Consider the following 72,089-nt stretch of genomic DNA (forward strand, 5'->3'; position numbering starts at 1 on the left):
TTTTGAGAACATAGCAAATAAAACATTATGCATCGTGTCCCATACGCTTCGAGTATAGGATCGATTGCAAATGCTTTAATGTTTGACCATTCTAAAATTTTCCAAATGTCTAGCGCATTTAGAGGGAAAAAGGGACTAGAATTGGTTTTGACTAAAATAATTAAACAACTATCAAAGGACAATCCAAAGTTCGACGAGGATTGGTCGCTTGTGAGTAGTTGGAAGTATAGTATTGGAAAATATGGAAATGTTTCCATATTGGATGGACCATATCGACATCATTACAAATAGAAAAGATTCTATTAAGAATGAGTTGTCATGAGGAAAATATGGAAGTGTGTTCATATTAGGAACTAAATATTGAAAATCTATGTCTAGATTAGAAACTTTTATGCAAAAGGATGTTCAAAGAAATGTACTTTGAGTGAGAGACATCATATCTAAGGAATTGTCTTGTAACGATCTCCGTTAGAGAACTATGTAATATCATTGGCAATAGTCTTTGTGACTTTGATGCAGTGACATTACGAAAGGATCGTTGCATAAAGTGTTAGAATCTGACATATTCTATAAGTAGTGAGAATTTGATATTCTTACACTTATGAAAAAGGATTTGGAGTTGTGAAATGAGAATGATTGGAAATGCATTCAATTTGGTCTATTTCACAAAGTAAGAACCATAGGTAAACATTGTGTGCATGCTAGGAGCATGGGACAAGTGTAATAATTCAAGTAAGAAGTTGATTACCCGAAACGACAAATAATGAGTAATCGATATGGTGATAAATAAAACGTGTTTTATTTATACTCAAAGGTTTGAGGCCATATGGGATTAGTAGTATTCTTGTGTTTCACCTTGCATGTTTTGACTTCCAGAATAATTGAGTTTATTAAGAATAATCGAATTATTCAAATGGACCATAGTCATTCATATGTTGGAAGTGGATATGAATGAAGACTGTCGTGAATTGGTGTGTTTATTGTCTAAAAGAGTATTAGACATAAGCAAATGTTTGCTGCAACGTTCATGAGTGCTTATGGATATGAATTTGAGCATTGGATTAAACTCACGCTCACTTGGATCACTATCTCGAGTGATTGGTAAGACGATAACATCTTATATTCTTGAAACCGAGATGTGTGAGTTGTATCTTGCTAATCGGTTGCACATTGATAATATGAAAACACACTAATAACTTGGTGTTATAAAACATATTGTTGTGTGTGATTTGGTTAGCAAGTGCAAGCAAGCATTGTATCATAGTTTATCCGTTCCTTTTATCAAAAGAAGGATAAAAGCGATATCTTTTGGGCCCCTCGATGGTTTGGTGATGACAAACGTAAATGCTCGGCCGGGCTAGGGCTAGTTTGATTTGTTCAATTAGTCTGTCGTCATAAATCGAAAATTGAGAAGTAGTACAAAGAGAATGATTTGAAATCATATCTCATACGATATCTAGAATGGAGGAATATATGATCCCTTATCTAAGGACATGCGTATCTGATAGGATCAGAGTTGACAGCGGCTTTGGAAAGCTACGATTGCAGATCAGGATCTGAAGTCATACGCAGAATAGTTATTAGACTTTTCCAAGGCGGAAACTGTTGGATTAGTGTCTAAGTCCATAACTATTTTGGTATGTACTTGACCCGATGGTGCATGGTCCTTTTGGGTTGCCTTCACCAAAGCAACTTGATTGGAGAAATAAATAAAGAGAGAGAGGTTATTATGATTTATTAATATGTTATAAGAATAATATATTAAAGGAGAAATCATATTTGCTTAATTAATATTGGTCAATAATTAATTAGGAATTAATTTTGTGATCAAGTGTAATTAATTAAACTAGAGGGGCTGAATTGTAATTATGTGATAGTTACAAAATATGGTAATGGTTATCCTAAATATGGCTTGAACGAATTCAAGGAGATAAGGATCCTTGAAATCGTCCAAAGGATAAAGGATAAGGGTTTTCAAGGCTTATCTTATGGTTGCTTTGTAGATAAGCAACTAGATAAGGATAATGACTGAAACCCTATCTCTACACCTATATAAAGACCCTAAGGCCTTAGAATTCGTGTACTTGTTCCCAAGAAGTCCTAAGGACGAATTCTAATCTCTCTCCTCTCTCTTTATACCTTCTCCATTTGCTCTTGGTGTTTGTAAGCCATTAGAGGAGTGACACTTGTGACTCTAAGCATTCCAAAGTCGAATCAAGGAGATTTGGGATTGTTATTGCTACATAACAATCAAGGTAAAATTATAAACTTATTCTTATGTTAATATGATTACTTGAATGCTAGAATTAGGGTTTATAGTCTTGGATTCAAAGCATGTACAATAGAGAAACCTAGATCCAAGCATTTGGGTTTGTATGAGCACATAGGATGTCTTATGACCAAAACCCATCATAAGTTTAATGACCCCCTCTTGGCTAGATTTGAGTATATGCCTAAGATCATTATTAATGGCAATCATCATTAATCACTAGACAACAATCACATCCTTTATTTTTTAGCTCCACAAATTATTCCATTATTGGGTGTAATGCCCGTGTTTCTAGGCTAAGCATTAGTATGATAATGTAATACCTAGGATCAACAATTGTAACCTACTTTGAAGTAATAAAGAGGAATTATTTGAATATTATGTAAATTATGTGTTTTTATGTGCATTATACTTATTTATAAGATATAATAAGTTAAGAATAAAAATAACCATAAAAAATAAAATAACAGATAGACCTAATATCTATGAAGAAAGTTGTAGTGATCGTGACAAGGATTATGGAGATATAAAGAACATCGAAATCCGAGTTATAACGAAGAAGTTATGACTTGTCAAAGTTTCGCGACAAAACCGGAACGACGCTATGTGACGTGAAAAATGATTTTAAAATAAATAATTTTAGACTTAGCGATCTAAACGAAAGTCGTAGTATACGTTAAACCGATAGCGTGCATAAAAAGAACGTCCAAGTCTGACTTCGTATAAGAATGTTATGATTTTTGTAAGATCTAGTCTAGCAGCGCACAACGTGCAAATCGAATTTTAGATGGATCGATTTTTAGCCGGCACAACCTAAATGAGAATTAAATATCTCATTAATGAGCTCAACGATAAAAAGACAATAGAATACGGAGTCCATATGTAGAAGTTACGAATTTTACACTATCATTAACAGTGTAAAGAACATCAAAAATGGAGCTCATATGCAAAAGTTTCGGTTGTTAGAAGATAATTTGTTTTAGGAATAATGAGGATGCGACATGTGGAATGATCTGAGCCACTACTTCGTCACTACAAATTTCCACCAGATAGTGACACCTATCCATGAATGCCCATCATTCAGCTAGGGTACGCCCAGAGTTCACAAACGCCCTGCGTTCGGCTCTTGAATGCCCCACGTTCACACCAAACTTAGCCTATAAATAGAGGTGCAAATCTCTTATTTTCTTCACACCTCTCCACTTCTCTTCTTCCAATTACTCCCAAACCTTCTAAGCTTTTCTCTAACACCTCCTAGGTGTTAGAAGCGAGTCCCGAAGCGCCATGAGGCTCCGAGAAGAAGAGCTTTCATCTCGAAAGCTCTGCCCCCGCAGAGCCCGGTTCTTAGCCAAACCTCCCGGTAAGTGAGTTATGCTTACCTAACTCTAAGTATAGATTATGTTTAAGTTTATTATTGTTATTATGAACTTATAAATAATATATATTATAAAATATAATATACAAAGTGTTGTTATAATATCTTGTAACTACTCGCGGTACGGAGAATCTGTTTTAAAGGGCCGCATAGGGTTGTTGGATTTCAAAAGTCTTATAATGCCAAAATGGTCATGCCCTCCATTGTTTAATGTTTTGGCCCCTATCTGTACATAATGTTTGAAAAGTATTTTTTTACCACTTATAAAACAATATCACTCGTAAATAGTTGCAATATATATTAGACTAAAAAATGTAGTGGTAATAATACCAGGTTTCATCGAAGGAAAATAGAATTGTTAGAAGCGAAGTGCTATCTGAGTTGGGAATCATCACTTTAACAAGTGAGTGCAAAGTTACTTTCAACTTATACATATATATGAAGTGTTTAATATAAATTACTTGCTATGTGTGCATATTATATTTGTTCTTGATATCTATGCTGGATGAATAAAATATACATGTTTTATCTGATTTAAACTCTATATGTATTTTATAGCTATAATTATGATGAGTAAAGAAGGGTAGATGAAATAGATGATGAGCGATGAATTAAAATGATGAGAGTTCTCGATGTTTAAGATGACTTAGTCATCTAGCGGAGTATAGATGACGACCACAGACTATTGTAGACAGTCTAGTAGACGCTGGTAGGGTCGTAACTTGTAGGTGTTTGTGAATCATGTGTTCACTAGTGTATTCCACCCCCTCGTGGTTGTGTTATTGACATATATTGCTGAGGAATCCCCTAAGCAGTATCGTCATCCCGATGATGATCCTTAGGCTAGGTCCCTTAATTTAAATGCTTTAGGGACAGAAAGTGAGGATAACGGGAATCGGTAATCAAGTTGATTGATATGATGAAATTAATAAAATTAATTATTATCAGTTGAAAACCCTATGTGCTCACCAGGCTCCTAAGCCTGACCCACTCACTTTATTGTATACAGGTAGTGGCACAAGAGCAAAGATGTGATGATCTAATGAGGGATTATGGATTATAGGCCAATAGAAATAAATAGATGTTATAAGGCCTATGTTGTTTCTGTTTATGCTTTTGATCTGTATTGAAAATGACATCTCGAGTTTTTTTAATATAATGAGAATTCATTTCTTCGGAAATGCTTTGATAAATTCATTAACATATTTTTGGGAACAAATTCTGCAAAAAAATTTCTTTAAAAGGATATTCTGATTTTCAAATAAAGCATAAACAAATCGGTCTTTTCTGGCCATGAAATTGGGAGTGTCACAGTTGGTATCAGAGCATTAGTTTAAATGAACTAGGAATTTGTCGGATTTCTATAATTAAACTTTGAATTCTAAGTGATGATTGTAAGATGAGTGTCTGCTATATTTTAGACACTAGCACTAGCTTATTTTAGGAAAGATGCCTATATTGCTCTTATGTGCTAAATGATTTATGTTATAGCTATAAAGATGCCTTATATGCTATTAATTGATCGGATCTATGGTCAAGTGTCAACCAGATATGGAAACTTTATGTGTTCAGAATTCTAAACGTATAATTATGGTATTAGAACTAGCATGTAACGTTTCGGAGTGACAAGGAGGATTAAATGTCAATCGCTAGAAAAGATCTAAATTCGCCTATTTTGGTGTATAGATCGACATGGTGAGAACTCGAAGTGGAAACGCTAATGGAAATGCTAATCAACGTCCAGTGATTGAGCGTGCACCGGACGTAGCAGCTGCACCCCAGCCAATCACTATGGCTAGACTACAAGCAATGATTCAAATGATGTTGGATCTCCAGATGGAAGACATAAGACATCTACTTCAATAGAATAGGGATGAACCTACTGTGCCTGATGAACAGCCTGAACTGAATGAGGGTTAGTCGGAAGAAAGAAACTACAACAGAACTGTTGGCCAAGCTGAACCGCCAGTGGTTGGAAGGAATAAACAAGATGGAGGGATTGAAAGGGATAGGTGTATGTATAAGAACTTCTTGGGCTCCAAATCACCGAGTGTTTCTGGAATCCTAAAACCAGTAGATATTATAGACTAGATCTCCGAAATGAAGATGGTATTTGAAAGCTGCAACTTGTCACACCCCAAAACCGAGAACGGCGGAAACGTTTTGGGGTGGAGGACGTCATGTAAAGTATCACAACACAGAATAACAGTAAATAAGCAAACAACATCATTCATTGCATTAAATATATAATTTTAATATAAGTGCGTTCTGTACAGTTATAGACACCAAAAATAATGTAAATCAAAATAATAAGATGAGTCTTGGATGCGCTCCATCTTCTCAAAAGTTGGCCTCGGTACCTGTCTACTGATGACCTGAGAATGCAAGTTATTTTGAAAGAGTTTATCAGCATAAAGCTGGTGAGTTCATAAGTATTTTAGTGTCGGTGGTTGTATCAAAATGTTTGAACGTAGTTATAAATATGAATTTGTAAACATTTGTTAGTGTTTGTAATTGTTTGAATCTCTTAGAAAAACCTATATTTTCTATTTAAAAGTAGACTTCTACCAAGGCTTAACTGTTTTGTATGTTCGTTTACTGTAAAAGTGTGTAATTTACTCAAGTTTAACTATCATTCTCAAAATATAGTTTGTACATTAATGTTTAAGTGAAAAGATCACTAAATGTGTAAAGAGTAAATTAATGTAGTACTGTAGTGTTGTATTATAGGAACTACTGCTGTACTAACTACCTTAAACCAGATTTATATTAAGGCATCAGGTGATTAATTGCACCATACTATTGACTGGCAACAACGACATATGAATGGTCGTAAAACGGAATGACGTTTGGCACCCGCAGACCTGCAGGTCCGGCTGTAGCTAGCAGCAAGGTGTACGATAGTCAATCCAGTATAGATCTATACGCAAACTCACGCTCTCCCTCCAAGAGAATTTTGGCTACAACTCGGGCCATGACATTTAAGGCATGCTCCGATACAGTGGATCACAATTGTTAACGTATTCATGTATATGTAATGTAATGTTAGTTGTTCTAGTATCGTTGTATGTGTTCTTCTCTAGTATAGTTGTATATGTTCTTCTCTAGTATTGTTGTATATGTTCTTCTCTAGTATAGTTGTATATGTTCTTCTCTAGTATAGTTGTATATGTTCTCTTTCTATTATAGTTGTATATGTTCTTCTCTAGTATAGTTGTATATGTTCTCTTTATAGTATACTTGTATATGTACTCATAGTAATGTAATGTATATGTTCTCATAGTAATAAGTATTGACTCATAAATGAACTGACTCATTGATCTAGAAATTGTAGTAGTATGATACTGTGTTACCCCGATGGTAACTTACTAATGATGTAACTAATACGCATGAATATGGAAGTACTTTTTATGTCTATATATGTACAACTGATATATAATTAATATTGAAACGACTTTCGGACGACTACCCGAAATCCCACCAGACCACATCTCAAACGTGAAAAGGAAATAGGGTGGATGGCCTTCCCAAGCCCTTTAAACATTTCTTATATATTTATACATATATGGACATGTAATTTATAAGAAGTATAACAAAGTTTAAATAAAAGTATTTGGTAAGAAAAGAGTTTGTAAAACATTTTGAAGTAAAGCAGTTTGATAAACAGTTTGAACAATGATAAAACCATTGATTCTATAGTTATTAATCACATGTGATTGATGTAATAACTATAAGTATTTAACTTGTATTCCCCCCCCCCCATAAAAGTATTTAAAACATTTAAAAGTATTTCAAAGGTTAATTAACAGGGGTATGAACTCACTTGTGGTGAGTGGATTCGATTGAAGTGTCGGGTTCGGTGCTAGGTGACAATTGGAGACTTGTACACACGCATGAGCCTAGTTATCATATAATGAACATATGTATAACTAATTAGCCTTATGATAACTAATAATATGAGTTGGGACACTCTAGAACCTGAAAACACTTTGTTTCAAGTGTTAAAGTTCACAAGGTTTGCATCCGAGTGCTAGAAGGGCATAACTAGGGTGTTTGGGGTCCAAGGGTAAACTCCTTGGGAGTTTACGGTCTAAATGACCTTTACCGTTGGAGTTTATGGTAGTAAACTCTAGGGTTTACGGTCTAAACTCCAAATATTGCAACCATGAGTTGTTTTGGAGTTTAACAAGTCCCTAGAAGCAACCTTGCTAAGTGGTTTAGCTCTTGGAATGGATTAAGGCTACAAAACACCCACCTTGAGGTGTTTACGGCCTAAGGGTAATTTCCCTTGGGTTTACCACCATAAACCCCTATGGGAAGTGTTATTTCCATTTTTTTAAGTCCTTAACACCACTAGGTAAAAGTCTAGGTTAGTTTTTAGGGCTAAGTAAGGAATATGACCCATTTAAACAACCTTTTGGGTGTTTACGGCCTTGAGATATCCTTAGGTCGTAAACACCTATATTTTGTGGTGTTTGATGTTTTAAAATGCTTAAACATATCAATGGAAGGTGTAGATATGTTAAGGTAAGTCTAGGGCTTCAAACTAGGGCTTAAAATGGGACTTAAGCCAAATTTGAGGGACTTTATGGTGTTTACGGTCCAAGCATCTTCTTGGACCATGAACACCTCAAACCTGGTGTTCTTGGCTGATTTCCTTGGTGTTTGTTTGATATACTAGCTTACAAGCACTAAAGGATGAGAGTACTTACTATAATGGTGCTTGATTCGAGCTAAAAGTGCCAAGAACATTTAGTGTGTGTTCTTGGTGTTTTGGAAATCTAATCAAAATACACAAATAAACGGATGAATAGGTGTACAAACACTAGATTAAGTGTTTTACTAACTTGAAATGGTTAGAACACTTACAAGATCGGAGTTTTGGAATTAAAGATTGGATGATAGTTGAGAGGGTTTTTGGGAGTTTACTCTTTTCACTTTTTGGGGAGTAAACACAAATGGCTAGTTCTTGGGGAGTAAACTCATACATAGATATGAGTTTACGGTTTTTGGTTGATTTTCAAACCCAAAACATAAAAGTTTAGCTGGGTGATCCTAATACGGGAAGTGTTTGTGGTTTTCAAAATAAAAACCCGAGACGACACTTTCTTTTACCCGTTCATTTAAAAATAATAAAATAATTAAACGAAGTTTATATTTCTTAAAAATAACAAATAATGATATTAAATGACGATACGAAGGGGTTGACTTTTAAGGTTTGACCAAAAGGAAATTTCGGGTTGTCACATCATCCCCCTGTTAAGGGAATTTCGTCCCGAAATTAAAGTCTAAACAAATAAGATAGTTACACATAACTAAGCAAAAAGATGAGGATATTTCAGTTTCATCTGATCCTCACGCTCCCACGTGTATTCCGGTCCTCGCTTTGCATTCCAGCGGACCTTCACAATCAGGATGCAGCTTTGCTTCGTCTGCTTGACTTCTCGGTCCATGACCTCTACCGATTCTTCCACGAAGTTGAGGCTCTCGTAGATCTCGATCTCATCGAGTGGGATTACAAGAGTCTCATCGGACAGAAACTTTTTCAAGTTAGATACGTGGAATGTAGAATGTACGTTACGAAGTTCGTCGGGTAGGTTGAGTTTGTAAGCCACGGGGCCGATCCTTGTGAGGATCTCGAAGGGTCCTATATATCTCGGATTAAGCTTCCCACGCTTACCGAAGCATATCTATCCCTTCCAAGGTGAGACTTTGAGAAGGACTCGGTCTCCCACTTGGAGTTCCAAAGGTTTCCTTCTCTTATCTGCGTAGCTCTTCTGTCGGTCCCTAGAGGCTTTCAATCGTTCACGAATTTGAACGATCTTCTCTGTCGTTTCCCGAATGATCTCCGGACCTGTGAGGGTGCTTTCGGGAACTCGTCCCTTAGCTAAGTGGGTATCACCCACCTCAGCCCAGCACATAGGGGATCTGCACTTTCGGCCATAGAGGGCCTCGAATGGTGCTTCCTTTATGCTCGTGTGATAACTGTTGTTGTAGGAAAATTTGACGAGGGGTAAATGGGTATCTCACGATTTTCCAAAGTCAATTACACAAGCACGCAACATATCTTCTAAGGTCTGGATTGTTCTCTCACATTGTCCGTCGGTCTGTGGATGGTAGGCTGTGCTCATGTCTAGCCTTGTTCCCAAGGAGTTTTGTAGCGATTTCCAGAATCTGGAGGTGAACCTACCATCTCTGTCGGAGATAATGGATATAGGTACACCATGTAATCGTACGATCTCCCTAATGTATGTTCTCGTAAGCTTCTCCATCTTGTCAGTCTCTTTGATAGGCAAGAAGTGTGCAGATTTGGTCAATCTATCGACTATGGCCCATATGGTGTCAAGTCCACCCGTTGTCTTGGGCAACTTGGTTATAAAATCCATAGTGATCCGCTCCCACTTCCATTCTAGAATCTCTAGTTGTTGCAGTAGACCGGAGGGCTTCTGGTATTCGACCTTGACCTTTGCGCAAGTAAGGCATTTACTTACAAAGGTAGCAATTTCTGCTTTCATATTTGGCCACCAGTATAGCTTTTTAAGATCTAGATACATCTTATCTGAACCTGGGTGGACGGAATACCGAGTGTTGTGCGCTCGGTCATGACTAAATCTCGGAAACCACCATGTTTCGGGGTCCAGATTCGGTCCATGAAATATAAAGCTCCGCCACCCTTGGCCTCTAAATTTTTATCCATTCCTCTGAGGGATTCACTCGTCACGTTTTCAGGTTTCATAGCTTCAAGCTGGGCCACCTGAATTTGCGTAGACAAATGTGAATGGATAGTCATTGTTAACGACTTGACTCTTCGACCAGAATATTCCTTCCGACTTAGGGCGTCTGCTACTACGTTGGCTTTACCTAGATGATAACGAATATCGCATTCGTAGTCACTGAGTAGCTCGACCCACCGCCGTTGTCTCATGTTGAGCTCTTTCTGGTCGAATATGTGTTGTAAACTTTTGTGGTCGGTAAAGATAGTGCTTTTCGTCCCGTACAAGTAATGTCTCCAGATCTTCAGAGCAAACACCACTGCTCCTAATTCAAGATCGTGGGTCGTGTAGTTAACTTCGTGTGTCTTCAACTATCTGGAGGCGTAGGCGATGACCTTACCTCGCAGCATCAGAACACACCCGAGCCCTTGGTTCGATGCATCGCAATAGACTATGAAGTCTTATATCCCTTTTGGGAGAGATAGTATTGGTGCGATGCACAAGGCTTGCTTGAGCGTTTGGAACGCTCTTTCTTGTTTCTCCTCCCAGTCAAAGGCCACGCCTTTCTGGGTTAGGGTTGTAAGAGGTTTCGCTATTCGGGAGAAGTTCTGTATGAATCTGCGGTAGTAGCTAGCGAGGCCTAGAAATTGACAAATTTCAGTAGGCATCTTCGGTGCTGACCCGTTCTCAGTGGCTTTAATTTTGGATGGGTCCACGTGGATTCCCTCTTCGTTTACCACGTGTCCTAAGAATTCGACTCTTCGGATCCAAAATTCACATTTCGAGAGCTTTGCATAGAGTTTCTTCGTTCATAAAGTTCCTAAAACTTGTCGCAGGTGATCGCCATGCTCTTCCTTACTTCGGGAGTAGATCAGGATGTCGTCAATGAAAATGATGAAGAACTGATCCAAGTAAGGTCGGCATACTCTGTTCATCAGGTCCATGAAAACTATGGGCGCATTTGGTTAAATAGATCGTCTATGCGCGGCATACTCGTAGTGTCCTTAACAAGTTCGGAAGGCTGTCTTTGGAACATCCTCCTCTAGTACTCGTAACTGGTGATATCCGGATCTCAGATCAATTTTGGAGAAGTAGCTCGCCCCTTGCAGTTGGTCAAATAGATCGTCTATGCGCGGCAGAGGGTATCAATTCTTGACCGTCAGTTTGTTGAGTTCCCTGTAGTCAATACACATACGGAATGATCTGTCTTTCTTCTTAACAAACAAAACTGGTGCTCCCCAAGGTGAGAAGCTTGGTCTTATGAAGCTCTTGCTGAACAGTTCGTTAAGTTGACCAGATAGTTACTGCATCTCTGCTGGTGCTAATCGGTAGGGCGACTTGGCTATTGGGACAGCTCCTGGGACTAAGTCGATTCTGAACTCGACCTGTCGTTGCGGAGGTAATCCTGGTAGCTCTTCTGGGAAAAGGTCGGGGAAGTCGCTCACTACTGGAATGTTCTTTAGTTCTTTTGTTTCGAGGTTCGTGTCGACAATGTGAGCAAGGAATGCATGGTATTCTTTACGCAGATATTTATGTTCTTGAATACTTGATATAATACGGAGACTCGCACCGGGTTTGTCGCCGTAGACGATAATAGTTTCATTAGACGGGAGGTTTAGACGGACTGCGTTCTCGAAGCACATGATGTCGGCGCGATGAAGGCTCAACCAATCCATGCCGATGATAACGTCGAAGCTTTTAATCGAGACCGGCATAAGGTCGATTGGGAATGAATGGTTATATAGAGTTAGGGTACATCCTAAGTATATGCTATTGGTGTTTTCTGTTTTTCCATTAGCCATTTTTACTGTGAATCGTTCTTTAAGTGCGTGTGGTCGTTGTTGAAGCATAGGGGAAAATTTATGGTTCACGAAGCTTCGCTCCGCTCCACTATCGAACATAATGCATGCATTAGAGTTATCGAGGAGGAACGTACCAGTTACCACTATTGGGTCAGCAACTGCTTCCCCATGGCCTATTGCCAGTACCCTCCCTGCTCCGCCAGCATTCTTCGCTTTGGGGCAGTCCCTCTTATAGTGGCCTGCTTCACCACATCCATAGCAGGTCGGGCTCGTGCCAGAGCCGGGGACTTGGGTGATCGGCCTCGCAAGGGATTTACAGAAACGGACGGTGTGTCCTTTTCTGTTGTAGTTAGAGCACTGCATTTCATGGAAGGGGTCGTTGTGGTGAAAGTTGCATTGGTTGCACTTGGGCAAACTTCCAGCATACCACCTCACCGGAGCAGTATCAGTAGCAGGGGTTATCGTGGCATGAACAACCAAAACTTGTTGCTTTTTAGCAGCTCACTTTTTCTTCTTGTCTTCCCAAAACTTCCACTTAGTGTCAGCGGGTTTGGAGGGTTCCAGGATAGCTAGGGTTGTTGTTGTTGCAGGGGTTTTGACTCCATGGTCAATGAGTCGTTGTGCCAGTCGCTTGGAACAGTCGAAGGTAGCGGGGTTTGATGATAGGACATTCCCCTGATACGGAGGCACTAGCCCCCATATGTACCTTTCGATCTTTTTCCCTTCAGTGGGAACCATATTGGGGCAGAGGGCCACCAGTTCGTTGAATCTGGCGGTATAAGCGACAATCTTGGTGTCCTTCATGGTCAGGCTCCAAAGCTCCTGCTCTAATTTCTGGATTTCGCCCCTTGGGCAGTATTCCTCAATCATGAGGTCTTTCATCGTTTCCCAGCCTATGTCATTGGCTACGACGAGGGTTAGAGCTTTAACGTGGCCGTTCCACCACGTCAGGGCCTTTCCTTCAAAGGTGCATGCGGCATATTTGACTTTGCTCGCAGCAGGGCATGAACAATTTTCGAAGACTGATTCAGTCTTCTCGAACCATTGCGAGAGGGCAATGACTCCGTCGGTGCCATGGAAGGACTTCGGCTTACAGTTGGTGAAATCCTTGTAAGAGCACTCTCTCGAGCGCACAGGAGTTTCCACCGGAATAGAGTTAACAGGGGTTCCAGCTCTGCTGGCATCAGTAGAGTGATACTGTGCCATGGCAGTTGCCATTGCTGTAGCTACGGCAACATTTAGGGCTGTTGTATCGATGACCGAAGGTGGAGGAGGCGGTGGAGGTGCAGGGTTATTCCGGGGAGATTTGCGAGGAGGCATCTTTCAGCATAGCCCAACAGTTGAATCAGTGTTTGAGATCATAACAAGGAAGATTAGTAGTAAAACACAAGTGTAAAGATTTTTCCCACAGATTAGATAGACGTCAATAGTACTGGTATTACCGATGTAATAAGTTAAGGGAAAATCAACTTAACAGTAGGTCTTACATCATACCAGATGGAAAAGTTTGACAGTTCTTAGATCCCTAATTAGAGTACTGAAAGTTAGGAATATTTTATAGACATGCGCTAGTTAGAGAACATATGTTAAAGGATAATCCTTAACCCAAAAGATAAAGATGTACTAGACATCTTCTAATGGCGATGAGCATTCCTCGGGAGAACCCTGAGGTCTCTCATTTGACGGATCACCTCTTGAAGGTGTCGTTCATGAGCCTTTTGACGAGCTCGAAGTTCCATGACTTCTGCTTGAGAGGCAACCAGATGTTGCTGCAGGGTTCCATTTGTTCTCCGGGTCCGTTCCATGTCTTCTTTGAGACGGCGGATGCGGACTGTATCAGATCGTGACGTTCGTTTCACATCAAGATTTTGGAGGAGTCTACAAGAGGAAATGGGTAAGAAGTTGTCTTTAAGTACAACCTACCATCCGTAGACTGATGGTCAGATAGAAAGAACGATTTAAATGTTGGAAGATATGCTAAGAGCCTATACCCTAGAATTTCAAGGTAATTAGGATGACCACTTACCTCGTTGAAAGTGATTAGAGAAAGAATGTTAACAGCTCAAGATCGTCAAAAGAGCTATGTTGACAAAAAGCGACGACCGATGACATTCAAAGTTATAGATTTGGTTTTGGTCAATGTCTCACCATGGAAGGGACCTATAAGATTCGGAAAGAGAGGAAAGTTGAGTCCAAATTTTATTCGACCATTCAAAGTTCTTCAGATGATTGGGAACCAAGCATACAAGCTTGAATTGCCGGAAGAATTAGATGGTATTCATAACACTTTACATGTGTGTTATTTAAGGAAGTTCACGGGAGAAGTTCCCAATATAATTCCACATACGGAGTTAAGGATAGATGAATATAAGAGGTTAATTGAAGATCCTGAGGCAATTGTTGATCCTAAGACAAAGAAGTTGTGATGCAAGATGGTAGACTTAGTGCTTATGTGATGGAAACATACGAATGGGCCAAACCTCACCTGGGAAACAAAGAGTGACATGATGAGTCACCCGTGAATCTAGTAAAATCATTAGTATGATGATGTAATAGTTAGGGTGAAAATTTGTAACCTACTTCCTTGGGTTGATGATCTGTTTGACCAGCTTCCGGGAGCTAAATAAGCTAATGGTGAAGAACTGTTATCCACTTCCAAGGATTGATGATCTGTTTGACCAACTTCAGTATGTATCTTCGTTTTCCCAAATTGATATTCATTTGGGTTATCATTAGATTAGGGTCAGAGAGGAGGATGTGTAGAAGACGACCTTCCACACTCGTTATGGTCCTTACAAGTTCGTGGTGATGCCCTTCGGGCTCACTAATGCGCCATCCATGTTCCTGGACCTCGTGAACCGCATATGCAAGCCGATGTCGGATCGGCATGTGATTCTATTCATTGAAGATATTCTTGTATATTCTAAAACCCTAGAATTTCCTGAGGATCACTTGAGGGAGGTATTGGAGACTCTAAGAAGGGATAGTTTGTTTGCTAATTTCTCTAAGTGTGAGTTTTAGTTGTGTGATGTGCAGTTTCTGGGGCACCTTCTTAACCTGAATGATATTCTTGTCGATCCATCTAAGGTTGAGGCGATGATGGGATGGGAGGTTTCGAAGTGTACATTTGAGATTTGGAGTTTTCTTGGCCTAACAAATTACTGTTGGAGGTTTATTCATGATTTCTCCAATATAGAAGTTCCTCTAACTTAGTTGGTGAAGAAGGCTATCATTTTTTTCTAGGTGCTGAGTAGCAGGCAACTTTTAAGACCATGAGACAGAGACTGTTTGAGGCGCTAATTTTGACCCTGCCAGAGGGTGTTGAGTATTTCGTGGTTTATATTGATGTGTCGATTACGGGTTTGGGTGCAGTACTGATGTAGAGGGGTTGCATGATTGCGTACGCTTTGAGGCAACTGAAGCCTCATGAGGCGAATTACCCGAAATATGATTTGGAGTCGGGGGCTGTGGTTTTCACCATCAAGATTTGGAGAAATTCCCTCTATCGATTTGTTATACTATTTACATGGATCAAAAGAGTCTGAGGTATTAGATGGATCTATTAAATCTAAACATGAGGCAACACCGGTGGTTGGATGTGGTCAAGGGTTATGATTGTGAGATCCTTTACCATCCGGGGAAGGCCAATATGGTGGCCGATGCTCTCAGCCGCAAGGCGGTTGCAGATCCGATAAAGGATATTTGTATGAGGATGACTATGATTACTCTACTATTGGAGCAGATTTGAGAGGCTCAGATTGCAGCTATGAAGGAAGAGCACCGGAAGAGTGAGTGCATACAAGGTCAGGTGGCTTGCTTCGATTATGATAGTGGGGGGTTATTGACTCTCCATCGGAGGGTGTGGGTTCCTTATTAGGGTGGTGCGCATCATGTTCTGATGGAGGAGGCACAGAAATCAAGATTTTCCATTCCTCCTAGGGCGACGAAGATGTAGATGTTGAGTTTTGAGCACTATAACACTAATATAGTGCACATACAACCTTAGATGCTTTGGATCTATGTTTTCTGTAAATTTTACATGCATTTTTAATTTTCCAAAGTATACACCCTAACAAGCATACAATTGGATCTATATAACATAAAAAATAGTTTAAATGATTACCTCTTATATGTAGGATGTAGTTCTTGACCTTTGAAAGGTTGAACACCTCAAGTGTGATGCCTCTAATGTGGTTACAAGCACCAAATACAAGAGGAGGCTTGAGAGAATAAGTTACTTAGAAAAAAATCAATATCAAACTCTTAGAATGATGGTGCAACCGATTTTGGTCATGAGAGGTTCCATTTATAGTGCTAGGGTTACATCTTTGCAAACCCTAATGACCTTTCATATTACTTAGGCTCCATGGGTTAAACCTCCACGAACTATCCATAGACTATCACATTGGTTTAGCACATCCTAAATAACTATGGATCCTTGGCCCACACTATAAGAATCATTAATTTACATAATCAATCCCCCATATATTTAATTAGTCTCTTTTGATCACAAAATTAATTCCAAATTAATTCTTGATCAATACTAATTAAATAATATGATCTCTCAATCAATATATTACACTTATAATATATTAATGAATCACAAATAACCTTATTCTCAAAAGTCCATCCTATCAAATTGCACCGATGAACGCAACGCAAAAGGACCATGCTAAAATTGGGTCAAGTACATCCCTGTTATAGTTATGGGCTTAGACACCAAATCCAACAGACTCCCACTTGAATAAGTCTAATAACTATAACTCCCAATGCAATTTTAGGATCCAACTTAGCAATCGTAGCTTTCAAAAGCCACTGTTTATAGTGACCCAGTCAATGACGCATCCTTTAGATAAAGGATCATATATTCATCTATTCTCAAGATATGTATGGGGACAAATACATGGAACATAGTTATAATTATTGTCCTACAATTTTATTTCCGGATTTACAATTCGTCTGACATAGAACATAACTGAACATATCAATTTAGTTCTGACCAGGCACAGCACATAGTCAAAATTGAATCATAAAGGGGCCCAAGATATCGCTTTAATCCTCTTAGGATAAAAGGAACAAATTAGCTTCGATATTATATACTTGTACTAACTACTCATCAAATCATGCATAACGACACGTTTTATAACAACAAGTTACTGATGCGTTTTCATGGCATCAATGCACAACCAACTCATAGTCAACAACTCATATATCTTGGTTTGAAGATTATATGATATTATCGTCTCACAATTACTCTTGATAAATTCCATGAAGTAATTCAGGTGAGTGTGCGTTGAATGCAATACTCAAATCTTATTTCAGGAGCACTCATGAATGGTGTAGCAAACTTTTGCTATGTCTAACGCCTTAGACAATCTACAAGCCAACTCATGACAGTCTAGCCTCATACCTACTTCCAAAGTATGATCGACTGCGGATAGTTTGAATAATTTTATTATTCTGGAAGTCAAAACATGCAAAGTGAAACAATAGTAAATAATTTACACAACATAGTAACTTTACTTATAAATAAAACTCCTTTTATTTAATCATCAAATGTCAATTAGAATTTAGCTATTACAAGTTTCTATTTATCTAAACACTAAAACTAATATCGTCCGTGAGGCTAATGCCACTTGCATGTTGAAAGTGCTTAACCCTACTTAGTCCCTTTGTTAGGGGATCTGATTGGTTGTCCTCTTATGATATCCTGTTCACCACGAGGTATCCTTCTTCTACTTGATGTCTTATGAAGTGTTACTTCCTATCGGTATGCCTGGATCTACCATGATCTCTCGGTTCGTTGTTCTAGGCAACCGCCCATTCATTATCGCAGAAGACCTCTATAGGCTCCGTTATGGATGGTATAAGTCCAAGGTCTCTGATGAAGTTTTTCAACCATATCACCTCCTTTGATGCTTCACTTGATAGTATGTACTCTAATTCGTACGTTGAATCAGCTACAGTCTCCTACTTGGAATTTTCCATGTTATTACCCCTCCTTTAATGGGTAAACACCTAGCCCGAATGAGAGTAAAAGTTATCTCTGTCGGTCTGAAAACTGGCGTCACTATCCCCTATCACTCTTAAGTCATCACTCCTACCGAGGGTAAGGACCCAGTCCTTAGTCCTCTGCAGGTACTTAATAATGTTCTTAGCTGCAGTCCAATGAGCTTTACCCGGATTCATATCATACTCGACTCAACTGATCGACCCAACTGTGGAAGCATATCATACTCGACTCATCTCTACTATCTCAGTGTCTGTAGTCTTACTCAGTTTGGTATTTCTTTGGATAGGTAAATCACCTTTCTTGGAGTTCTCGATGCTGAAACGCTTCAACACCTTGTCCAAGTAGGTACTCTAACTAAGTCCTATTAGTCTTTTACTTCTGTTTCTCAATATCCTTATCCCTAGAATGTAAGCAGGTTTTTCGAGGTCCTTCAAAGCGAAACACTTTCCAAGCCAGGACTTAACCTTCTGCAAGGTTGGGACGTCATTTCCTATGAGTAGTATATAATCTACATACAATATCAGATAGCTAACTATACTCCTAGTAGCTTTAACATATACAAGGACTCATCCTCACTTCTCGAAAATCCAAACTCTTTGACTTTCTCATTAAAACAAAGATTTCCTCTGCGAGATGCTTGTTTTAATCCATATATGGATTTTCAAGCTTACATACTGTATTAGGGTACTTTGCATTGACAAAACCCTTTGTGTGACTCATGTAAACATCTTTAGCCAACTTTCCATCAAGGAACGTGGTTTTGACATCCATTCGCCATATTTCGTAGTCATGAAATGCAGCTATGGCTAGCATAACCCTTATATATATATATATATATATATATATATATATATATATATATAGTCTTCGCTACTGGTGAGAACGTCTCATCATAGTCAACTCCATGAGTTTGAGTAAAGCCATTCGCAACTAGTCAAGCGTTATATGTGTGTACTTTCCCTTCCATGTCATTCTTCTTCTGGAAGATCCATTTGCACCCAACTGTCTTACGGCTTTGTACATTTTCAATCAAGTTATAAACTTGACTGCCATACATGGACTGAATCTCACTGTCCGTAGCCTCTTTCCATTTTGCAGACTTAGGGCCTGCCATGACTTCCTTGTAGTTGTTAGGTTCATCTGGAGTTATCAGTGTGCTATCACTGGTAAATGTATCTCCTTCAGCTGTTATATGAAAACCATATAACACAGGTGGAACACTAACTCTACTATAATTAGGTTGGTTTTGAGGAGGGGCTTGATTCCAAGGTGGCACATCAATGAGTGGTTATTGTGGTTGTTGTCTTGGTTGATGGGGTGGGGTATTGGCATCTTGATTGATTGGGTTTGTGTTGTGATTGTGAGGTGGAGTGTGATTCATGGCTATGTGTTTTCAAACGGAATGTCTTCAAAGGAATGACCAAATATTTAAGAACTTGGATCGGTGTCGGTATCACTTGAAGTATGAAATTGATCTTCTATGTTGATTAGTGGAGAAGAGGAAGAAGCTTGAACTAGTTGTTGTAGCTTTGCTTGTTTGGCTAATTTTTTCAATATCTTTGCTTCACTTTCAATATCCGGATTGTAGAGTAGTTCACTGGTTCTTGTAGACCTAGGCATAAACAATCAAATAACAATAACCAATTTCCCCGGAAACAGTGCCAAAACATGATGGGATTTCAAACCCACCAAGCAAATTACACCCTTTGATTGCTAAATAAACCTAATATAATGGTAAAAAGGGGTATCGATCCTTGGGGAAATGGTTGTATTCAATCACCAATGCAATTCAATAGAACTAGTGAAATTAAACTAACTAACTACAATTAAACTAAAAGGGGGTTGTTTAATTACTTGAGAATTAAAATACTTGACTAACTAAAAACCTTGCAATTAAGCAAGTTGATGAGATGCTCAAAGGTTGGGAATAATTGGTTAACTAAGGCAATTCAACACAATGAACATTTGTGTGTTTATTATTAGGATCTAATACAAAGCTTATTCTTTATCCCAAATTGGTTATAGCAATCATGAAGCATGATATGCCAAGATTCCTCATAGGTAGTATGGAGGTTGGCGAAGCCCACAACACACCTTCTTAATTAAGATCAAGGGTCAATTGAAGCAATTAATCCCAAGAAATCAATTAGCCTTAAGAATGAAGGAATCCCAAATTCCTAGAGGATGTCAAATGCTTACACATCCATAAAGGAGCTATGATTCATAAGCTAGAGATTATTTCTAACATCATAAAGCCATTGTTCTAGATAAATTCAATGATCCAATGAAAAATCAATGAAACAAATCAACCATTGCTCAATCAAATACTAAGCTCATGATCAAAGCATCAAATAAGCATAAGAGTTGTAAACTAGAATCATAAACATGGAATAAATTGATAATCAACATAAATCCTTCAAAACCCACAAACATTCATTGGTTTTCAGCCAAAGTCAACCAAATAAGAGTATTAGCCACTCATGACAACAAAGTAACAAGAACAATAATCTAATTGCATAATGAAACTACCAAAGATTTGGAAAGATGAAAGGAAATGGTATATAACTCCCAAAATTGCCTCTTGCAGGTTTCCAATGGTGGAAATTCGTCAATGAGCCTCTAGATCTGATCCCCCTAGGTTATGGCAAGCCAGATTACCAAAATGCCCAAACTGGGCAATTACGCGGGTACCCGCGCGACGAAAATTCCACCCGCGCAAATGTTGTTGTAATGCTATTGGTCCTTCATTCCACCACTCCACCCTTCCACTACCAAAGATTCCTTTGGTCCCCCCCCCCCCCTTGTCCATCTAATTTGAATCCACCAATCATCATTTAGCTACCAAATGGATGCTCCAAATCCAAAATTAGAGATTTATGATCCATCTTCATAAGCCCAAATAATCCAAACCATCAACTTTAAAAGCCCAATTCTTCTTCTTTTATTTCACCAAGCCCAATAAAGCCTCGGGAGCCCACTAAGCCCGTCTCCAATCAATCCGCAACCGCAACAAGCTCAAAAACCCTGCAAAATTCCTCATGCAACATAAAAAGCACCCGGTATGATCCATACTAAAGAAAAATAAATAAAATACAATGCATTAATGATAAAAAGATCTAAAAATCTAAAATAAACTAATAAAAATAAGGAAATAAAATAAGCTCTCAATAATGTCACACCCCCAAACCAGAACGGCGGAAACATTTGGGGGGCGGAGGACGTCATATTCAATATCATAACAGTTCATAGAAAGGAAAGTACACACCACCATACATATATAAAGGTTTTAAAAATGTTTACATAATTGTATTCATTACATGTTCAAAAGATAAATTCATAAACATATTTCAAAAGAAGTAATTAACGCCAGCACGTCAATCCCAAAAGTTGATTTCCAAACCTGCTTAGCGGTTCCCTGAGAATACATGTTATTTCAAAGAGAAAGTGTCAACAATTAAGTTGGTGAGTTCGTAAGTGGTTTAGAAAAATTGAATGCCATTCCAAAATGGGTGTATGTTTTCCAAGAAAATCCCTTATTTTCTTATAAAAGTATGAAATGCATGAGAGTATTTGTGTTTGAAAAATGTAGATAGTTGAACCAAGAAAATCCCTTATTTTCCTAATAGTTGTTTAATGTTCAAGAATAAAGATTGGAAGCAAGTCACATGCTTTTAAACATAGATCTATATAATAAATTTATCAGAGGATTTCCGTTTGTTAGATAAAGAATAGTTTTAATAACTACTCGTTCATCAATTAGAAGTACTATAATAATTATGTATCCGATGAGTTTTATAACCATACTAAACATAATATGCCTGTAGCGACGTTCTTCAGGCGTCGCAGTGTTATGACAACTGTCACCCCAAAGGACGGACTGTAGCTAACAGTCAGGGTGCGGGATCACGACTTCCCGTATAGATCTATACACATTTGACACGTTCTCCTAACGGGAGACTCTGGTTATAGACAGGACTTGCAGCATTACTTTCTAATAAGAAAGTAGTATTTGAAGATATACACGTCTCATGGATTCTCAACTAAGTCTGTATTAAAGTGATAGTTTTGTATGCAAAGTTTATCCTTTTTCACAATGTTTGACAAAGCATAAATCATAAGTTTTTAGAATGTATAAAAATGACTTAGCGAAAAAAAGGTACTTTGAAATCACTATATACTTTGTATAAGTCTAATGCACGCAAAGTATGACAAGAGTTTTCCATAGTAGTAATGAATTTCAAGTGATTTATTCGATAAAACAAGTGAAGTGAAACTTTATAAAATACATGATAATAACTGTATGTTTACTTGTATTCCCCCCTAAAAGAGTATAAAAGCATTTAAAATGTATTTAAAGTGTGTTTGAAAGGGGTATGAACTCACCTGATAGTTTGAAGAAGGTGTTACGAAAATCGAGCGGAACTTTGGCTTGAAAAAGCGGATTTTCTCGGGATTTCTCGGGAGTAAAATCGACCTTCGGGACTTGCACAAAATGATCAGGGCTTCGGGGTAGTGCGAGCACAGAAAACGAGGCAAAATTCAAGAAAAGTGAGAGAGAATGAGCAATTTTTCCGGGAATCCTCGCATCCCTTTTATAGGAGGCTGGAACCGCCTCGGTACGCGGGGCGTACGCGTACGTCACGCATGACCGAGTCCTCGACTGCCTCGGACTTCGGATGGGACGGCGGGGTAGGCTCGCATAGGGGCGACATGGACGATCCGAGGCCAAGGCCTTGAGTACGCTGGGCGTACTCGTGTACGCAGGGCGTACTTCCGTGACTCAGATTTCGGATAATACCAAAGTTTTCAATAAAAATATACATTAATTATTTATCAAACTTCAAAAATTCATATCTCCTTCATACGAACTCCGTTTTCGATGTTCTTTATATCCACGCGTAGGTGAGACTAAGATCTACATTTTTCGTTTAGATTCCGTTGGCAAATTCCGAAATTATTTTTATTATTTATTTATTAAAATGACGTGATTAAGGAGTTTCTTTAAAAAAAATTCATAACTTTTTCATACGATGTCCGATTTGAGCGTTGTTTTTATGCACGTTTGTATTTTAACGATATCTATGACTTTCATTTAGACACCTAAGGTAAAAAAGTGTTTTATTGAAACTTTGCGTTTTTACGTAACTTCGTATCGCTGGTTTTTGTCGGAAAACTTAGAATGGTCATAACTTCTTCGTTATAACTCGGATTTTTGTGTTATTTATATGTTTGGAAACCTTAAGACGATATTTACTACATAGCGTACTCCAAACAGATCTTTTGAATACTTCATTTTTCGATGATATTCTAATCCATTTTTCAAAGAGATCACAAGACTCGATCTTTGATGACCTGAAATGACGGGTTGTTACATCATCCCCCCGTTAGAGGGAATTTCGTCCCGAAATTTTAATACAATAGAAAAGTTTTAGGGGCTGAGGAAGAGGTGTGGATACTTCTGTTGCATTTGATCTTCTCGTTCCCACGTGAACTCAGGTCCCCTCTTAGCATTCCATCGGACCTTTACTATTGGAATGCGGCTCTGTTTAGTTCGTTTAACTTCCCTATCCATGATCTCGACGGGTTCTTCCACAAAGTTAAGATTTTCATTTAGTTCGATTTCATCAAGTGGAATTACAAGTGTTTCGTCGGACAAACACTTCTTCAGGTTCGATACGTGGAATAATGGATGTACTTTGTTAAGCTCGATTGGAAGTCGGAGTTTGTAGGCCATCGGACCAACTCTTGAAATAGTTTCAAAGGGTCCAATGTACCTAGGATTTAGCTTCCCACGTTTTCCAAAGCTTATCATGCCCTTCCAGGGTGAGACCTTCAGTAGTACACGATCGCCAATCTGAAATTCCAAGGGTTTACGTCTTTTGTCGGCATAGCTCTTTTGCCTATCCCTTGAGGATTTTAGTCGTTCTCGTATTTGCACGATCTTTTCAGTAGTTTCTCTGATGATCTCCGGACTAGTGAGGGTGCTATCAGGGACTAGACCTTTTGCTAATTATGTGTCGCCCACTTCCATCCAGCACAGAGGTGATCTGCACTTACGTCCGTAAAGGGCTTCAAATGGAGCAGTCTTGATACTAGTATGATAACTATTTGTGACAACCCAAAATTTCCATTTGTACGAACATTAACTATTCAATAGAAGGTAGTCCAGTTTTGGTGATTTTCAGACTTGTCCGAACAAGTTTGTGTACATTACGGTTTACGTTTCTGGACATATCAGGAGAGTGGATGCTCCTGTAATTGTGAAACTTGAACATTGTAAGTTTCATAATGTCATAGTCCGAATTTCGGAATAAAAATATTTTCTGTCAAAATATTCCAGGACTATAAAAAGATTTATGAATTTAATTAATTCATTATTCACAATTCCAACTAGAGAAAATCCAATTCTCTCTGACGGATCTTCGGGTTTTCATCCCGGATTGTGAGTCTACTTTCCTAAATGTGTTTTAATACTTGTTATATGCTTTATAACATCAATTACATGTCTAAACTGCAAGATCCAAGAGTTTACCGCCCAAGAACGTTCTTGGGGAGTAAACTCCAAAACGGAGCCTAAAGGCTTCCTAGTCCCGATTCCTTGTTAGACAACTTGTTTAGGGTTAGTGTATAAACATTTGGGACTAAAAATCAATCAAGAAACAAAAGTTATAGGAGTTTACGGCCAAGGAACTTTCTTGGGCCGTAAACCCCTTTTTAAGGGTCTTAAATGCCCTAAATCATCCCCTAAAGCTTAAGGACTTTACCCTCTAATACTTGTGCTTATTTTGGACACCAAAACACTTCAAAATCATAGGGTTTTAGGAGTTTACGGCCAAGGAACTCTCTTGGGCCGTAAACCCCTTTTTTTAGGGCAAAGTATGCCTTAAACACCCTAAAAGCCCTAAGACAATTTACCTTGAACACATGGGAATTGAATGGAGAACAAAAGACATCAAAATCACTCCTTAAAGGGAGTTTACGGCCAAGGAACATATCTTGGGCCGTAAACTCCAAGTGATGACATAAAAGTGTGCCTCTTGTCCCCTTTAGCCTTAGATAAAAGTATGGAAGCTATCCTACACATGCAAGGGCCTCAAAAGAATTAAAACCAACACCCCATAGGAGTTTACGGCCGTAAACTCTAGGGGATATGGTCCTTTGGCCGTAAACTCCCCAAAGGAGCATTCCAAGGCCTTAAACTACTTCAAAGATTATTCCAATAAGGCTAGGCTTATTCTAGGATCAAGATAACACCTCAAAACACCCAAAACCACCATGTGAGGAGTTCACGGCCGTAAACCCATGGGTTCATGGCCGTAAACTCCAAAGGGTGGGGTTTGTTGGGTGGTGAACTCTTAATACAAGGTCATTTGTGCTTTAAACCCCCTTTGCCTTGTCCCGTATCAACTTAGATGCAACCATTAGGACCTATAACACTTATATAAAGTGTATACATGTTCCTAAGTGTCTTAACTTACTTTGTTAAGTTATTATTTGGCTAATTAGTTATATATATGCTCATTCTTTGATAACTAGGCTCGAACGTGTGAACAAGTCTCCGTTTGCCACATAGCATGGTACCCGATACATCAATTCAATCTACTCACCACAAGTGAGTTTATACCCCTTTAATCAACCTTTGAAATGTTTTAAATGTTTTAAATACTTTATGGGGGGGATACAAGTCAAATACTTATAGTTATTACATCAATCACATGTGATTGCATTAATCACATGTGATTAATAACTAGAAAACCAATGATATTATCACTGTTCAACTGTTTATCAAACTGTTTCACTTCAAATGTTTTACAAACTCTTCTTACTTATCAAATGCTTTTATTAAATTTTGTTTTAATTCTTATAAATTGCATGCCCATATATATATATATATATATATATATATATATATATATATATATATATATATATATATATAAGTAATGTTTAAAGGGCTTAGGAAGGCCATCCGCCCTATTTCCTTTTCGCGCACTGAGATGTGGTCTGGTGGGATTTCGGGTGACCATCCGAAGGTCGTTTCAATATTAGTTATATATCATATATACATGTATAGACATAAAAAGTACTTCCATATTCATATTTACCAGTACATCGATAGCTAGTTACCATTGGGGTAATACAATACATATACAACTATACTAGAAACAATACATATACAATGATGCTAGAAACAATACATATACAATGATGCTAGAAACAATACATATACAATGATGCTAGAAACAATACATATACAACTATACTAGAAACAATACATATACAATGATGCTAGAAACAATACATATACAATGATGCTAGAAACAATACATATATAACTATACTAGAAACAATACATATACAATGATGCTAGAAACAATACATATACAGCTATACTAGAAATAATACATATACAAATATACTAGAACGAGAAACATTACATATACATGAATGCTTTATTTATTGTGATTTAAATCGGAGCATGACTTAACTGTCATGGCTCGAGTTGTAGCCAGAATTCTCTTGAAGGGAGAGCGTGAGTTTGCGTATAGATCTATACTGGATTGACAATCCTACACCTTGCTGCTAGCTACAGCCAGACCTACAGGTCTGCGGGTGCCAAACGTCATTCCGTTATTACGACCATTCATTATGTCGTTGTTACTAGTCGATAGTATGGTGCAATTTATCACATAATGCCTTAATATAAATCCGGTTTAAGGTAGTTACTACAGCAGTAGTTCTTATAATACAAGGTTACAGTACTACAATGATTTACCCATTACATATTTTAGTGATAACCTCACTTAAACGTTTATGTACAAACTATATTTTGTTAAATGATAGTTACACTTGGGAAATTACACACTTTTACATCAAACGAGCATACAAAACAGTTAAGCCTTGGTAGAAGGCTATGTTAATAGAAAATATAGGTTTTTCTGAGAGATTCAAACTTTTACAAACAATTGAAAACCTTTACATACATTTTACAAACTTATACTAGTTACATGTTCAAACATTTTTGGACAACAAATACCGACACTAAAATACTTATGAACTCACCAGCTTAATGCAGATAAACTCTTTCAAAATAACTTGTATTCTCAGGTCTTCAGTAACCGAGGCCAGCTTTTGAGAAGATGGAGCGCATTCAAGACTCATCTTATTATTTTGATATACATTATTTTTGGTGTCTATATTGTACAGAACACGCTTGTATTAAAATTATATATTTAATGCAATGGATGATGTTGTTTGCTTATTTACATTTACTGTGTTGTGATACTTACATGACGTCCTCCTCCCCAGAACGTTTCCGCCGTTCTTGGTTTTGGGGTGTGACACTATTGTTATAAGAGAACTCGACCAAAGGTAAGTGAACATCCCATGCCTTACCAAAGTCGATTACACATGCTCGCAACATGTATTCCAAGGTTTGTATCGTCCTCTCACTCTGTCCGTCAGTTTGGGGGTGATAGGCTGTACTCATGTCCAATCTTGTTCCCATGGATTTTTGCAATGATTGCCAGAATCTGGAAGTGAATCTGCAATCTCTATCCGAGATGATAGACATTGGCACTCCATGGAGTCGTACGATCTCTCAGATGTAGATTCTCGATAGCTTTTCCATTTTATCAGTTTCCTTAATCGGTAAGAAATGAGCGGACTTGGTTAATCTATCGATGATTACCAAAATAGTATCTTAGCCACCCTGAGTTTTGGGCAGTTTCGTTATGAAGTCCATGGAAATCTGCTCCCATTTCCACTCAGGTATTTTAGGTTGTTGGAGTAGCCCTGAGGGTTTCTGGTGTTCTATTTTTGTCTTGGCGCAAGTCAAACACTTGCTCACATAGGTAGTGATCTCCGCTTTCATGTTTGGCCACCAGTAGAGTTGCTTGAGATCTTGATACATCTTGTCTGACCCGGGCTGTACGGTGTATGGAGTCTTGTGTGCCTCGCTCATAACTACCTCTCTGAATCCACCAAACTTGGGTGTCCATATTCGGTTCATGAGGTAGCGTGCTCCGTCACTCTTGATTTCTGAGTTCTTATCCATTCCCCTATGGGTCTCACCTGTCACGTTTTCGGGTTTCAAGGCCTCTATTTGAGCTTCCTTGACTTGTGCTGACAGGTGCGAATGGATCGACATGGCTAATGACTTCACTCTTCGGCCAGAGTACTCCTTACGACTAATGGCATCTGCCACGACGTTTGCCTTTCCCGGATGATAGCGAATCTCACAGTCGTAGTCATTGAGCAATTCGACCCAACGTCGCTGTCTCATGTTTAACTCTTTCTGGTCGAAGATGTGTTGGAGGCTCTTGTGGTCTGTTAAGATAGTGCACTTGGTACCATATAGGTAGTGTCTCCAGATTTTAAGAGCGAAGACCACCGCCCCAAGTTCTAAGTCATGAGTGGTGTAGTTGACCTCATGCGTTTTCAGTTGTCGTGAGGCATATGCAATAACCTTTCCCCTCTGCATTAGCACACAACCCAGCCCTTGCTTCGAAGCGTCGCAATACACCACAAAATCTTCGGTGCCCTCTGGAAGAGAAATGATGGGTGCACTGCAAAGGGCCTGTTTCAAAGTCTGAAATGCAGTATCTTTCTTTTCTCCCCAGTTGTAGGCCACACCTTTCTGGGTTAAAGCGATAAGAGGCTTTGCGATGCTGGAGAAATTCTTAATGAACCTTCGATAATAACCAGCAAGACCTAGAAATTGGCGAATTTCTGTTGGTGTAGTTGGTGCAGACCAGTTTTTGATAGCCTTGATTTTTGATGGATCCACGTGGATTCCTTCCTTGCTGACCACGTGACTGAGGAAGTCCACCTTTCTAATCCAAAACTCACATTTTGAGAATTTTGCATATAGTCTCTCAGTCCGTAAAGTCTCTAAGACTTGCCTTAGATGTTGACTATGCTCTTCTTTATTCTTTGAATAAATCAGTATATCGTCTATGAATACTATCACAAATTTATCCAAGAATGGACGACATACCCGATTCATTAGATCCATGAAAACGGTCGGGGCATTGGTTAGTCCAAACGGCATCACTACGAAATCGTAATGTACGTATCTCGTTCGGAAGGCCGTCTTGGGAACATCACTCTCCAGGACTCGCAGCTGGTGATATCCCGACCTCAGATCGGTCTTGGAGAAGTAGTTGGCTCCTTGGAGTTGGTCGAATAAGTCATCGATTCGGGGTAGGGGGTATCGGTTCTTGATGGTAAGTTTGTTGAGTTCTCGGTAGTCGATGCACATCCTGAATGATCCATCCTTCTTTTTCATGAACAACACGGGTGCTCCCCATGGCAAGAAGCTCAGCCTGATGAATCCTTTTCCAAGTAGCTCATTCAGTTGGCTGGATAGCTCTTGCATCTCTGCTGGGGCTAATCGATAGGGTGCTTTGGCTACTGGGGTAGCTCCGGGAACCATATCGATTCTGAACTCGACTAGTCTCGCGGGAGGTATTCCCGGAAGGTCCTCGGGAAAAACATCGGGAAAATTGCATACGTCGGGCACATTCTTGACGTCCTGGACTTTGCGTTTCACATCTACAACATGTGCCAAAAACGCGTGACACTCCTTGCATAGGCATTTATGAGCTTGGATACTTGAGATGATACGAAGAGTGGTACTGGGTTTGTCGCCCAAGACAATGAAAGTTTCGCCGGTTGGCAGATTAAGGCGAACGACCTTATCGTAACATAAAATGTCCGCATGATGAGAACTCAGCCAATCCATGCCAATGATGACATCGAAACTCTTAATCGAGACTGGCATGAGGCTGATTGAAAAGGGATTATCATTTAAAGTTAGGATGCAGTTTAAGTATATCTCCTTAGTGCCTTAGGTTTTCCCGTTGGCCATTTCTACAATGAATGGCTTACTTAATGATTGTGGTGTTTATTTTAGCAGGCCTTTAAAGTCGTGACTCACAAAACTCCTTTCCGCTCCACTATCAAACAAAATGCATGCATACGAGTTATCGAGAAGAAACGTACCCATAACAACAGTAGGGTCCGCAATGGCTTCATTTTGTCCCATTGCAAAAACTCGGCCCCTTCCGCCGGTATTCCGGTTGTTTGCCTTTGGGCAGTCCCTGGGGTAGTGCCCCGTGTCTCCGCACTCAAAGCAGGCACGGCTTACTCCGGTATTAGCAGTGGGGGCGGATGGTTGGGTTGGCTCTTTGCAATAGCGGGTTGTATGTCCCTTCTTATTGCACCTGGTGCATTGAAGATCATGGCAAGGACCGTGGTGGTGGGATTTGCACTGGTTGCACTTAGGAAGTTTCCCATTATATGAGCTTGTGGGGGCAGGGTTGGCAGGTACAGTCATAGAGTGGGTCGCTACTACTTGTTGTTTCTTGGGGTTCACCTGGACGGTTTTTCCCCTCCTCTTGTTCCAAGGCCTACTCTGGCCCTGATCCTCCTTAGATGGATTTGCGGTTGCTGTAATGGTACCCTGTTTTACTCCGTGGTCGATGAGTCGTTGAGCCAGGCGTTTAGCGCTGTTGTAGGTAATAAGGTTGGAAGCTAGGACATGCCCTTGAATCTGGGGTGACAACCCCCAAATGTACCTTTCAACCTTCTTGGATTCTGGGTTGACCATGGTAGGGCACAATGCAGCGAGGTCGTTGAACCTAGCTGTGTAGGTGATTAGGTCAGACCCAATCATTTTCAGATTCCAGAGCTCCTGCTCAAGCTTTTGCACTTCGACCCTTGGGCAGTATTCTTCCAGTAGTAGAACCTTCAGATCCTCCCAACTCATGGCGTTGGCGACAGTGAGTGTCATCGAATTCACATGGCTTTTCCACCAAGTGAGAGCTCGATCTATGAAGGTGCAAGCAGCGAATTTAACCTTGCTTGTTTCTTGGCATGAGCAGATCTCGAACACTGTTTCGGTCTTTCTGAACCATTGCATTAGCGCAATGACTCCTCCAATTCCATTAAAAGTTTTTGGCTTAGCGTTAGAGAACTCCTTGTAAGTACATTCTCTTACTTGACCACGACCAGTGCCATGATTTGAATGATTCGTGTTGCTACCTGCCCCTCCATTTCCGTTGGAGTTTATTTGCGAGAGGGCTGCAGTTACTGCTGCTATGATAGCATCCTGGACCATGGCTGGATCATACGTTGGTGGTGGAGGTGGTGGTGGTGCCGTGCCCGGTCTGGGCCTTAGGTTTGGACGAGGAGGCATCGCGCTGCCAAAAGAAAATGAAAGATTTATAAGTTTTGGTAGTTCAGAGTTGAATGAGATTGAGTTAACTTTTAATAGTTTAAGAAATTAGGTTTGACCAACACAGGGTTTTGAGCTTGAAAATAAAGTTTAAATAGATGTACTTATGAATTAAACGAACTACACATAATTAAAAACAGAAAGGGATATGCCCATATATATATTAAACATATAGTTATGTTACATCGGGGTCTAGACAAAAGTTTTTGACCTTTCTAAAGGTCTCCGATACAGAAAATTAAAAAAAAAAAAAAATACTTTTGTCCGAAGTCCTAATTTATAACAAAAATTGAGAGTCGGGCAAGTACTACTTGCAGCGTGGTTTGCGCTTGGAGCTTGACTCTGTGTCGGACTGCTTTGACTCCATGAGGCGCCTATCAAACGCAGCTTGTTGTTCCCTCAATTATGCGAAGGCTGCATTTGCTTGTGCTTGGAATGCTTCGGCGCGAAGGTGGATGTCGTTCTGCAACATCTCTAGGTGGTTGATATCGGTCGTGTGGATTTGTATTTCCACGTTGACCTCTCGGATGCGGTTGGCTTGCACTCCGGATTGATAGCACTAGTTGGCGAGTTTCCCAACCATGACCGGGAGTGCTCGGTCTGCTGATTCCCCGCCTCTGACATCATAGAAGTCTCGGCACATGCCGTAGGGAGGGCGCAAGCTTTGTTGTTGGCTCCAATGGTGGAGGTGACTTCCCCACATAGGAGTGGGTCCTTGGAAGTTCCTCACGTGGACGGGAGGTTGTGGGATTGGTGGATTGATAATTTCTGGCTCCGAATCTGTGCCAGAGTCATCTCCTTCCTCCAATTCTATAGGCTCTTTGTCTTCTTTAGGATCTTCTTCGATCCATCCTCCATTACCTTGGTTGGGGTAGTAGGGGTCATTGGGGTGATGGAATCCCGCCATTGAGTCTGTACGAGAATAGGGTTAAGAATTGACTATAAGCTAAAGCACATGAAATTTACTCTTAAGTTTAATGGTTGATGACAACACAAAAACTCCCTTAGTATTATGTAATGATGTGCCTTTGGTAAGTTTTAAAATTGTTGTCCACTACAGACACTCCTTGGCATACGTTAATCGTCTCTCGGACAAATATAGTTGATCAGGCTATATTCTTCCCACTTCCGATTACATGTCGCAAGGCGTACCTGCACTTTATTTATAATACTTCTAAATTTATTTGATATGAACTGTTATTAGTATCAAATGAGTGCATGCTTACCTAAAAACTAAATAAATTTAGTTTCAAAAGTATGACTCTTCTCAGAGTGTTTTTGCCTAGTTGAGTTTATAGTTGTATACCAAAAAGAAATGGTATTGATATACTTAATTCCCTATAAACAAAGCTCTCATACCAATCTGTCACACCCCCAAACCAGAACGGCGGAAACATTCGGGGGCGGAGGACGTCATATTCAGTATCATAACAGTTCATAGAGAGGAAAGTACACACCACCATACATATATAAAGGTTTTAAAATTGTTTACATAATTGTATTCATTACATGTTCAAAACATAAATACATAAACATCTTTCAAAAAAGTAATCAACGCCAGCGCGTCAATCCCAAAAGTTGATTTCCAAACATGTTTAGCGGTTCCCTGAGAATACAAGTTATTTCAAAGAGAAAGTGTCAACAATTAAGTTGGTGAGTTCGTTAGTGGTTTAGAAACATTGAATGCCATTCCAAAATGGGTGTATGTTTTCCAAGAAAATCCCTTATTTTCTTATAAAAGTATGAAATGCATGAGAGTATTTGTGTTTGAAAAATGTAGATAGTTGAACCAAGAAAATCCCTTATTTTCCTAATAGTTTTTTAATGTTCAAGCATAAAGATTGGAAGCAAGTCACATGCTTTTAAACATAGATCTATATAATAAATTTATCAGAGGATTTCCGTTTGTTAGATAAAGAATAGTTTTAATAACTACTCGTTCATCAATCAGAAGTACTATAATAATTGTGTATCCGACGAGTTTTATAACCATACTAAACATAATATGCCTGTAGCGACGTTCTTCAGGCGTCGCAGCGTTATGACAACTGTCACCCCAAAGGACGGACTATAGCTAATAGTTAGGGCGCGAGATCATGATGGGAGACTCTGGTTATAGACAGGACTTGCAGCATTACTTTCTAATAAGAAAGTAGTATTTGAAGATATACACATCTCATGGATTCTCAACTAAGTCTGTATTAAAGTGATAGTTTTGTATGCAAAGTTTATCCTTTTTCACAATGTTTGACAAAGCATAAATCATAAGTTTTTAGAATGTATAAAAATGACTTAGCGACAAAAAGGTACTTTGAAATCACTATATACTTTGTATAAGTCTAATGCACGCAAAGTATGACAAGAGTTTTCCATAGTAGTAATGAATTCCAAGTGATTTATTCGATAAAACAAGTGAAGTGAAACTTTATAAAATACACGATAATAATTGTATGTTTACTTGTATTCCCCCCCTAAAAGAGTATAAAAGCATTTAAAATGTATTTAAAGTGTGTTTGAAAGGGGTATGAACTCACCTGATAGTTTGAAGAAGGTGTGACGAAAATCGAGCGGAACTTTGGCTTGAAAAAGCGGATTTTCTCGAGATTTCTCGGGAGTAAAATCGACCTTCGGGACTTGCACAAAATGACCAGGGCTTCGGGGTAGTGCAAGGACGGAAAACGAGGCAAAACGCAAGAAAAGTGAGAGAGAATGAGCAATTTTTCCGGGAACCCTCGCATCCCTTTTATAGGAAGCTGGAACCACCTCGGTACGCGGGGCGTATGCTCGTACGCGGGGCGTACGTGTACGTCACGCATGACCGAGTCCTCGACTGCCTCGGACTTCGGATGGGATGGGGGTAGGCTCGCATAGGGGCGACATGGACGATCCGAGGCCAAGGCCTTGAGTACGCTGGGCATACTCGTGTACGCAGGGCGTACTTGCGTGACTCAGACTTCGGATAATACCGAAGTTTTCAATAAAAATATACATTAATTATTTATCAAAATTCAAAAATTCATATCTCCTTCATACGAACTCCGTTTTCGACGTTCTTCATATCCACGCGTAGGTGAGACTAAGATCTACAACTTTCGTTTAGATTCCGTCAGCAAATTCCGAAATTATTTTTATTATTTATTTATTAAAATGACATGATTAAGGAGTTTCTTTAAAAAAAATTAATAACTTTTTCATACGATGTCCGATTTGAGCGTTCTTTTTATGCACGTTTGTAGTTTAACGATATCTATGAATTTCATTTATACATCTAAGGTCAAATAGTGTTTTACTGAAACTTTGCGTTTTTACGTAACTTCGTATCGCCGGTTTTTGTCGAAAAACTTAGAATGGTCATAACTTCTTCGTTATAACTCGGATTTTTGTGTTATTTATATGTTTGGAAACCTTAAGACGATATTTACTACATAGCGTACTCCAAACAGAGCTTTTGAATACTTCATTTTTCGATGATATTCTAATCCCTTTTTCAAAGAGGTTACAAGAATCGATCTTTGATGACCTGAAATGACAGGTTGTTACAAGTAACGCCCCGATTCTTAGGTATTGTTAATATGAGTTTTTGGATTAGGCCCTACTTGACGATTCGGTTTACTTACTCGTCAAGTAGCAGTAAGAAGGATCGCGGGTTAAGTGACCTACCCGGCGAGTCCATATTAGGACTCGGCAAGTAGGAGCTGACAAGTGAAACCCTAATTCTCGGGGTTTGCACCCCTATTTAAAGGGACCTTACCCTCCTTTGGACCTCCTTACAGTTCCAAAGAACCCTTGAGAGCCTTATTCGTGTGTGTGTGCCTTGTGTGTGTGTTGAAGCTTGAAAGAGAGTCCTTGGAGGGAGAAGACTTGGAGGAGAAGAAGATTGAAGCAATTGGAGTGTAGGAAACAACATTCATCTCAAATATCAACTTCAAAAGGTACCCAAACCGTTATTCTCCTTATAAATCTTCTTTGTTGGGTGAGTTTAGGGTTTTTCATTGAATATGAAGTTGGTATGATTAGCTATGGGCTATATCTGAAGTATTAACTTTAGATCTGGACTCTCTTTGGATTCTAAAAGCATAAAGTTATAGCTTTAGTCGTGATTGAGGTCCCCTTTGTGCATAAAGACCCCTCAATAACTTAGATTTGCCATTTTGAGCCTTTAAAGCCATGCATGCACGTAAAGTTTGCAACTTTACGTGATAAGCATGCCCTAGAAGCTTGGATCTGTGATTTAGAGCCGTTGCATGACTTAAAATGGATCTGTATGGGAAGAGGACTGAATGGACTCGACGAGTCACAGGGTCGACTCGGCGAGTCGCATGAAGATTGTCATTGAACTCGACAAGTTGGTTGAACAACTCGGCGAGTCAGATGAAGATTGTCATAAGACTCGACGAGTTGAAGAACAACTCGGCGAGTTGGAGGAGTTTTATCCAAGAATATGTTTACAAGTACATCCGTCGAGTCGCAGGGGGGGAACTCGACAGGTGGCCTTAAGGTCGGATCGGGATTCGAAGGAACTCGACAAGTCACCTCGATGACTCGGCGAGTTGGATAGGGCTTTAAGGGACTCGGCGAGTAGCTGGGTGTACTCGGCGAGTTGAGGTCAACTTGGACTGTTGACCTTGACTGAGGAATTTGACCTTCATCAGGGGTTGACTATTGGGTTACGGAGTACCTTATAAGGATAAAGGCTTATGCGTATATTGAACTATGGTTATAAGTGGTCGGGTTGGTGGCGAGTGATCTGAGAGTTGGAGTCTACCTTCCGAGTCAACATCTGCGAGGTGAGTTATCCTCACTATATCGATAGGGTCTATGACACCAAGGTCGACCCTTAGTTTTTATTGTTATGGTATGCTACATGTGGTTATGAGCTGTTAGGTAGGAATCGGGGTGGACAGTATGTTATGCTCTTATGATCCATAGGGATTGGTATATTAGTGACCTGCTAGGTTGGTACTCTAGTTACAGGAGAATTTTATGATTTATGATCGGTGTGACAGATATGTTTGATGTTAATATATGCATGTATATGATAGTATGCGCACATGGTTATTTTCTTATGGCTGGGTTTAGGCGGTCCTGCTTTGTGCTAAAGGCCAATATACCCTATGAGCGGTCGGGGAGACTGTAGGCCCACGTGGCAGACCAGTCATGCCGAAGGCTCGGGATAGATTTAGACAAACTGTAGGCCCGGTAGGGCGGTCCAGTCAGGCCGATGGCCTAATATGAATGTTGATTGATTGATTGTTACTGTTATGGTATTGTCAGTATGGCGTTGGTATTTTGGGGGTAGCTCACTAAGCCATCGGGCTTACAGTTATCAGTTTACTGTTTCAGGTACTTCAGGAGATCAGGGAAAGGCGAAGGCGTGACTGTATCGCTCTTCATCCTTATGTTATGATTTTTGGGACACTCTGATGGGAAAATGATTTGAAAACATTTTGTAAACAATGCAATGTGGTTTTTATTATGATTGAAAAAGTTTAAAATTTTTGTGAATTTTGTGGATGTATCACAGATTCTTTTTTCCTTATATATGGATGATATGATTATTATTGATGATGACCATGGTAGTATTGAGTCTTTCAAGCATGATCTACCTCAGAGATTTGCTATGAAGGATTTGGTTTTATTGTGTTATTTCTTGGTTATTTAGGTAGCCCTGTCTAAGAAAGGGTATCTTCTTTCTCAATATATATATATATATATATATATATATATATATATATATATATATATATATATATATATATATATATATATATATATATATATATCTGACTTGTTTATATGGGCGGGCCTCTCTAACAATCAGACTCTTGATATTCCTCCTGAAACCAATGCACGATGCTCTCCTCCTCATGATTTTTCTTTGTTTGATTGAAATCTTTATCGCACGGTTGTGGGAAGTTTGGTTTATCTCTTCTTATACTCGTCCGGATATCGGTCATGTTGTCCATGTTTTCAGTCAGTTTGTTATTGCTCCTACCTCTGTTCATTGGATAGCAGTTGTCCGTATTCTGAGATATCTTTGTGGCACTCAGTTTCAGACCCTCTTGTTTCCCTCAACGTCTTCTCTTGAGTTACGTGACTATACTGAAGTTAATTGGGATGACGATTATCATGATCGTAAATACGCCATTGGATTTTTGCGTATTTGATGGAGAGTCTGTCATTTCATTGAAGAGCAAGAAATAGGACGTTGTCTCTAGATCTTCCACGAAGGCTGAGTATCGTGCTATTGTATTGACTACATGTAAGAATATCTGGTTACAGTGGCTCCTTGTAGATATGGGAGATCACATTTCTTCACCTACTTCCTGCTTTGTGATAACAAAAGTGAGATTGACTATCATTGCATCCATCATCACTTATAGCTCGGAACAATATCGTTTCTGTTTGTTTCATCAAGCTTGCAACTTGCGGATATTTTTACAAAGGCTCTATCGGCTTCTCGGTTTCGGTTTTTGTGTAACAAACTCTCAAAACTTATTGTTGTGACATTGTGAGTTTGAGGGGGGATGTTAACCTATATGTTTTTAGCCTACATGTTTATGGGCCCTTTAGGGTTTAGCCCATTAGGGTTTTGTCTTGCTGGTATTTGCTCCCCGCTTTCTTCATTGTAGTCTTTATGTTTCTTTTTTATTGAGAACCTTGTAATTTCTTGTTATCATAATCATATGACAATATTATCAAATATAAAGTTAGAGATTGAGATTATTAGACTTAGTTTGGAGAGTTTGACGATGAATATGCGTCATAGCTTTCATAATTGGCGGGAGTGTGTAAATAAAGTGAGGTGTGTCTTAGTTGATTCTTTCTATTTTTCGAAATACGTTATTCAATAAAAATTCCATTTTCACCATCATTATGTGTTTAATTACTATAAGGGACCAACTGTTGATCTTACTAGTTAGATAGACATCGAACAGCTTTCCATGCCTACGAAATAACTTCGAAAGTTTTGCTTCATCCCATTCATTTGGAAAGTTGGAAAAGAAAAAAAAAAAGTCATGGCTTTTCCTCTCATAGTGTAGTCATTACCAATAGTTGTCTACTTTTCATATTCATTGATAGATTTCCTCCAACCAACCATTATTCAAGCTTCCGTCGTATCATACTTAAAGTTTAATCGATCTATTTACCAAGCTTTACTGCTAGGTGTTTATATTTACTTGAACATTTTCCATCACAACGGTATGATGATCCTAAGCATCATTACCGTGTTCAAATCACTTTCAAAACATAAAATAGTTATAAGGTATAGAAAAATGATTATTTAATTCGTACAGACAATACAATTGTAGTGACTGATCCAAATGTAGCAATATGCATGTGATTGTCTTCTCAAAACTACAACTATAAAATATGTAAAGAAAACAACTTTCCTCTCAGTACCATATCATGATCTTATATTTCTAAGCATCCGTAAATCAACCATCTCTTAATTAATTAAGAGTCACTTGAATAAACTTGTGAAGAAAACCATTTCGCTATTAGTACCATACTTTCTTTCGGCTTGTAATATGGCACCAAATGTCCTGCGCCCTATAAACATCGAAATCACATTACAACATTTATATAATTTTTAAGATGTACAATTTTTATATTTCTAAAAAAAAAAAAAAAAAAAAAAAAAAAAAAAAAAAAAGCCACACACACACAACTCCAGTGCCACAAGATGGAAAAATCATTTCTTACTTTAACCGTAGAAAACGTCAACGAATAATTATTGTGTGCATATTTCGTTTCATATCTGCAAAATAGAAGTCATGTAATTAGTAAGAGTAAGATTATTGTGGAACTATTATGTGAAATGTTTTAAATATGAGCGCGAGCGGACGTGTATGTGAGTGGGAGAGATATTTTAGCTTTATTATGCTTCCCTATTATTAAATATCAATCAGAAAGTTTTCTTGTAGCAAATTGGTCTAATATAATATATGGTAAATAAACGAACACCTCAAAATTAAAAATTAGTTTAATCGAAATGAGATGAATCTCACCCCCCGACTTGACCATCACTAAAAAACGGCTTCCATGGGTTTTCAACCCCAAGATCGAGAGAAGCAATCCATTGCTCAATGCCAACATATGGAAATGTCATATCATGGTCGCCACTGTCACATTTATGCATATATGTTACTAGATTTACAAGGATGTTTCAATTCCTTAATAAAGAGGAAGGGCACGACTAGATTACCTCATAATCAAAGATCGACAATGTTTGCTAGAAAGTTTCTTATGATAATGAAAACTACTAAAAATGTCATAAGAATAACAAAATGTGTCATTCTTTCCCTGATCATAATGCATGGTAGAGTTGCGCAACTCCCATTTTCCAATTGTTCCCTGTAATAAAAAAATCAAGAAATGAAACTGAATGATGGTATTAGATCATTTATCTCTTTAAGGAAATAATATTGGTAACATACTTGACGGATGTTGATAGCTTGTTGTACAACTTTAGAATTTGCCCAGGTCGCTGCAACCGCATTAAAATCGCTCTATATTGATCACGGCTAATGTTAGAATTCCATATCCATCAAAAATCAAATCATAGATACAAAGTACATTGGGAAAACATGCAAAGCAATTTTCTTTTTTCACTTTATATAATCAAGTAATCTTGTATTACAATATCATAATTAACCGAATTTTACATTCGTCAAATACATTAATAAAACCAAGACAAATACGCTAAATCAATCATATGGTAGGTAAAGGATAAAATTTCAAAAAACATATACAACTAAGAACCTCCACAACTAAGACATGCAAATATAATTACCAATTACATGGCTTGTCAAGTATACCACCTCCTCTTTCATATTTGCAATTTTATGTCAAGTAATGTCATATCTCACACTTTAAGCTTTTTTTTTTTTTTTTTTTTTATTAAAACATTCTCTCATACATACATACATAAATACATACATACGATTAATATCAAAGCAGATATATTTTTTTTTTATGTTTTATGTTTTATTTTGCATTAATTTAGTATTTTGTAAATTAATTTGCATGTTTCTAATTAATTTGTATTTATTTCAAAATTAAAAAATTAAATGGTGTTGGAGAAATGTGAAAAATAAGTTTCCATTTATTCTAAGGTGAGAAAGTTCGAAGAGAAAAGAGAGAATAAAAAATAGTTTGATGAAATAAGTGAGATAACAGAAACGGTAAAGTTGTATGCTCTTTAACCATAGTAGTTTTTAACGTTGTATACTACATCCACTAAAAACAAAAATTGTCAAAAGTCTTTCAAGAATGTTTGTTCTTTCATATATAGATATAGATGCTTATTTATATAGAAAATACTATGAATTTAGATTTATTTAATTTTTTTTTTCAATAAAAAAACTGAAAAAAGATGAAATTTTTTGCTACATGAATGCTAGTTGTAAAGACTATAATTATATGGATGAAGTTGATTTCCTCGTCCAGTGGTTCTCTCTCTCTCTCTCTCTCTCTCTCTCTCTCTCTCTCTCTCTCTCTCTCTCTCTCTCTCTCTCTCTCTCTCTCTCTCTCTCTCTCTGATCGTCTTGTTTCTTAAGAACAAATCCAAAATTGGAGTGTGTTGTTTATGAAAAAACCATGAAATAAGGAGTAACTATTCCTCTTTGTCTTCTTCCTCAAGAACGAAGGTACTTTTCCGTCATCTTCGTTGGGGGTTCTCACCAATTCTTGTGTTTTGTCGGGGTACAATCGGGATCGGATACCAAGCTCTCTTCCTCATTCAATCGATGTGGATGAAGATGTATGTAGTGTGTTCACTTCTTTCAATATCTCCCTCACCACTCACCTCCACAGCTCGAATTTCCTCCCCGAGAATCTCCATTGCGAATTCCACGGTTTGGATCTCTGATCGGCATCGATGATGGGAGAACGAAGGCGTTTAGTGGTGGCTACGAATTGCCAGCAGCGGTGGGTGGGGGGAATCACAGAGTGCAGGTGGCACTCGTGATTGGGTCAAGGACGATGGAATCACAAGTAACACGTGGAACAATACCGATATGAATCATTTGTTCTTCAAATCATTTCTGAAACAAGAAAAATCAATTCTAGAAATCGATTTGTGTAAACGAGTTCATCCCCCAAATCGAAAAACAAAAAATGAAAGCATAGTAAACACAATCAGTTCTTCACAATAATATACCGACAACCTAACCCAATCAACTGGATTTCTTGGTGGTCATAAGATCAGCCGGCTTGTTCTTATTCTTTCTGTTTGGGGGACGACGACGATGATTTGTGCTCTCCTCCTCCAATCCTAGGGTAGTATCTCTTGATCACCTTCTCCTTCACAAATTTATTGTAGATGAAAGCAACTCCTCTGAACTGTGGCCACACCAGCCACGCCACCGCTATCAATTTCCCATTATACCATATCGGTATCTGCTAACCATTAGATTTTGGAAATCACGATGATCAAATCTTGAAATTAAATGGTTGTGTTTTATTCCAGTAGTAACCATTCAAGGACAGATACAAGAAGCATCTCCACGAGAGTAAGGAACGAGTATAAGATCCAGTAAGAAAGCCATTGTTGATCATCTTCTTTTGAAGAAGATGAGGGTAGGTTTTTTGTACTCTTCATTATTGAAGAGAGAGAGATAGAGAGAGACGAGAGAGAGAGAGACGATCTGTGATCATAAAGAATAAGAAAGAAAAGAAATCGATCTGTTGCAAGAGAAAAAGGGGTTGCGATTTTTCTTTCTGAGAGAGAGAGAGAGAGAGAGAGAGAGAGAGAGAGAGAAGGTGGACCCTTCTTATTTTTTTAATTATTAAAATAAATAAATTAGTATTGATTTAAGAAGAAATGAAAGAAAAATGAAAAATAAATACCCCAAGGGTATTATAGTCATTTCACTATTCAGATGGACTAAAAACACAACAAAACTAGTTCAAAAGGACCATGAAACCAAAAAAGACGAGGTTTGTACTAAAACCTCAAAAAAGTTCATACCACAGCAACCATTTTTACAATTTTGTCCATGCGGAGAGATAAAGGTCCCCCAATAATAGGACTTAGTAACTGGATCATATGTTCTTTGGATTTGACATGTCTACTTTGGTGATCTTAGTTCAAATAAAGACTTAAATCTTCTGAATATGTCACTAATATTCTACATCAGTCATGATGGGACTGCACTAGAATGTAAGTTTGATGTCAATGGTACGAAATACAAGTATGATAATATCTTGTCAATGTATTCTAAATTTGTTGCATTTGTAAAATCCAGGTGAAGATAAACAAAAAAAATTGAAGGGCTCAAGAAAGAGACATAAAGCATTTAGCTAGAAAGCATTTGGAGCCCATAAGGATATTTAGCATATACTATAAGTATAGAAAGACAAGGAAAGGTGGAAAAACTCACAACTATAATGTATATTATCATCATATTTTCCACACAACTATAATGTATATTATCATCATATTATATAATATGATTTTAGAAATAATATGATATGATTTTAGAAAACGAGAGAAAAAGATATACCAATTTAACAAAAACAAAAATGTTTTACAAATAGTCCCAATAGATGTGGGTACCCCCAGTGTATGTGGAGAGAAGAATGGATATATGTGAACAGAAAAAAAAATATATATATTACGAGTTTATCAATAAAGAGCCCGAACATGATTCTCATAAACAATTCTCAGACTGAACGACTTTATTTTATTTAAATTTTAATTTTCAATTTACCGTTATTATTAAAATCATTTAACTTTTTATTTGGAATGATGAGATTTGAAAACTAAAGTACAAATAAAAAGAAAAATAAAGGACTCTTGAAAGCCATGACACCACTCGATAGGTGTGACATGAAAAATAAAGTGAAGCACAAAGATGTGATGATAGTATTTGATAGGAGCACATAAAATTTACTCGTTTTGTCTACTAGACGGCATTCTTTGTCAACTAGTTGTTAGCCCTCACAATAAAGGAAAAGTAAATAACAAAGTTTCCTCTTTTAGATTTGCATATATTTTTGTAGGAACTATGAATTTTAACATTGTCAATAGAGGTCTAAAACAAGAATATATATATATATATATATATATATATATATATATATATATATATATATATATATATATATATATATATATATATATATAGGGTTAGGTTCATGTGAGACGGTCTAATTTTATGAGACCGTGAGACGCATTTTTTTTATTTTTTATTTTTATTTTTTAATTTTTTTATAATTTTTTTTAGTTAATTCAAGTTCCGAAAATAATATTTAAAAAAAGAATTTTTTGATTTTTCCATTTATTTTGCATTTTAAAATTATTTTTAGAATATGTACAGTGTAATATTCTATTTAGAATATTTTACGTATTTTTCAAAAAAATAGGATTTTTTTATATTTATTTTTAGTTAATTCAAGTTCCGAAACTAATATTTAAAAAAAGAATTTTTAGATTTTTCCATTTATTTTGCATTTTAAAATTATTTTTTAGAATATATGTCAGTGTAATATTCTATTTAGAATATTTCACATATTTAAAAAAAAAAAAAAACGGGATTTTTTTATTTTTATTTTTTTTAGTTAATTCAAGTTCCGAAAATAATATTTAAATTTTTTTTTTTTTGGATTTTTCCATTTATTTTGCATTTTAAAATTATTTTTAGATTTTATCTTACGGTGTCACAAAATTAGAATGGTCTCAAATGAACCTGAACATATATATATATATATATATATATATATATATAGAGAGAGAGAGAGAGAGAGAGAGGATATTATTTCTTGAAAATGTGGTTTATTTGTTTTAAGTAAGTGAGTGTGTGTGTGTGTGTGAGAGAGAGAGAGAGTACTTCACAATATTGCATTGGATCATTATCGTCACAAAAAGGTTGCAAAATGTTATCAAAACTAATGTGACTGGTACACTGCAAATTGGAATTAATGTGAATATCATTATATAATGTTTACGAATGCCATGCATGTATTAGTAACTCGATCCATAAGTCTTACCTCTTCATATTGACGAAGACTATTTGCACATAATGAGTTGCTTGCATCAATGTCCATGTAGTTACCATGACAATACTTTATCGCAGTCTGCAAATTAAATCATTATAAATAAGACTCAGTTTCCAAATTTAATGTTTTTATACATTTTACAAAAGTTACCTTATAAGTATCATCTGATATGAGTGCCATACGATGAGCATATTCAAGTCTTGAATTAATATCCTTGAACTTATCCGTAAGTGGACTAACAAGAATGTAGCCCTACAATCCAATTCATGAATATATAAGATAATTACATGTTCCTTTATTTCATTGAAATTATGGAAATGTAAGGAATATGTTCACATTTTTATATACTAATTAGTTACTTGGATGCTTTTTAAGTTACCCTATTGATAGGCACCTCTTAGGTTTCTAAAAAAGGAACATTGATATACTAACTAGTTAAGTACTTTGAACTTTTTAGTTAGTTCACAGTAATTTGTGAGAAAAATTACCCTTGAACTTTAACCCATTAATCTGGTTTCATGGGAAATCCATTGGTAAAGAACATTACCCATAAATTACCCTCGGATATGGCCATGAGTGATGGTGTATTTTGTTGTAGTATTTTGAGGGTATAGAAAATTACTTGAATATTTAATGTTGGTTGATCTCCACGCTCATTACCTATAATAGTGAAAATGTTCCAAAGATCACAATTTCATCATATCGATAATCAATTTATGACACTGAAAAAAAAAGACATTAATAAAATTACCTTCAAATATTTCTAGAGTGATTTTCGGAACGAGGAGACCCATATAAGAAATCCCTGCTATGTAGAGCGGATTGTTTAGGAATCGTGGATGCTCAACAAGAAACTGTTTAAACATAATATTACATAAATAAATTAAACATCTCAAGTACATACAGTAAAGAAAAATGATTATACACACATCCACGAGCTCTACAACATGATCTAAGTGGTTGCTAATTAAATGTGCATTTGTAACATTTTATAAAGTTACTTGAAATGAAAAAAGATCGGTTGCATTAAACATAAATTCTCTTTTCGCTTCATGAAATATGCTATTTTTCTAATACAATATTAGATTATGCATAAAGTATAATGCTTAGTTTAACCTTCTTTATAAACTCTTTAGCATGAGTAGCCAAGATGTTGTCGCTGCTAATCCATCCATCTTTTGTTTCAGAATATGAAAAGCCAGTACCAGCCGGTATATCGACAAATATGATATTTGCAATCTAAAAAATACAATGAATGGTTTATATAAAATATCAGCAAAAAAAAAATAAATAAATAAATATTATTTTGGATTTGAAAGTAAAAATAATGGAAAAATGAGATGAAATTTGAACCAGCCTGTGTCCATGCGTTTGGATTCAAGATTAATGTGATATTATTTGGGCCATTATCAAAGTCGAAGTTGAGTGGACCTATAGAAACACATATAAATCATTACCAAGATAAGGGTAAGTTGTAACGGTTATTCTAATAAGTGTATTGTGCATTCTGTTTAGCCATTTATTAGTTGACCTTAGATTGTGTTTAATTTACAGATGTCTTTGTATTGTAATATATATTTGTCAAAAATGAAACTCTAGAAATATTTTTCTTTACAATTTTATAAGTTCACATGGTATCCAAGTTCTATTTGATCATTCTTTTCTATGTTGATGATTGTGGAAGAGGTTATGGAAATCATTTGTTCATTTTTCTTTTCTAGTTGGGTATGACGTGTTCAAACAAAATAGTTTGTTGATTATTGCAACTTTTATCATTCGTTCATTTGTTATTGGCTTCGTTTTTCGTATCTTCTGCTAGTATAGGATTTTTGTTTGATCGTTGTTGGTAGTATGCCTTTGAGAGATGATTATTTTCACCATTAGTACTCAGCTGGAAAAAATTATGCTTATTTGAGTTATGTTGAAGAAAATTTTTTCCTAGTAAATTGTGTGAGGTATTATTACTGGTAATTATAATATGATGCAATTTTTTTGAATTCATGGGAAACTGATAGATTATTAATTGAATGCAAAAAAGAAGGTATTCAATCAATTATGCATCGACTGGAAAAGTATGACACAAAAAAATAAGTCTTGGATCACTTAGATATATTGTACACCTAGTCTAATTTTCCAAAACAGTACTTCAAAACTAATATTCGATCTCTTCAGCAAAATACTATATGTGTATTCAAGATTTTTATGATGCCATGTCTAAGTTGTGGGATCAGTTAGCCCTTAATGGATCTGATGAGTTAAAGGCTTTTAAACCTTACATTGCAATGATGGAAGATAACAGATTAGCCTAGTTCTTGATGGCATTATAGAATAATTTTATAGGATTCCATGAAAAACTTCTTTATTTTACACTTTTTCCAACATTACATTAAGTTGTTCATAAGCTAATTGAAGAAGAAAATCATCTCAAATCTTGGTTGAAAGAGGGTCTACAACAACCTAACCTGCAAATCATCCTCAGCCACAAGTTTCATTCGATGAAAGTTTATTTTTTTTTATTATTATTATTATTATTATTATTTCTAAACAAAAAGAACATTAGAAATATCAGTTCCGATTGTTATTTATCAAGGGAAAGAAACATCAACGGCCTATTGTTCTATTCTAGCCTCTACAACAAAACAAGGCATCTTGTCAGTTTTAGTTACACCACCTGACTCCCCAATTTTGTCCCCAATTTTACACCAACGGCACCTTCTATAGAGACTGATTCCCAGACTTTATTCACACCATCATTGGCTTTGGATCCAAAAGATTTGACCAGTTCGAACAGTTCTTAGCCTCTAGTCCTATGTCCATGTCGGCATTTAAGTCTCACTCATGTATGTTTTCCTCAAGCACTTCAGGTATTTCTTCATCCTTATGGATATTGGAATATCACCCCATTTATCATATTTTTCTTCATTATGTCATGGTTCACCAATTTATGTCGTTGTAACATCTCCCTTTAGTACACAAGATTGTAGGACTTGTTACTCGGTACCTATTTGGCCGACTACCGAGTAACGAGTACTCGGGGAGTACTCAGATTCGATAATTCATGTAGAAATATTTTTTAGAGAAATTATATATGTCAAAATCATAAGTTAAAATCATAAGTTGATTGAAATATATAACAAAATTAGATATATGTGAATACACAAAAATTGAAAACATATAATGGTCTTACTTTGTGACAACTCGAAATTTTCCATCATGTACGGTCAAATACTTCATTGAAAGTCAAACTCATTCCTGCTATCATTTAGCACAATTTAGAGTCTGTTTGAGCGTTTTGAGCCTAATACACTTAAGGAATCAGTGTTAGAAAGTACCTGCTAGAACCACAGTGTAGCAAATCAGACCATAACCCACTCAAAATGAGTTCACTGCCACAAGACCATGAGTTTACGGCCGTAAACTCACGTGACCGTAAACTCAAGTATATATAGATGATACTTGGCTATTTTTCTCATTCTTTCATTCCTTGGCTGATTTTTCTTTCAATCCTCTCAACTATCATCCCGATCTTCACTTTAGATCTTCAAAACTAGGAAGTATTCTTCCTTGAATTGTTGATACATCTCTTAATCTAGTATCCTTACATGATTTCATCCATAAAAATCATGTTTTCATAGATCATCAAGTTTCACCAACAACACACACTAGTGTTCTTGGCCAAAACTGACCAGTTCAAGCTTCTATATTGTAAGCACTCTTGTTCTAACTTGTTATACACTAGATTAAACATGTTTAGGCCTTAGAAACATCAAGATTTAAGGGTTGGATGAGAGTTTACGGCCAAGGACCTCCGAACGCCGTAAACTCCCTTTTATGGTGCAAAGTTGCCCTAATTTCCTTCCTTATGCTTAGAACTTGGATTAGAACCCTCCACCAATGAACTAGGGACATTAAACTTTGAGTTGGTGCATCATACCATGAGTTTACGGTCGTAAACTCATGGAGAAATGGTCCCCAAGCTATAAACTCATGTTAAGGTCAATTCTTGGACCTTAAACTCACATAACCTCTTGTTTAACCTTGGAACACTTAACCACTTGAGACTCCATACCTTTAAGCCTCTAAATAAGACCCTTTACAGAGTTTACGACCAGGACTAAAGTCCCCTAGGCCATAAACTCCATTCAGTGTGGTCCTTGGGCCATAAACTCAATAGCGGTGCTTTATACTCCTTTGTTACAACCCAATGGCCTCCTAACACTTTGACCAAAGTGTTTTCCACACATTAGGGTTTTTATACTTGTCTAATTAGTGTTATAATCACTAATTGTATACATACATACATATATATATATATATATATATATATATATATATATATATATATATATATATATATATATATATATATATATGTCTTTATATGTTATTAGGATCATTGTGTGTGTTCAAGTCTTCACTTGACACCTAGCACTTGTCCAACACTTCGATATGATCCGCTCACTACAGGTGAGTACAAACCCCTTAATTAACCTTTTAAATATTTTTAAATGCCTTTATGGGGGGGGGGGGGGGGCAGAATATAAGTTAAATCATACTAGTTATTATATCAATCACATGTAGTTAATAGCTAGCATTCAAATGGATTTACTACACTTTTAGCTGTTTTACTCAGTATACTACTTCAAAATGATTTCTCAAAACATCTTTTCATACTAAACTCTTTATCAAATTGTATTACACACTATATCTTTCCTTTCAAACTTTGTTACAATTTTGTTTCAAACAAAGGATTTCTTATACTTTAAAATGTAGTTATCAAACAAGTTGCTTTCAAATCATTTTATAAACTGACATCAAGTCGATAAATTCTTATTTATTAAACTTTTCAAAGGTTTTACAAAACTTCTTTTATACGTTTATATTGTCAATCGCATGCCTATATATGTATAGTTATATAAGTAATGTTTAAAGGACTTAGGACTGCTAGCTCGCTGTAATTCCTTATCCTTGTTTGGATGTGGTCTTAGGGTATCAGTTATTTGTCTGAATGTTGTCTAAATATTAGTTATATATTATGTATACAAATATAGACATAAAAGCTATATCAGTCAGTTCAGTACCTTTGGGTAGCAAAGGAACACTTTCGGTTATACACGTACATTACTAGTAACTATAATAGGTATAGTTAGGAGATACTACTTACTATTCCTAGTACAAGGAATCACACAAGAGTCGGTTCATTCATGAGTCTATACAAATATATTACATACTATATTAAGAGATACTATTACATACTATATGAAGAGATACTATTACAGACTATATGAAGAGATACTATTACAGAGATACTATTACATAGATGCTATTACATAGATACTATTACATAGATACTATTATATACTATATGAAGAGATACTATGACATACTATATGAAGAGATACTATTATAGAGATACTATTACATACGATACGGGACTGACCATTCTACACCCGACTGTTAGCTACAGTGGGAAAATGCACAATAACATATGTCTACGGTTGTACTGTTTGGCGAGTTACCACGTCATGTTTATCCTAGTACAAAAGGATACGATTTCAATAATTATATTATTTTCCTTATTACCTTTATTTTGTGACACATTCACATAATCGATGAGGTAGACTAGATTTTAATAATAATTGTTGTACAAGGGAAAAACCTTCATTTAAACAGAGGTTCAAAGCTTCTAAACAGTCGAGTCTTGGTAGAAGACTACACTTTATACTAGTAGGAAATATGGGATTTTCTAGGGTTTTCATACTTATACAAACTTTTCATCAAACATTTACGAGTCTTTTCTTTACAGTTTTTACAAATCAAAGACACTAAAATACTTATGAATTCACCAGCTTTATGATGATACTCGCTTTCAAAATAACTTGTATTCTCAGGTCACCAATAGACAGGTACGATGACCAGGTTTTGTGAATACGGAGCAGTCAAGACTCGCCTTTTATTTTGGTTATTCATTATGTTGTTTTATTCTATGAAAGAATGCACTTGTATTTAAAATTATACTATTAATGCAATGGATGATGTTGTTGCTTGTTTACTACTTTGCATTGTTGTTATATTTTACATGCCGTCCTCCGCCCCAGAACATTTCCGTCGTTATTGGTTTTGGGGTGTGACACACTTTGTGAATAATTACCGAGGCAGGATAGAAAATCCCGAGTACTCCTTGATCAGCCCATTACTGAACTGAGCACTATTTTAAAACTCTGTTAATTAGGTGATTAATATGTATAATATACTTAATGATTTATTATTTAAGACACATATGTGATTATTACTATATATATATATATATATATATATATATATATATATATATATATATATATATAGTAATAATCACATATGTGTGTTAAATAATAAATCATTAAGTATATTATACATATTAATCACCTAATTAACAGAGTTTTACAATAGTGCTCAGTTCAGTAATGGGCTGATCAAGGAGTACTCGGGATTTTCTATCCTGCCTCGGTAAAGAGTCGATTAACGAGTACTTAGAGGAGTAATTGACTGACTCGGTGAGTGTTACAACACTACTAGTATGTATCACAATATTGATTGCTTTTTGTCATTCACCCGAGGACTTAGCAAGAGGTTACCCATCTTGGTCCTAATCTCACCGAAGCATGCTTAATTATAGAGTTCTTTGTGAGATATGTTTCCATCATGAATTTAAAACATGTTGTGATAGGGAAGGTATCCACACCCCTTATTAAGTGTAACCCACCTTCACCTCATTTATAGGGTCCGATATCCTTATTGATCACATCGACTTGTTCCATAACTATGATACCATTTGTAACATCCTTTCTAGAACGTATCATAATATTGTCCTGGGAAATCCTCGTATCGAGTGTCCCAAAGTGGAAAAAATTGTGATATGTGCTAGAGGAGGGTGTTACAGTCATTTCTTCTAGTTCTATATCAATCCATGTATAGGTTATTGGTTCTATTTTTACCCATCATACTTCTCTCACAGATGTCTATTATATTTCCAAAATTGCTTTGAATCTTGATTCAGCTAGTCCATTGTACAAATCTGGTCATTCCATTTTATTTTTCGATTCACTTTGTTTTGTACAAGATCTATTGTCTTAAAAGGCGATTGGGATTAGTCATAGACTATTAGACATATATATTGTGGAGCAGCTTAAAGTTTCTAATGTAGTTACCTCAATAGTTGAGTTATCCTCTTTTTATTTGATTCATTTGCCTTCTACTTTTTATCTTTAGCATTCTTGGTTATGACATGTGTCATCATTATTTTTATAGTTTTTAGCTGCTATTGGTGTTTTAGGTCCTTTGAGGAGTCATGATAGTTTTGATTGTTGTGGTTGTAAACAGGAAAAATCTATTCTTTCCTATTTAATAAAAGTGCTACTTGTTCTTTGCTCACTTTGATCTTTTACATTCTAATTATGTGGGATCCATCCATAATACCCTCTAAGGGAGGTGCGACTTAATATGTATCATTCTTAATGATTATCAACGATATATTAAGGTTTATCTCATAAAACACACACCTGATTTATTCACTATATATAGAAATTTTAAAACACTTGAAAAGACACATTAATTTGTTGTTATAAAGTGTGTTTGGTGTGATTTGTGGGAGAATATACCTCCAACGATATTACTTGATTATTGGCATCTGATGTACCTATACACTAGTCATCATGTACTAATGTTGATTCATATATGCCTGAGATTGTTCCTATATGATTAATCTATGCCTGAGACTGTTAGCATACCTATTGTGGCTCCTAATCCTCTGCCTCCTCGTAAGTCTACTCATACTTGTATGAACACTGAGATCTCGAAATTAGCATATTCCTATAATTAACCTTTGTTTGCCTCCTTTATTGCCAAGATACATTTTCAACATGAACTTGAGTCCTAGAAAGAGGTTGTTTTAGATCCTCTTTGGTAAAATGTTATGGTTGAGGAACTTACGGTCCTTTCTTAGACTCATATGTGGGATCTAAGAGCAAGTCTGATGGATTAGTCAAACAATACAAGGCCAAACTTTTTGCCAAAGACTTCTCGCAAAAGTATGGCATGGATTATGAGGATATCTTCACTTGATTTTCAAAATAAAAATTATTCATAATCTGATAGCAATCTCATTTGTTTGCTAATGGAAGCTCTTCCAAATGGATGTCAAGAATGCATTCTTGAATGGTAATCTTCTTGAGGAGGTATAATACATGACCCCTTCCCCTAGGTATTGCTTATCAGTTGGGTATAGTTTTTTTTGCTTCAAAATTCTCTATATCGTCTCAAACAAGGCTTTCACGTTTGGTTTGAGAAATTCTCTACATTGATTACTAGTTTTGATTTTACTTCTAGTAATAATGATTTAACATTTTTTGTTAGATGCACTAGTATTAGTTAGTTTTTCTTATCTGTGTACGTGGATGACATGATTATTATTGGCGATAACGTTGATGGTATTGAGTCCTTGAAATGCCATCTAGCTCACCGATTTTCTATGAAATACTTTTTCTTGTTGTATTATTCTTGGGGATTGAGGTTGCTTAATCCAAAAATGGTATTAGATTATCTCATACGAAGTACCTTCTCTTTGAGCATGCACAACTCAATGATAATAGGATGGTTGATATGCCTCGTGAAACTAATGACCAATACTCTCCAAGTGATTATATTCTTTGTATCATTATCGAGGGTATATCGTAGCATTGTATCATACTCGTCCGAATATAGCCTATGCACTTAATGTGGTTAGCTAATTTTTCACTTTTCCTTCTAATTATCATGATCGTAAATGCACCACTACTTTATGTATCTTTCTTGGTGATTCCATGGTCTCATAAAAGAGTGAAACAAGATGTTGTTTCTCAATCTTCTACAAAAGCTGAATATCACGCCATGTTTGTGACCACTTTAAGAGATTGTTTGTTCATGTTGACTTCTTGTTGATATGAGTGTTAATATTTCCCAAATTACACATTTAACTATGACAACAAAAGTACAATACATATTGCAAAGAATTGTGTTTTTCACAAGTAGACGAAACATATTGAGATTAATTGTCATTTTATTTGTCATCATTTTTAGTTTGCAACCATTTCTCTACCACATGTTCAATGAACTTTGTAGATTTTTTGTATGTTGACGAAGGCTCTATATACTACTCGTTATCAGTTTTTTGATAAACTCTCAACATTTAATGATATTGCTACCGCATACTATGTTTGAAAGGAGGGGGTAGGGTTGGTGTTGTTGGTCTAGTTAGTTTATTGTGTTGTTTTAGTATTGAACATTTTTCTTTAGCCATTTAACTAGTTAACCAGAATATTCACTTGTTTGTATTATCATATCAACACAAAACAAACTATATATTATTCTTGTTAAAACTTGCTCATCTCTATATATATTAGAAGAGAAACCTGATGACATCACCTTCAACAATCAGGGTCATTCATTATGTTTCCTTAATTAATTTCAATCTTTAGATCATTTTGATGATGACATCCTAAAATAAAATAAAATAAAATAAATATTGAGTAAATTTGAAAGTCTGACTAACTTATTTAGTGTTGACGTCAATTATAAAAAGAATGTATTCAACTGATTTAAACCTCATCATAATTTTTTAAAGTAAATTTTGTTCCTTTCTAATTAAAATCATGTTCTTAACTGACACCTTTGACCTTTCGTATATTCTTTCAATTCACATTTGTTATATGAAACGTATCTACAAGACCACAGGATATAATCACTCAATTTCAAAGAATCAAAGAATTTGAAAATTGATGTCCTTTCCATAATCATTATTGAAAGTTATGTATAAATCATATGTTGTTTTACAAACATTGTGTTTTCTTCAAACCATTTGCAACATCACGTTCGAACAGCATCACCCTTTGCAGCATCATGTTCGTCATCCAGGTTCCTTCTTTAATATTATGTTCTTAAATTTTAATAGTTGTATTCGATTTTTTGATTCTCATTAGTGTTGTATTGGACTATGATCATTGAATGCATGAATAATCTTGACTATAAATGTTAGTATTAGTTTTTCAATCTTTTACTTTTGTCTTTTTAACTTTACATTTGATGTTGTACTCTACATGTTTGATAAAATGTCTATGAGAAAAGCACAATGACTTTTGATTAACTGTACGTATGTATGTATATCTTACGTAATTAAAATTTTCTGAGATTGTTTGAATTGCACAGTTGATTGGAAACTACCATTTACACTTCAGTGTTTTTAATTATCAATATTATATTGCCATTAATTTGATATATTTGCCCATAATTCTTGGTTTTTAACATATTTAGTTAATAGCAATGCACTTTGACTTTAACCTATAATGTTTTGAATTGCGATTTCTAAATTTCTTTTGAGTTGTTGTAACTGTGTTCAGTGGATACAAAGTGCATTGTAATTTCTATTTTGCTTTTAACATGTAGCTAATAACAATGTGCGTATGTGGTTTTTTTATTTAAAAAACTTAACTCTTATTTCAACATTTTTCCTTAATCTGTCTCTATCTTTAATAAGTCATATCTCGGTCATGGGAAACTCTCTTTGGTCGAAATCAGTGAACAATGTATCATAGTTAAGACAGTCAATCTTTAAAATAACATAGTTATGAAAAATTATAAAGTCAAATAAAAAATTTCTAAGATCTTAGGAGATTTGTAAAAAGTATAATTACATCAAATGATACGGTTATTAGAAAAAATAAGACCATTAACATTAGTAAAAATGCAATATATAAACTAAATTATCACAATAGTAATTAAATGTCATTATTTGATATTTCATATAATTGAAATATATATATACAAAATTACATTGATGATATGCAAAAATTATTTGAAGTTACGCCAAGTTTAATGCAAAGTTTTTGTGAACACAAAATAAATAAGAGCAAACATAAAACCTACCACTTATTTTCATAATTAATTTAAAATAAGCCAATCATGATTTAGAAAAGAATTTTCATTGATAATATACTAAAATCCATAAATTATACTATATAATTTTATTTGAATAAATGAAATAGTTATCGATATTTAATGCACTAAAAACCGGTCAATATATTTTTAAATTAAGTAACTTTATTATATAAAGAACGTTTAATCATAATCTTTATGCCTATACAACAATATAATTGACTAACATTTTCAAATAATTGAAAAAGATTGAATAATGACAAGTGGAAAATGGTTAATTCAAAAATACCAAAAATTAACATGTAACAAAATGAATGAGAAATTGATACGTGACAAAATAGTTCTTATTTATTATGATAAAAAAAATTTATGTTGTTGTATCTTATTAATTTTTATTTTTTTAGCCTTTTTATAAATTTATATGTATTTTTTTTATATGTTCCTCAGCGTTTAAAATTTATATTTTGACGACATACGTGTTTCCTTTATAAAATTCAAACTTTCCAAAATCGGATTTGGATCGTAACCTAACAATTTAATTATCATTAATTTCATCAATAATTTCACTCAACTTAAATTTGTATTTTCCTTATATAAAATGTTTTATGATCACGATTGTTTCTCTATAAAAATATTCAAACATTTATTTTTATACGTTCCTTTATCAAATTTAATTTGTATATCCCTTTTATGCATAAAAAGTTTTATTTTGATAACTTAAGAGTTTCCTATATCAAAAGTTAAACTTTTCAAAATCGGATTTAATCATAACCTACCAATTTAATCATCATTAATTTCATCTACAATTTCACCATATTTAAATTTTTATTTGCAATATATAAAATTTTTTAATGAACATGAGTTTTTCACTCCAACAAGTATTTCAAGAATTTATTTTTAGATATTGTTGTGCCATTATAATTATTATCTTTCTTATAAAAAAATTTATATATATATATATATATATATATATATATATATATATATATATATATATATATATATATATACCGATTTTATAAGCAAATTTACACAAAAACAAAGTGATTATTATTATTATTATTATTATTTTGTATAACATACCAACCTATTTTGTTTTATCATTATATAGTAACAAAAAAATTAAAAATTTACACAACAAATATACATATTTTGAATTTTATCATAGTATTATCACATATAAATTATAATTCTCTTCAAAATAATATTTGTCACTAATTTCATCCTTAATTTCATCCGATCGAAATTTATATTTTTTTTAATGATCCCGATTTTTCCCTTCAAAAATATTTCAAACATTTATTTCTTAGATAATGACGTCCTATATTAATTATTGTTTTCCTCATAAAAATTATATATATATATATATATATATATATATATATATATATATATATATATATATATATATATATATATATATATATATATATATATATATATATATATAGTAATTGATTAAAATGACAATTCTTGTTTTTAAAGAAAAAAAACTAAAAGTCTTCTTCTAATTTTTACAAATCAAGTTATAGTAACGTAATTATCTATAATTTTGAAAGTACGTATATGTAACGAGTAATGTCGTTGAATTGATAAAACAAAAAAGTGTTATCTGCAAAGAGTTCTTTCAACGATTATAAATATTTATCAATTTGTAGGTATCTTCTACAAATTTCAATAATACCAATAACCAAATTTTTTTAATAATTATTATGCAATATTCGTAGACATTTGTATATTTTTTATACGTTTTCCCGCATTTAACGGGGATTATAATCTGATATATGATATGATTAATATTATAAGATTAAGAAAGAACACGTTTACTCACCTCATTTTATATTTATTATTTCCGTTATCTCTTCTTCACTAAGTGTAACCATTCGCTCTTCAAAAGTAAAATATAATTAGAATCATTCATTTTAAACTATTGTTGCTTTCATTTGTGCGAATTTATTGATCAGTGAAATAAAAAATAACCATAAATACTTTAGCAATAAGAAATAACACAATTGTACATTTGTATATAGAAAGAAAAGCATACCTATTTCATATAACAATGTAAATAAGGCAGATGCGCCCGGGCCACCCGGAATGTAAAATATTAATGGATCGGATTCTGCATTTCTTGTTGACTCAACAAAATAGTAAAACAGTTGTACGCCTTCCTTCTCTCCTACTCCAACATAACTTTCAAATAAAGAATATGAGTATTTAGAACATATCAATGAATGTTTGGGTACCAATATTTTTTATACGTGCTGGTGTATGTTGAGAATTTTCTAGCTTGTGGAAATTGAGTTACAAGATTAAAACCCTCAAACAATGATGATGAAATCAGGATTATTACTTTGGGTGCATGTAATGTGCCCTGAGTCGATAACAGACTGTAATCCATTTTTTGAGCGGAGGGTTTGAACGTGTTAAACTTTTTTCTCATGCTTATTTGTGATGTCAAACTTTGGGTGCTTATATCTTTTAAGAAATAAATACAAGAGGTAAGAGATGAATCATACGTACCCTGTTTCAAGTTGGAAAGGAAGATCACCTGCATATCCAGGAAGTCTCTTGACTATTGATATTGACCGACATAGGATCAGCAAGTAAGATGTGAGAATGAAAACAAAAGAGAGCAAAGAGTAGCTTGGTCTTGATTCCATTATGGTATGTGCCCTCGAGTATGACTACTTTGTTGCTATATATATATATATATATATATATATATATATATATATATATATATATATATATATATATATATATATATATATATATATATATATATATATATATATATATATATATATGTATGGAAAAAACATCATAAATGGTCCCTGTGCTTTCAAAACTTTTGACGATTGATCCTTATTGCGAACTCCGTTAGGTTCGTCATTTCACTCCCACAGGGACCATTTATTATTTTTTCTCATATATTTAGAAAAAATAATAATATAATTAAATATATAAAAGGTCTCTCTCTCTCTCTCTCTCTCTCTCTCTCTCTCTCTCTCTCTCTCTCAAACAATAAGAGACAACATCTTAAAATGGCAGATCGTTTCTATCTAAATGAAATGACGGAGTTCATCAAAGAGGAAGACCCACCGCCACCTGAAACCACCACAAGTCCCCAAACAAAGACTCTATCTTTTCCCTACAACATATTTTATGATCAACTCAGATGAGCAGCCTTTGACCTCAAACAAGTTGTATCTTTTTAATTCTTTATTCCCACAATTTCTGTTTTCTCCCTTTCTTCCTTGTGTTGATTTTTGATTTACACATGTTCCCAATCATAGATTGTGTCGGAGACTTGAGGAAACACCGGGAAACGCTTAAATGATTACACATTGTACACAGGTGTATCTGCACTTGGTGTCGTCGTGACCAGACAAAGAAATAAAGACAAACATGAAACCAAGAACAACAAAGAACATGAAAGATCTACCCCATTTCATCTCTTTACCTAAATCATACTTTATTTCCCTTCTATCATCTCTTCATTCACACAAAGACACCTGATTTTAGTTTTATTCAAATTTAAGGTTCCGATTCAGACTTACCCTCTGCCACCACCGAAGAAGACACACTGTAAAGGAGATCACAATCAATTATGCTTCTTAGATGTGTGCGTCTCATGTGTGTCCTGACAAGAAGAAGAAATCGCAACCCTTTTCTACGACTTGTTCTTAATGGATGAGGCAGCAAAAATCAAAGCTCCCTTCAATCTCTTTCTCCGAAATCGATCGAGCTCTCATCTATTTCTATATTTCCTGAATAACACAAGGTTCGGTCCTCCTTCTCCAATCGATCACAATCCTTCCCTCTTATCTCGAATTTGATGTTGCAGTCCTTCTCCAATCGCAATCGATCGCAATCCTTCCTGAATCACACAAGGTTCGGTCCTCCTTCTGAATCACACAAGATTTGGTATTGTAGATGTAGACAGTGAACCATGATTTGAGATTTATGTGTAATATTGGTCACTGGTGGTAGTGGGTATGAAGGTGGTTGTTAGGGTGATAGATATGGTGTTCGTCGGAGGTGCTGTGTAAGAAGTTGCTCACAAAATGTAGGCTACGATGGTTGATTAAAGGCTTTACAGTTTCCACATTCTGAGAGAGAGAGAGAGAGAGAGAGAGAGAGAGAGAGAGTGAGTGAGTGAGAAAGAGAGGGAGAGAGAGAGAGTGAGTGAGAGAGAGAGAGAAAGAGAAAGAGAGAGACCTTTTATACATTTAATTGTATTTATTTTAATAAAAAGATACAAGAAAACATCATAAATGGTCCCTGTACGAGTGAAATGACGAAAATGGCCCTCAGTTAATGGACAAAACTTAACGGAGTTAGCAATAAGGATCAATCGTCAAAAGTTTTGAATGCATAGGGACCATCTATGATGTTTTTAAACCACGGGGACTTAACTTCATATTTTGGAAAACCACAGGGACCATTTATGATGTTTTTTCATAGGTATGAGATCGGTTGACAATTTATAGTTTCCCGAGAACCTAAGAACTAAAGTTGTAGCGTTAGCTCAAAAATAATTCATTGAGTCGTTATCGTCATCTTACTGATCTCATTTAATGTTTATTTTTTTGTTATTGTATATATTAATAAAGAGTTCTAAAAATTAACATAAAAAATCAAATTTAGGATTTTTTTTAAAATAATTTTCGAATTAAAAAAAAAACGGATTTTTTTCTTTTTTTAATTGATAAAAAATATATTTTTTTAAAAAACAATATTTTTTTTTTTAAAAAAAACTGCATTTTTAATAAAAAAAAAACTGTATTTATTTATTTTTTTTAAAAAAAAACTCAATCTATTAAAAAAAACTGCAATTTTTTTCAAAAAAAAAAAAAAACCTGTAATTTTCTTAAAAAACTGCATTTTTTTAGAAAAAATTGTACTTTTGTTTTTTTTTAAAAGATGTAATTTTTTTTTATAAAACTGCATTTTTTAAAGTAAATTTTTAAAAATCAATAAATTATAAAAAACTAGAATATTAAAAAAAAAACCAAACTCTAATTTTTTAACAAAAAAAAAAAATCAATGTTTTAGTTGCATATATGTATACTTTTCAAGTAATATATTGTCACACCCCGAAACTGATGACGGAAACGTTCCGGGGCAGAGGACGGCATGTAAAGTATCACAACCAATGTACATAGTAAGTATAGTAAACACAACCATTACATTACATAGAAGTATTTACATTTGTTTGAAAGTAAAGTTATACATGATTACAGATATATACATCTAAAATGAACAAAAGTAAAGACGAGACTGCTAAAATGTTCCGTCTTCTCCAAAAGTTCGCGGGGTACCTGTCTAATGTGGACCTGAGAATACAAGCAGTTTTAGAAATATCAGCATAAAGCTGATGAGTTCATAAGTGGTTTGTTTATGAAAATGAACAAGTTTCCTTCAGTTCTCTAAAAAAGTAGTTATCCAAGAAAATCCCATATTTTTTTATAAGTAACGTTTAGTTATCCGTTTGTTATACAATCTGGTTATGAACAGTTCAGTTATTTCAGGAAAAACCCTTATTTTCCTTAAAAGTGTGTAATTGGTTATCGATTCGGAATGCAGTGTACAAGTATCTACCATACTTAAAGTGTTTGTGTGAAGTTTCCTGAAAGCCTGGTTGTCCTTGAAAAGTGCATTAGTTTTAACATATATATATATATATATATATATATATATATATATATATATATATATAACTAATAAGTAAGTAAAAAAGTTTTCATAATCTAAATTGCGAGTTCCATAACCATACAATAGACTAGATAAGGCTCGGAACGGGGCCAATATCGTTTTATGACTTTTGTCACCTTTGGACCTTTTGGTCCGACTGTACCTAGCAGCCAGGTGCGGGGTAGTCAATCCCGTATAGATCTATATACTCAAGTCACGTTCTCACTCCAAGAGATTCTAGTTACGGGGGTAGTCCTACACACTCGTAACTAGGGGGAGTGTTGCAAGGACGTGTCTCCAATCTTAAGATTAATGATTTAAGAGATAATAAAACGGGAAATTCTGTTTTATTGGTCCTTCACTCTCGTAACTAGGGAGAGTGTTATCAAGGATGTGGCTAAAGTTCTAAGTATAATGTTATTAGTCCTTCACTCTCGTATCTAGGGGGAGTGTTATCAAGGACGTTTTTAAAGTTCTAAGGTTCATGCTTTTAATAATAATGATGTGGAAAATCATTTGTGAAATATAAAATATAACATTTTATAACAAGTTTCACAAACAGTTTGAAAACTAACTCTGCAAGTTAAACGGTTGGTCAATACAGTTTTCAGTGTTAAAAGCATACGGAATATGAAACATTTCAAATGAAATAATAAGTTTGAGTACAAGATATTCTTGTACTTTTGCTTGTATCCCCCCCCCCCCCCCTGAAACCATGAAAACAAGGAAAAAGGTGTAGGGTATGAACTCACCAGACGAGAAATGTGTCGATTGGATGCTAAGTGTTAGTTCGGGGCTTGAATACAGGCGAGGTTCCTATGTAATATGAAGAGATACATAATTGCATCTAATTAGACTTTGAACTACTAATTAGATAAGAGTATACACTCCGAGGTGCGAAAACACTTCATTTCAAGTGTTAGGAGTGATCCGGATAGTATCTAAGGAGGTGTATGGCCTAGATATGGAGTTTGCTCTTCAAGAGTAAACTCCTAATAGAGCTTTCGGCCCATAGACAATATCCCCATGAGTTTACGGCCGTAAACTCATGGGTGGTGTGTTCTTGGATGCTTAATGGTCTTATAACACTTGTGGGATTAGGCTAGGTTCAGTTCTAAGGCAAGGGAAGTGAATTGATCAACATATAGACCATTTTAAGGAGATTACGGCTGTAAACTAGGAGTTTACGGCCATAAACTCTCATGTACCCTTTCCTTATGTGTTTTGGTGATCCTAGGTTAAGCGTAAGTGGTTCTAGTCCAAAGTACAAGCCATGGAAGGAAGCTAGGGCACCATTTTACCACTATAGAGGAGTTTACGGCCCAGGAACCATTCCTTGGGGTTTTACGGCCGTAATCCCCTAAGGGGGTGGTTTCTTTCATATTTAAGGTCCCTAACACAATGGTGGTTGATTCTAGACATTATTCCAAGGCTTAGGAGGTGTTTAAGGGGCATTTTAACACCTTAAAAGGTGTTTACAGCCTTAAAAGGGGTGTTTACGGTTCCATCATGCTCTTGGGCCGTAAACTCATGTTTACTCCCCAAATGTTAAGATTTTTGCGTTCCAAGTCCATTCATGTAAGCCCTAAGTCATATCTAAGCTCCATAAGTGATTTGGGAGGGTTTTTGGGCTCTAAAACCCCATTTAAGGGTGTTTACGGTTTGGGATTGCTCCTGGCCCGTAAACACATGTTCTTGGTCCTTTTGGATGATTTAGACATGGATTTGAAAGATAAACATGCTAAACTAGAAGCTAGGATTGATCACTTACCAAATTGGAGCTCGAAATGGGTGATTTTGGATCAAAAACTTGGGTTTGTAGAGAGAGAGTAGTGAGAGAGAGTGAAAAAGCTTCAGATGAGGTCCCTTCAACTTTAAATATGGTTTGAGTTTGAGACCCGGTGGAAATCTACCTGATACTGATGTTAAACGAGTCTTATGGTCGTACCCGATTTAATTGTCGTAACCTGACGTGGTCAAAACTAAAAAATTCCAAATAAAAATTTGGGATGTTTTCACGTGTTTTCATTGTCTTCCGACACTTATGATGTCAAAATAAGAAGTCCTAATTTAATTAATTTAAACAAAAAGTTAATGGAGAAATTGGAACGCAACGGTCTTATTAACGAGAACGGGTTACACTGACAGAAAGTTTTCGGATTGTCACATTATCCCCCCATTAGAGGGAATTTTGTCCCGAAATTTAGAGTTAAGATACAAATCATGGATTTGGAAAGAGATGCTGATATTTCTGTTTCATCGAGTCTTCGCGCTCCCAAGTGAATTCGGGTCCCCGCTTGGCATTCCAGGGAACCTTCCCTATCGGGATGCGGCTTTGCTTCGTACGTTTGATCTCTTGATCCATGATTTCGATTGGTTCTTCTACAAAGTCCAGACTTTCGTTGATCTCGATCTCATCAAGAGGGATCACGAGGTTTTCATCAGATATACACTTTTTAAGATTAGAGACGTGGAAGACAGGATGGATGTTGCTAAGTTCTTGAGGTAGTCGGAGTTTATAGGCTACGGGATCGATCCTAGCGAGGATCTCGAAAGGTTCTATGTACCTCGGGTTAAGTTTTCCGTGTTTTTCGAGAGCATATCATGCCTTTCCAGGGCGAGACCTTCAACATGACACGATCTCCAACCTGGAATTCCAAGGGTTTCCGTCGTTTATCGGCGTAACTCTTCTGTCTATCTCGTGAAGCTTTCATTCGTTCTCTGATTTGGATGATCTTCTAGGTGGTGTCGCGGATGATTTCAGGACCAGTGAGAGCACTGTCGGGGACTCGACTCTTGGCTAGCTGTGTGTCCCCTACCTCGGCACAACATAGAGGGGATCTGCACTTGCAACCGTAGAGGGCTTCGAACGGGGCAGCCTTAATACTAGTGTGGTAGTTGTTGTTATACGAGAACTTGATCAAGGGTAAATGGGTGTCTCACGACTTTCCGAAATCGATGACACATGCTCTCAGCATGTCTTCCAGGGTTTGGATAGTTCTTTCACTCTGTCCGTCAGTATGAGGATGGTAAGCTGTACTCATGTCCAGCTTAATTCCAAGAGTAGTCTGAAGGGACTGCCAAAACCTTAAGGTAAACCTGCTATCTCGATCGGAGATAATGGACACAGGCACACCGTGCAGTCGAACTATCTCTTGGATGTAGACTCGCGTGAGTCTTTCCATCTTGAAGGATTCTTTAAACGGAAGGAAGTGAGCGGATTTTGTCAAACGATCAACAACTACCCAAATGGTATCGTGCCCACTCGGAGATCTGGGTAACTTGGTGATGAAATCCATGGTAATCATCTCCCATTTTCATTCAGGTATCTCGGGCTGCTGGAGCAGACCCGATGGTTTCTGGTACTCGACCTTTACTTTGGCGCAAGTCAGACATTTTCCTACGAAGGTAGCGATTTCGGTTTCATGTTTAGCCACCAGAATTGTTTCTTGAGATCCAGGTACATCTTGTCCGAACCTAGGTGAACAGAGTATCTGGTCTTGTGAGCTTCGTTCATAACAACTTCCCTGAAACCTCCAAACTTTGGGGTCCATATTCGATCCATGAAATAGTAGACTCTATCACCTCTGATCTCAAGCTTCTTATCCATTCCCCTCAAGGCTTCATTCAACACGCTCTTTGGTTTTAGGGCTTCGGTGCCGACCCAAGAATTGACAGATTTCTGTGGGTGTCTTCGGTGCCGACCAATTCTCTATCACCTTGATTTTGGATGAGTCCACGTGTATACCCTCCTTGCTTACCACATGACCAAGGAAATCTACCTTCGAAATCTAAAACTCGCACTTAGAGAACTTCGCGTACAGTTTCTCCATTCTAGTGTTTCCAACACTAACCTCAAGTGTTATTTGTGGTCTTCTTCGCTTCTGGAGTAGACAAGTATGTCGTCAATGAACAAGATGGCGAACTTGTCTAGAAAGGGGTGACACACCCGGTTCATCAGGTCCATGAACACAGCCGGTGCATTGGTTAGACAGAAGGGAATCACTACAAACTCGTAGTGACCATATCGAGTCCTGAATGCTATCTTGGAAACATCACTCTTGTGAACTCGAAGCTGATGGTACCCTGATGAAAGGTCTATCTGATGGGTTTTGAGCATTCTAACACTTCCTAAGTGTACATGCAACCCTAATAACCTTGGATCTATGTTTGTCTAATTATCATGCAAAGTTGAATTCCAAGGTTATATTCCTATCTAGCATACATGGGGAACAATTTTTAACTTGAATGAAAGATAGAATAAGTTACCTTGTTGTTGCTTATGTTCCTTGAAACCTTGTGAGCCTAGCACCCCAAGTGTGATGCCTCAAATGTTTCACACAACACCAAATGCTCTTGGAAAGACTTTTGAGAGAATACACACTTCTTGAAATCGGCCTAGCCCTCTTGTTTCATATATGTGTAGCCGATTTTGGTGGAGAATAGGATTCTTATATAGTGTTGACACATCTAGGGTTACACCATGTAAACCCTAATGTGTCATGACTCTTCATTTCCATGACCCATGGGTTTGTAACTCCCATGGAGCATCCTATGGGTGGAGCCCAACTTGATAATCCATGAAGCCTCTTAGCCCACTATACAAGATATGGATGATTTACATAATCAACCCATATATTTAATTAGTTATCTTTTGATCACTTAATTAATTCTAAATTAATTCTTGATCAAACTAATAAAATAATATTATTAATATATTAGAACTTAGAATATATTAATAATCTCCAAGTGTTATTTCTCTCATTTAGTCTATCCAATTGCATGGTGCCATGCAACCCAAATGGACCATGCCGGGTCGGGTCAAGTACATACCAAAAATAGTTATGGACTTAGACACCTTATCCAATAGTCTCCTACTTGGATAAGTCTAATAACTATTACTACAAGTATGACTTCAGGAACCGATCGGCAATCGTAGCTCTTTTCAAGGTTTCTCGGAACTGAGAAGATGATGGTGATGGGTTTTGGTCATAAGACATCCTATGTGCTCATACAAACCCTAATGCTTGGATCTAGGTTTCTCTATTGTACATGCTTTGAATCCAAGACTATAAACCCTAATTCTAGCATTCAAGTAATCATATTAATATGTAATTAGGTTTAAGATCATACCTTGATTGTTATGTAGCAATACCAATCCCAATTCCTCCTTGAATTGACTTTGGAAGGCTTAGAGTCACAAGTGTCACTCCTCTAATGGCTTACAAACACCATAAGCAAGTGGAGAAGGTATAAAAAGAGAGGTGAGAGGTTAGAATTCGTATCTAGGACCTCTTGGGAAGGGATACACGAATTCATGACCCTAGGGGTGTTTATATAGGTGTAGAGATAGGGTTTCAGTCATTATCCTTATCTAGTTGATTATCCATTAAGCAACCAATAAGATAATCCTTGAATCCTTATCATACTCGAATTCTAAGGCTTTCCAACCTTAAATTCGTCCACCATATAAATAAGATAATCCTTACCTTATTTTGTAACTATCACATAATTACAAATCAGCCCCTCTAGTTTAATTAATTACATTTGATCACAAAACTAATTCTTGACCAATATTAATTAAACAAATATGATTTCTCCTTTAATATATTATTCTTATAACATATTAATAAATCATATTATCCTCTCTCTCTCTTTATTCATTTCTCCAATCAAGTTGCTTTGGTGAAGGCAACCCAAAAGGACCATGCACCATCGGGTCAAGTACATACAAAAATAGTTATGGACTTAGACACTAATCCAACAGTCTCCCACTTGGATAAGTCTAACAACTATTCTGCGTATGACTTCAGATCCTGATCTGCAATCGTAGCTTTCCAAAGCCGCTGTCAACTCTGATCATATCAGATACGCGTGTCCTTAGATAAGGGATCATATATTCCTCCATTCTAGATATCGTATGAGATATGATTTCTAATCATTCTCTTTGTACTATATCTCGATTTCCGATTTATGACGACAGACTAATTGAACAAATCAAATTAGCCCTAGCCCGACCGAGCATTTACGTATGTCATCACTAAACCATCGAGGGGCCCAAAGATATCGCTTTTATCCTACTTTGGATAAAAGGAACGGATAAACTTTGATACAATGCTCTCTTGCACTCACTCACCGAATCACACACAACAATATGTTTTATAACACCAAGTTACTGGTGCGTTTACATATTATCAATGTGCAACCGATTCGCAAGATACAACTCACACATCTCGGTTTCAAGAATATAAGATGTTATCGTCTCACTAATCACTCGTAATACAATTCATGGAGTGATCCAAGTGAACGTGGGTTTAATCCAATGCTCAAATCATATTCATAAGCACTCATGAACGTTGCAGCAAACATTTGCTTATGTCTAATACTCTTATAGACAATCCACACACAATTCACGACAGTCTTCATTCATATCTACTTCCAACATATGAACGACTGTGGCCCGTTTGAATAATTTGATTATTCTTAATAAACTCAATTATTCTGGAAGTCAAAACATGCAAAGTGAAACACAAGAATAATACTAATCCCATATGGCCTCAAACCTTTGAGTATAAACAAAACACGTTTTATTTATCACCATATCGATTACTCATTATTTGTCGTTTCGGGTAATCAACTTTTTACTTGAATCATTACACTTTTCCCATGCTCCTAGCATGCACACAATGTTTACCTATGGTTCTTACTTTTGTGAAATAGACAAATTGAACACATTTCCAATCATTCTCATTTCACAACTCCAATTCCATTTTCTTAAGTGTAAGAATATCAAATTCTTGTTACTTATAGAATATACTAGATTCTAACACTTTATGCAATGATCCTTTTGTAATGTCACTGCACCAAAGTCTCAGAGACTATTGCCAATGATATTACAAATTCCTCTATCGGAGATTGTTACAAGACAATTCCTTAGATATGATGTCTCTCACTCAAAGTACGTTCCTTTGAACATCCTTTTGCATAAAAGTTTCTAATCTAGACATAGATTTTCAATATTTACTTCCCAATATGGACACGCTTCCATATTTTCCATATGACAACTAATTTCTTAATAGAATCTTATCTATTCGTAATGATGTCGATATTGTCCATCCAATATGGAAACATTTCCATAATTTCCAATACTATACTTCCAACTACTCACAAGCGACCAATCCTCGTCGAACTTTGGATTGTCCTTTGATAGTTGTTTAATTATTTTAGTCAAAACCAATTCTAGTCCCTTTTCCCTCTAAATGCGCTGGACATTTGGAAAATTTTAGAATGGTCAAACATTAAAGCATTTGCAATCGATCCTATACCCGAAGCGTATGGGACACGACGCACAATGTTTTATTTTCTATGTTCTCAAAATTCGAATTGTGAAGAGGAATGCCGTAATCATAATCGAAACTTTAAGAACACACTATGTACCTTTGACTAAATTTATCAACATTTCACAACCTAATCCTTTAGATTTGAAATGAAGCATAATATTCTCTCCCTTAATTATAGCAAAACAACCTTTCAACTCTTACAACTTTGCAAAGTATGACTCTTGTTTTCTATAATTAATATTGCCAACTATGCAATACTTGCCTTAATAATCATACAATCATAACATTTATGCTCCCACTATCATGATGATTATTATAAAACATAACACTTATGCTCCCACTAGCTTCGACATGTATTCATAAACATCTTAACTTTCAGAAAAACAATATTTATTGAATTTCTTAAGTTCATGTTTCTAATACTTAGTGTTTTGATAATCTTTTATCAAGACTTCTTGAACTTATACACTTTTGCCTTAGATAGTTCATATGTGTGTCTTAACAATTAAGACTAATTGCCAAGCCTCACAATTTGAATCATGGAAAGGGATACCATAACCATAATCGAATTCGAGAATGCTATTTTACAATCACTATCTTTTTAAAATCTTTCTTAGTGAAAGCATTTTCTCACAATCATTTTCATGAAGGAGGAAATCTTATGACACTTAGATTTAAACGGTGTATGTGTTCCTATCCATGTGAATTTGTTAAAACCAAAGTTTACGACAAATTCATAACTCATATGGATCGAACTTTCTTAATCTTGATTTCTTGCCTTATGGTAGCAGAGCTGCCCACCACGTCTTCCAAGTAGTTAAGCAGCTCACCTTTTTTCCTATCAATGTACTTTCCATTGATCAAGGTCCTTGCCTTTTATGCATTCAAATGAGAACTCATAGGACTCATATGCATAATTAACTCGATTGGATTGGCACAGAAACAAAAATAATGTCTTCACGATAGGTTGTAAACCTCAACTCGTGTGCTAGTGATGATCGATAAGGTTTATTTGTTTTGTTCTTGAAACTTTTCAAGACTATTAAGACTCCCACTAACTCCTTGACATATAGGATTCTCTTATCAAAACATTTCTTGACAAACAAATATTCAAGAGTTAGTGTAGCTTTTATCAAAACACTTCATAAATTGGTCCAAGTTTGTCTTTGTCTTATCCAAGACATCACAACTTTCCACAATTGATGAATGTTATAAACCTTCTTAATACTATTCACTCAATGTCACAATCTTGACTTTAAGACTTGTTTTGGAACGAAGTATGATTGACTTCTTGATTTGACCATTTCTTCAATCTTTGATTCCTCTTCTTGGACATACAATTGTACCAAGGCTCATTAGAGGATCAATTGAGATATGGTTCTTAATCATTAAGACCTATCATAAAACATAAAAGCTACTCTCCCTTCTTCTTAGAATGGAGAAACTCTTATCTTTCTGCCTACTTGATTCTTCTTATTCGTTTTGCTATTGATCTAAACCCTTTAATCAATTCAAAATTACACTTAATCTTGTAAGTGTAATCATATTTACTAAGCCTTTAGTAAATCATGACGAATATCTTTGTTACTCTTATGGTGAACTTGATCAACACACAACTTTGTGTACTCGATCTCCTAGTCCTTCACTTGACACTTTGTCAATGAATTAGTCCAATTTCCAAATACGAAATTTCTCATTCATCGTGCATCTACGTTGCATGATTCCAAGTTTCTGTCCAATTGAAACTTGGGTGATGAGAAACTCTCCCTATTTGGTAAATTCTTGACATTTCCATAACATAACTAACAATCATATCCATTCATTGTAGAAATATGCAAACATCAATTTTCACATAACGATTTCATTGCAAGGAAGTAAACAAATAAATAAGTCAAACAAAATTTATTTCATTTATAAAAGCAGCGGAAAAACATTTGTCCTTACAATGCACAATCTATTGAAAACTATTTAAAAGGAAAATTTCTAATAACTATCTAAGCTCAAAATTCAATCTTCAAGTCCATGAGATCGAGATCCATCTCTTGTGATTAGATTCATCTTGCTCACTTATCAAACTTCCTTTCTTTTCACCGATCCTACACAACATTCAAATGTAATCTTATCACATTATGTATTAAGAATCAATGAATAGGAACTTAATGGAGTTAGATAGTGGATTCTTACCTAAAGCGTAGTCATACTTTTGACTCTCCCATCTCTTAGATCTCTTAGGTAAATAGGGCAACTTCGTCTCTAATGTCCCTTCTCTTGGCAATAAAAGCAAATTGACTCCTTTGGAACAACACATGGAACTACTTCAGACATCTCCTTTCTCTTATGACCAAACTTTTCGATCATTGCATGTCTTTCATTGCCATTGTCTATATCCATAGAGGTCTTGAAGGCAGATTCACCAATCTTTGCTTTTCTATTGCGCCAAACCATTGTTGATTTAGCAGCAATAAGCATGTAGGTGAGATCTATAAGTGTCACGTCGTGGTTCATCATATAGTACTCTCTTACGAACTCACTATACGAGTTAGGAAGTGACTGAAGAACCCAATCAACAGCCATCACTTCACTGACAATGGATCCCATCATTCTTAATCTATCAATGTGTGACTTCATCCCTAAGACGTGTGCACACACCGACTTGCCCTCTTTATGTTTACTTGCCAAAAGGGCTTGAGTGATATTGAACTTTTCAATTTTACAATCTTGTGGGTTAGGGAGAATAATTGGAGGAGGAGGAGGAAGTGAAGCATGATTACTTGTTCCTCGATCGAATTGTGGAATATCATCTTCATGTGGAATGCTTGTTCCACGGGATTTGAGAAGACCATAGTTGTCGAACTTTGACATCGGGAGAAAAACGAATTCAAGTTAGTTGATTGATTGAGTCCTTGGTAAATCACCCAAATGAAATTCCAAGGCTAGGACCCAACATAATATTCTACAACTCGGGAGAGGGATGCCGTAACCCAAATTGCAGAACATTTGAAGGTAAGTGAATGACGATTCACTAGTTTCCACCATGAAAATCGAAAAAGAAATTTAAGTTTTAAATCTATGAAAACTCCTAGATCCTTTGAGATTCATTGAACATTTCAATGGCATGTTTAAATCTCGATATGCCCCTCTTGTTTGTGACTGGGATGCCGAGGATCACAAAGCGGGTGTGAATAACCATGCAAACTACATGGTGCCCTCACATGTTACAATCACCTATTCGATGTGCCGGTAAACCACACACGCTCCACCGAACTATGACAAACATTGATTCACCCTTTGCTACCTTTGCTTAGAACCATTTAGTGTGCCGGTAAACCACACACGCTCCACTAATGTCTTCGCAAGGGCACAAAGTGTAATTTCATGGAATTGCATCAATTCACTTTTTGCCTAAGTAACTAAGATTGGGAATTTGAAAAACATTTAGTTACTTGGTATTTCATTATACTTATAATGGAAGGTTTCGTCCTATCCTACCCGTTCGGCTAACGACCCTCCACTAGTCAAGAGTGCGGTGGGTAAGAGTGGATACCCATTCAATCGCCATTTTATAGGCAATTTCCTTACACCCCTTATAGACCAGCTTCGTGAATGAGGCCTACTAACGGTAAGACTGACTTTTACTCATACATATATATAATGTTATACTTTTAATGTTATATATAGTATAGGGTGT

General features: G+C 36.1%; 1 protein-coding gene across 1 annotated transcript; it reads right to left on the reverse strand.

Annotated features, from left to right (window-relative positions):
* Positions 1-38,669: 38,669 nt before the first annotated feature.
* Positions 38,670-58,024, reverse strand: LOC145011107 (serine carboxypeptidase-like 16). The gene is made up of 14 exons (XM_078969741.1): positions 57,885-58,024; positions 57,409-57,554; positions 45,775-45,848; positions 45,534-45,656; positions 45,169-45,271; positions 45,040-45,077; positions 44,568-44,669; positions 44,409-44,495; positions 44,249-44,323; positions 39,854-39,925; positions 39,622-39,770; positions 39,425-39,538; positions 39,120-39,174; positions 38,670-38,966 (listed from the first exon to the last, which is right to left on the reverse strand). The coding sequence occupies exons 1-14, from the start codon at positions 58,022-58,024 to the stop codon at positions 38,871-38,873; spliced, it is 1,374 nt and encodes a 457-aa protein (XP_078825867.1). The 3' UTR covers positions 38,670-38,870.
* Positions 58,025-72,089: the final 14,065 nt, after the last annotated feature.

The sequence above is a fragment of the Lactuca saligna genome, chromosome 8 (genome assembly GCF_052625555.1).
Source record: "Lactuca saligna cultivar CGN05327 chromosome 8, ASM5262555v1, whole genome shotgun sequence".
Taxonomy (NCBI): Eukaryota; Viridiplantae; Streptophyta; class Magnoliopsida; order Asterales; family Asteraceae; genus Lactuca; species Lactuca saligna.

Coding starts and splice junctions, on each gene's coding strand:
- LOC145011107 (XM_078969741.1), bottom strand. CDS start 58,024: ATGGAATCAAGACCAAGCTACTCTTTGCTCTCTTTTGTTTTCATTCTC. Junction 44,496..44,567: donor TATCAGATGATACTTATAAG/GTAACTTTTGTA, acceptor TTTAATTTGCAG/ACTGCGATAAAGTATTGTCA. Junction 39,539..39,621: donor TGTCGATCTTTGATTATGAG/GTAATCTAGTCG, acceptor TAAATGTGACAG/TGGCGACCATGATATGACAT.